Genomic DNA, 72089 nt, shown 5'->3' on the forward strand with positions numbered 1-72089 from the left:
AACATTTTAAAGGTATCGAGATCCCCTTGCCACACCACCAGGAGGTCATCTATATACCTCCTGAAATATTTAATGTGGTTTTTAAATTCATGGTTGATCTGGTAATTATTTTCTTCCCATTCTCCTAAGAACAGGTTAGCCAGGCTAGGAGCATACAGGGTCCCCATAGCAACACCCTTCTGCTGTATATAGAATTCTCCTTATAAGGCAAAATAGTTGTTCTCCATAACCAGATTAATGCAATCAATAAGAAAATTTCTATAATCATCAGAAAGGCTAGGATCTCTATCAATAAAATGTCTAATCGCTCTCAATCCTACCTCATGGGGGATGGAGGTGTACAGTGCCTCAACATCTATGGAGCACCACAAATAATCATCCTCCCATTTCAATGATTCTAAAGAACATAACACCTCAGTCGAGTCTTTTAAATAGGAACTCAGGTTACAAACATATTTTCTAATGAAGGCATCGACATATTCAGATAAAAATGAAGTGGCATTCCCAATGCCCGCCACTATGGGCCTGCCCGGTGGATTCTCAAGCCTCTTATGGATTTTGGGCATAAAATAAAACAAAGCCACAGTTGGATGATGGTTAACAATATATTCATATTCATTTTTATTTATCAGTTTATTCCGTAACCAAAAATCCATAAGAGCAATAATTTTTTCAACAACTTGTTTTGTGGGGTCTGACTCCATTTTAGCATATGTTGTAATATCATTAAGAAGCCGGTACGCTTCTTTCACATAATCAGATCTGTTTAAAACTACAAGCCCCCCCCCCCCTTATCTGCTTGTTTAAATAAAAGATCAGCATTATTTTCTAAGGATTTAATTGCCTCTCTTTCAGGTCTAGTTAAATTGTCATTATAGATGAATTTACTTTTTTTTTTTTCTTTACATAAAATTTCAAAGTCCTGACGGACCAAACTAGCAAAAGTATCTATAAAGTTCCCTCTGGACTCCACTGGATAATACACTGACTTACGTTTTAATCCTGTGTCTAATGGTTTATCATCGGTATTAACGTCAGTAGATTCCACGGTGTCTTTTTAGAGAAATGCCTTTTAAGGGTGAGGGACCGCACAAATTTATGCGTATCTATAAACAGGTCAAATCCATTAGCATTTTTAGACGGGGCAAATGACAATCCTTTGGAGAGCAATAGTTTCTCCTCAGATGATAATTCATAATTTGATAGATTAAAAATACCTTTTACATTGGGAATTATTGGCCCCTTATTTTGTAACCTCTGTCCTCCTCTCTTCCCTCTTGTGGGAGCTCTTTTGTTTTTAGGGTTGGGCTTTCCCTTATGTTGGTTTCTAAAATATGTTTGTTCCTCCACTGGGGTCTCTGCTATAAAAAATTATTACTATCATTTCTCCTGTTTGGAGTATTAAAGGTTTGGAATCTATTTGACGTGGGTAATTCAAATCTCTCATCCTTACGATAATTTTTATAGTTACCTCTGTTCCTCACCTTTTGCCAATCGTTATTACTATCATTATTGCGATTCCATCGAAATGGTCTTTCCCTGGTTAAGTTTAGTTGGGACCAATTATGTACATTACCGTTTTTATAATCCATCAAATCACGTTAAAATGTTTTCACTTTAGTTTCGATTACCTCATCTTCAATTTTGGCAATTTTAATGTCACTATTTCTCTTTAGCTCTTTAAACTCTTTAAATTCTTTAATGGGCTCAAGTTTTTTCTCAACATTATTAATCGCCACATCAATCTCTAAAATCTCTCTCTTCCTCTCCTTCACAATAAGACGCATCAAATTAAATGAACATTCATCTAAAATGTTGTTCCACATTTCTGTGAAATCCTTATTTTCATTCCCAAAAGTGGAATTTTTTAAAACTCTCAAACCCCTGGGAACTCGTTTAGACTCTATATAATTCTCCAGGGTTGTAATCTCCCAGCTGATTTTCATTTCCTTCAGAGATAGTTTCTCCCAGGTTGCATGCATGTCGTCTAAGTCATTTTCCTTGATAACTGTATCCACATTGTGGTTTTTGTTATCCAAGGCTAAACTAAACCTTTTATGGCAGTCCTCAAACCGCCTCACTCTACGTTCCATAGTGTAGAGAAAACTGCCAGACACAGAACAAGGTGATCTATACGGTTAATATGATATATTACAATCACAAGAAGATTTCACATATGTTTTTCAAGGGTCAGTGATGCAGCACAGGTAAAAAACGGTAACGGTAATAGAGATACAAAAACAATACCACTGCGCAAAACAAAATAGGATATATATATATGCCTCCCACGTAGTGTGCAGCTATTCTCCAGGACTCAACCAGGGTCCAGCGTTGAATTTGTATGCAAAAAAAGGAGAAGCGCACATTGAGCAAGGTACAACACAGTTCCTTTACTGATAATATATGCTCACATACATGTGGCATAGGGTATAACAGCTTGCCAAGCTTGTGATGTGATGTAGGAATGGACGAGTTCACAGGACATGGTCTCAGGACCTTACACACCCCCTGACGAAGACCTCTGTCGAAATGCGTTGGGCGTGGCCTATACGGTGGACGCAATAACGTCATTCTGTGTGATTGTCTGGAGACGGAGATCGAGACAGAGCGTGGAGACTGGCGTTATTTCAGCGTGAGAGGCTGAGACCGAGTACCTCCTGTAACCGTGTCCTGTGAACTCATCCGTTCCTACATCACATCACAAGCTTGGCAAGCTGTTATACCCTACCCACATGTATGTGAGCATATATTATCAGTAAAGGAACTGTGTTGTACCTTGCTCATTGTGCGCTTCTCCTTTTTTTGCATACAAATTCTACGCTGGAATCCGGTTGAGTCCTGGAGAATAGCTGCACACTACGTGGGAGGCATATATATCCTATTTTGATGATTGCGGTCGGTCTTGCCGACGTACCCGAGTCCACACGTACATGTGATAAGGTACATGATGTACTTAGTCGTACACGTGACCCTGTGTTTATTGGGGATCCTAACCCCCGTGTGTGGATTTGGGAAATCAGCACCAGTATTAAGAGCACGGCACACAGCACAATTAAGGCAACGGAAGCATCCTTTCCTCAATTGTAGGAAGGTGTTCTGGACAGAGTCAGCCTGTTTCATGCCTGTTATATCGGTCTTCATCCCCCAATCCCTGATGTTCTTGCCACGAGTGTAGCATGACATGAGGGTGGTAGTGTTAAGGTTAAGGTCTGGGTCTGTGCTGACTGTGGGCCACAATTTCCTGGCTGTTTTCTGTATGGTCCCACTACAGATGTTGTAGTGGTTGACCCATGGCATGCATTTGGTGAGGGAGGATTTAATGCGTGTTTTAAGGGTATCTGGTCGGTCACAGGCCAAAGCTCTGGTTCTCGCTAAATCAAGTTGGTTGAGTTTGTAACCCCGGGCCAAAAAAATCAGCATACATTCTGTCTATGTGTTTGACAGTAGTATCACGATTGGAACAGATTCTTATTGCTCTTAAAAATTGAGAGTACGGTAAGGAATACTTGAGTTTATCTGGATGGAAACTAGCCGCATGGAGGGTAGTGTTCCTATCAGTATCCTTACGGTAAATCTCTGTGCTGATCTGGCCCTCACTCAGTGTCACCTGTACATCCAAATAGTTGACACTATTGGTACTGATGTTATAGGTAAACTGTACAGGGTGTCCAGAAGAATTGTGTGACCCTATGAACTCCTCTAGTAACAATTGATCACCTGTCCAGACCAAGAACAGGTCATCAATGTACCGTTCGTACATCAATGTGTTTGTAGAAAAGATGTCATTACTAAACATGATGTCGTCCTCCACACTATACATGTAGGCGTTGGCGTACGATGGGGCCACATTGGACCCCATCGCACAGCCAGACGCCTGCAGAAAAAACATGCCGTCAAAAATAAAGTAATTACAGGTAAGTACCATTTCAAGTTAATCAATTACTAAGCTCACATCAGGACCCACATAGTGCGAACTGTTATTGATCAGTCTGATGACAGCCTGCATACCCTCCTCGTTGGGGATCACAGTATACAGACTGGATATATCAAGACTGCATAGGATGGAACCAGTGGGGATAGTGTTAATCAGTTGGAGTTTATTCAGGAAAGAAGTAGTATCCTGTAGGTATCTCGGATAATTCTGTATATACGGTTGCAAGATAGAGTCCAAATAGGTAGATACTTTATGGAAGAGTCCATTGCGGGCCGATATAATCGGACGCCCTGGTGGATTACTGGTGGACTTGTGAATCTTAGGAAGCGAATAGATAATAGGGACCACTGGTGCCTCGTTGATGAGCGATGTCATTAGTTTTTTGGAGATGACACCGTCAGTTACTGCCAGTTGCAGTCGATCCTCCAATTGCTTTCCAAAGATCAAAGTTGGATCTTGTTGCAAACGTCGGTACACATTCCCGTCATCCAGTTGTCTTTTTAATTCAGCCGTGTAGTTAGTCAAGTTTTGTATAACGATAGCCCCGCCTTTGTCCGCGGGGCGTATCACTATGTCAGTGTACCCGGCTAGATCTTTAAGCGCCCGCAGTTCAGAGGGATTCATGTTGTTATGAGTAATTTTCTGTCAACATTGCATGTCTATATTAGATTTGGCTTGTCGGTCAAGTAGACGGTTAAAAGTCTTTATGGAAGGGTTATTGGACAGAGGGTCAAAGCGATATATAATGTCTCACATCCTCCGTTACTCATTTATATATTAGCATATTGACATATCAGCTTACGCATAGCTCTATTAGAATTATAGTTACTCGATGCATTTATCTTGTCATTATTCATGTTTTCCGTTTGCATATATTACCATTCTTGCAGTTTTTAAGTCTGTTTTATCACACTTTGTTTTACACACGTATTTTTGTTTATTACAGGTCTCCATGGTTACCGGGAGGGTGGTGCACGCCTATAGGCTGGACGTGAAGATGACGCAGCAGGAAGTAGGCGACGGGACACAGCCGCAGCGCTGGCATCACGTTGTCTTAGCAACCGGAGCTGGCTGATTGCGTCATCGCCTGGGCGTGCTGGACCTGACCGGAAGCCGGTGACCGGGTGCACGGGGGGTGAGTTTAATGTTTGTCTGTCTATATATACTTGTATTCAGTGACACTCTTTATCCTGATGAAGATGCAATAAAGCATCGAAAACGTTTGACCGTGATTGAGTCTTTGAAGTCTTTTTTTGAAAGTCTCCGTGGGTGCGTGCATCTACCCTGCTACGTTACAGGCCATTTGTGGCCATTTGCACAGGCACCGGAGCCAGTCACCTGCCGGATCAGGAGTGCCTTCCCTGCAACTCTCCCTACTGTGCAGTTTCACACACGCTTTGTGACACTGCTGGGAAGACGGCACCCACACTATTTACTACAGCATACAGCGAACATCTTCTTGGTGCTACAGTCTGTCTAGATTATGACAGATATGGAACATGATGACATCCGAGGCTGTTTGGATACTGAGAATTTAGCTCTCCTGACACAGGGGAGTCTACTTACATTCTCAGAAGCAGAAGCTGAGGCCATATATTTTGACCAACAACTGGCTGATGATACTGAATCTGTCCCGCTAAGCTATCTCTATAAGGATTGGGTGTGACTTAAGCAAAAGGAAGTGGACTTTTTATATCATGGTATCACCCTTAGTGGATACCACAAAGATAAGCGCATACCACGGGGGTTCAGAATAAAGAACTCGCCGACCATAGGCCGGTTTAATTCCCTGTTCTGCAAGAGGTGGATTGCAGTGCTCAATAAATGCAGCTTTGACCTGCCTCTCCTCATCATTGAGGAATCAGCCCGTGAGCTTAACATTGCACAGGAGAAGACAAAAGCATTTGAGCACCAACATCTTCCTACGTTCCAGCTGGACACCACACAAGATTGGGCCAGTAAATTAGAAGCACAAATCAGTAAATACAAACGTGATTTGATCATCTTCAAAAAAGAAAAACTTAACAAGGTAATTGCCGACTACTACCATAACAGGGTCTATCAATGGGCCTCTAACAGCGAACGGCAGAGGACCCGGTACAGACGTCCCAGAGACTACAGGCAACTGTGGCAATCGGATTCCTCACAAGAGGCGGGGACTAATAGTGAATCAGAAACTGTGCCGATTACCAACAGACAAGCCGACAGTGTGGCCCCTTTAGGGGTTGGTTCCCGTCTCAGACGCGGCGGACCCGCAGGCGTACCCGCAGAGGAGGCGAGAGGGAAAGGCAGAGGCAGAGGAAGAGGACGGGAAGGGAGACCCCCACTCCGTCCGAGGACTTAATTTACAATTTATCCAGCCACCCACTTACTGCTACCGAGGAACAGGTACTCAGGAGAGGCATGTCTTTTGTTCCTACAGTCAAGCTCGATGATATGCAATGGTCCATAGAAAAGTACAAACTTGGCCGGCAGCTCAGACTGTATGAGCATTTCAATGGATCAAAAGCAATTCCATGCCCTGAGATGAGTGATGACAGCTTATCCATCCCTACCGCAGTTCAAAAACTTCAAAGAAAATCTCGCTTTGACCCTCTGTCCAATAACCCTTCCATAAAGACTTTTAACCGTCTACTTGACCGACAAGCCAAATCTAATATCGACATGCAATGTCGACAGAAAATTACTCATAACAACATGAATCCCTCTGAACTGCGGGCACTTAAAGATCTAGCCAGGTACACTGACATAGTGATACTCCCCGCGGACAAAGGCGGGGCTATCGTTATACAAAACTTGACTGACTACACGGCTGAATTAAAAAGACAACTGGATGACGGGAATGTGTACCGACGTTTGCAACAAGATCCAACTTTGATCTTTGGAAAGCGATTAGAGGATCGACTGCAACTGGCAGTAACTGATGGTGTCATCTCCAAAAAACTAATGACAGCGCTCATCAACGAGGCACCAGTGGTCCCTATTATCTATTCGCTTCCTAAGATTCACAAGTCCACCAGCAATCCACCACAGCCCGCAATGGACTCTTCCATAAAGTATCTACCTATTTGGACTCTATCTTGCAACCGTGTATATTTATTTATTATTTATTTACAGTTTCTTATATAGCGCAGCAGATTCCGTTGCGCTTTACAATAGTAGACAGTGATAAGACAAACTGGGTAACAACAGACAGACTCGGAGGTAGGAGGGCCCTGCTGCAAGCTTACAATCTATAGGGATATAGGGGGGGAAACATAAGGACAGGCACCAGTAATAGCATAGCAGTTACAAGTCCAGAAGGGATGCTATATAATACATAAGTGCCTCGGAGGGTTATGCATGTAGAACTTAAATATGATAGGCTTGCCTGAAGAGGTGAGTTTTCAGGGAACGCTTGAAAGTTTGGAGACTGGTGGAGAGTCTTAATGTGCGTGGAAGGGCATTCCATAGGATGGGAGCAGCCCGATAAAAGTCCTGTAATAATGAATGGGAGCTAGTGATCCGTGCAGAAGAGAGACGCAGATCTTGTGTAGAGCGTAGTGGTCGAGATGGGAGATATTTTGTGATAAGTGCAGAGATATATGCTGGTGCAGTATGGTTAATAGCTTTATAAGCAAGTAGAAGTGTTTTATATTGAATACGGTAATATACAGGCAACCAATGGAGGGACTGGCAGAGCGGATCAGCAGACGATGAGCGTCTTGCAAGGAAGATCAGCCTAGCAGCAGCATTTAAAATTGATTGCAGTGGTGAGAGTCTGTTCTTGGGAAGACCAGTTAGGAGACTATTGCAATAATCAATGCGGGATATAATGAGTGCATGGATAAGAGATTTGGTAGTGTCTTGTGTGAGATAGGGTCGTATTTTGGATATGTTTTTTAGATGCATGTAACATGATTTGGAGACAGATTGAATGTGGGGAAGAAAGGACAGTTCAGAGTCGAGGATGACCCCCAAGCAACGAGCTTGTGGGGTAGGGTAGATTATCGAGTTGTCAACAGCGATGGAGATGTCAGGATGGTAACTGTTCTTATTTGGCGGGAATATAAGTAATTCCGTTTTGGAAATATTGAGTTTGAGTTGGCGACAAGACATCCAAGATGAGATGGCAGAGAGACAATCAGAAACTCGACCCAAAACCACTGGTGACAACTCTGGGGTTGATAGATAGATTTGAGTATCATCAGCATACAAGTGATACTGAAATCCGAAAGAGCTGATTAGTTTGCCAAGAGAGGAGGTATAGATTGAGAAGAGCAGAGGACCTAAGACTGAACCTTGCGGAACTCCGACTAACAGAGGTAATGAAGAGGAAGTAGAGTTAGAGAAGCGAACACTGAAAGAGCGATCAGATAGGTAAGATGTGAACCAGGAAAGGGCTGTATCATTAAGACCTAGGGAGTGTAGTGTTTGTAAGAGAAGAGAGTGATCGACGGTGTCAAAGGCAGCAGAAAGATCAAGAAGAATAAGTAGTGAGTTATGGCCTTTAGACTTAGCCGTTACCAGATCATTCACCACTTTAGTCAGTGCTGTCTCAGTGGAGTGTTGAGAGCGAAAACCTGACTGAAGTGGGTCTAATAGGGTGTTAGAGTTAAGAAAGTTTGTGAGGCGAGAGTAGACAAGTCTCTCCAGTAGCTTGGAGAGGCATGGGAGCTGAGATATAGGACGATAGTTAGAGAGAGAGTTAGGGTCAGAATTCTGTTTTTTTAGAATAGGAGTTATCACTGCATGTTTGAGCAGAGAAGGAAAAGTACCAGTAGTAAGAGAGAGATTACAGATTTTAGTTAAGGTTGGAATAATCACAGGAGATATATTTTTAATGACTTGCGCAGGTATAGGATACTTCCTTTTCATTTGTGGGCTCAAATGAAGAGAAAGTGCCAGAGGGTTCAGGTGGGAAAGAAAGAGGGTTAGAGGTTGTGGAAGAGCATACCATTTCATCTCGGATGTTATCAATCTTGTCCTTAAAGTAGGAGGCAAGTTCTTGTGCACTGATGGTAGCTGGTGGGGGAGGAGGGGGAGGGTACAGAAGAGACTTAAAGGTGTTAAAAAGTCGCTTAGGGTTGGTGGCATGAGAAGAGATGAGAGATTGGTAGTATGTTTGTTTGGCAGTGTCCAAAGCATTGCTGTAGGAGTAGTAGCTAGTTTTATATGCGAGGAAATCAGTCGTACTACGAGATTTGCGCCATTGGCGTTCTACTTTACGTGACTGATTTCGTAGTTGTCTTGTTGTTTTGGTGTGCCACGGTTGGCATCTAAGCCTACGTGGGGTGTAATGGGTAGCTGGAGCCACGTCATCAAGGGCTGTTTCAAGAGTCTGGTAGAGGTGGGAAACAGCAGAGTCAGGAGAGGTAAATGTAGAAATTAGTGAGAGCTGTTGTTGCAGGGAGGTGGTAAGTTGTGGAAAATTAATTGCATTAGTATTTCTACGGGTTAAAGTAGGCTTGCATGATTTCAGTGTCAGTGAGCTTGGGGTAATGGAAGAGAGTGAGAGGGTAATGAGATTGTGATCAGAGAGAGGGAAGGGAGTGTTAGTAAAATCAGAGACTGAGCACAGCCTGGTGAAAACAAGGTCAAGGCAGTGGCCTTCCTCATGAGTAGAGGAGTCAGACCACTGGGAGAGGCCGAGAGAGGAGGTTAGAGAGAGGAGTTTGGAAGCATGCAAAGATGGTGGACTGTCAATAGCAATATTGAAGTCACCCAGGATGACAGTGGAGATGTCAGAGGATAAGAAATGGGGGAGCCAGGCAGAGAAATCTTCTAGAAATTGAGTTTTGGGAAGCCCAGGTGGGCGATAGATAGCAGCAACACGCAGAGAGAAAGGGGAAAAAATCCTAATAGAGTGAACTTCAAATGATGTAAATGTGAGTGAAGGAGCAGATGGTAGAACTGAGTATGTGAAGTCTTGTGACAGTAATATACCAACCCCACCTCCTTTACAGTTACCAGGCCTGGGGGTGTGAGTGAAGTGGAAACCACCATGTGACAGTGCTGCAGGCGAGGCAGTGTCTGATTGTGTGAGCCAGGTTTCTGTAACTGCCAGCAGGTTGAATTTGTGAGAGATAAAGAGGTCATGGATGGATGTTAATTTATTGCAAACAGAGCGTGCATTCAATAGGGCACATTTAAGTTGTTTGGTGTGTGGTGGGAGGCATGTGATATTTATGAGGTTAGCCGAATTTCTAGGCATACAACCAGTAAGCTCTGAATGGGACAGGTGGTTTGGGCCTGGGTTTGGTGATATGTCACCAGCTAATAAGATTAGAAAGGAGAGATAGATAAAGGTGGATGTTTGTGTTTTTTTTGTATTGGTGGTGGGATGTGGATGTGAAAGTACAAGTAGAGAAGTAAGTAAAGAGCTCATGAGTGTTTAGAAGAGGGGAGTGAATAATAGAAGAGGCAATGTGCACAGAGTGGTGAGTGTCAGGGAGATTACAGGATGAGTGAAGTTTGGTGAAAACTCCATGTAATGAAATGAGAAGTAGCAGTTTGGTAAGCATGATATAATAATGTATATTGTATTTACCTTGCTTGATGTTGTTCAATGTTTTTCAACTGTTTTTTTAACTGTTCTTTAAAAGTAATATCACTTTGTAATTTCTCACTTAGTAGATTTCTAACTTAGAGAACTGCCCAGGCAGAGGACTGCCTAATAAGTGAAGATATATACCAAGTCTGATTAAAAGAGGCTACAGCTGAGGGCACATGACCAGCTAATCAAAGGACATCAATTAGCTTGTTTTAAATAAACACTAGCCAAAAATATATACCCCAATAAATTAGGCCTCACTGACAACAGCTTCAAACAGGTTATGCAAAGGCTAGAAACATCCTTAACAATACAACACTAGTTCTGCAATTGCCATAATTCAGATTAGCAGTTAAAAGTGATTTAAGTAGACAAATGAAAAGTCACATACATGGAATAATTACTGCAAGACCTCAATAGGAGTAGATGCAGAGCGCTGGTATTTGTAGTGCGGACAAATGAAAATTCACATACATGGAATAATTACTGCAAGACCTCAATAGGAGTAGATGCAGAGCGCTGGTATTTGTAGTGCGGACAAATGAAAATTCACATACATGGAATAATTACTGCAAGACCTCAATAGGAGTAGATGCAGAGCGCTGGTATTTGTAGTGCGGACAAATGAAAATTCACATACCTGTGAGAAGAGAGAAACAAATAATCAATCCATATTCAGGGATAACAGGATAACTGTTTTTTTAACTGTTCTTTAAAAGTAATATCACTTTGTAATTTCTCACTTAGTAGATTTCTAACTTAGAGAACTGCCCAGGCAGAGGACTGCCTAATAAGTGAAGATATATACCAAGTCTGATTAAAAGAGGCTACAGCTGAGGGCACATGACCAGCTAATCAAAGGACATCAATTAGCTTGTTTTAAATAAACACTAGCCAAAAATATATACCCCAATAAATTAGGCCTCACTGACAACAGCTTCAAACAGGTTATGCAAAGGCTAGAAACATCCTTAACAATACAACACTAGTTCTGCAATTGCCATAATTCAGATTAGCAGTTAAAAGTGATTTAAGTAGACAAATGAAAAGTCACATACATGGAATAATTACTGCAAGACCTCAATAGGAGTAGATGCAGAGCGCTGGTATTTGTAGTGCGGACAAATGAAAATTCACATACATGGAATAATTACTGCAAGACCTCAATAGGAGTAGATGCAGAGCGCTGGTATTTGTAGTGCGGACAAATGAAAATTCACATACATGGAATAATTACTGCAAGACCTCAATAGGAGTAGATGCAGAGCGCTGGTATTTGTAGTGCGGACAAATGAAAATTCACATACCTGTGAGAAGAGAGAAACAAATAATCAATCCATATTCAGGGATAACAGGATAACTGTTTTTTTAACTGTTCTTTAAAAGTAATATCACTTTGTAATTTCTCACTTAGTAGATTTCTAACTTAGAGAACTGCCCAGGCAGAGGACTGCCTAATAAGTGAAGATATATACCAAGTCTGATTAAAAGAGGCTACAGCTGAGGGCACATGACCAGCTAATCAAAGGACATCAATTAGCTTGTTTTAAATAAACACTAGCCAAAAATATATACCCCAATAAATTAGGCCTCACTGACAACAGCTTCAAACAGGTTATGCAAAGGCTAGAAACATCCTTAACAATACAACACTAGTTCTGCAATTGCCATAATTCAGATTAGCAGTTAAAAGTGATTTAAGTAGACAAATGAAAAGTCACATACATGGAATAATTACTGCAAGACCTCAATAGGAGTAGATGCAGAGCGCTGGTATTTGTAGTGCGGACAAATGAAAATTCACATACATGGAATAATTACTGCAAGACCTCAATAGGAGTAGATGCAGAGCGCTGGTATTTGTAGTGCGGACAAATGAAAATTCACATACATGGAATAATTACTGCAAGACCTCAATAGGAGTAGATGCAGAGCGCTGGTATTTGTAGTGCGGACAAATGAAAATTCACATACCTGTGAGAAGAGAGAAACAAATAATCAATCCATATTCAGGGATAACAGGATAACTGTTTTTTTAACTGTTCTTTAAAAGTAATATCACTTTGTAATTTCTCACTTAGTAGATTTCTAACTTAGAGAACTGCCCAGGCAGAGGACTGCCTAATAAGTGAAGATATATACCAAGTCTGATTAAAAGAGGCTACAGCTGAGGGCACATGACCAGCTAATCAAAGGACATCAATTAGCTTGTTTTAAATAAACACTAGCCAAAAATATATACCCCAATAAATTAGGCCTCACTGACAACAGCTTCAAACAGGTTATGCAAAGGCTAGAAACATCCTTAACAATACAACACTAGTTCTGCAATTGCCATAATTCAGATTAGCAGTTAAAAGTGATTTAAGTAGACAAATGAAAAGTCACATACATGGAATAATTACTGCAAGACCTCAATAGGAGTAGATGCAGAGCGCTGGTATTTGTAGTGCGGACAAATGAAAATTCACATACATGGAATAATTACTGCAAGACCTCAATAGGAGTAGATGCAGAGCGCTGGTATTTGTAGTGCGGACAAATGAAAATTCACATACATGGAATAATTACTGCAAGACCTCAATAGGAGTAGATGCAGAGCGCTGGTATTTGTAGTGCGGACAAATGAAAATTCACATACCTGTGAGAAGAGAGAAACAAATAATCAATCCATATTCAGGGATAACAGGATAACTGTTTTTTTAACTGTTCTTTAAAAGTAATATCACTTTGTAATTTCTCACTTAGTAGATTTCTAACTTAGAGAACTGCCCAGGCAGAGGACTGCCTAATAAGTGAAGATATATACCAAGTCTGATTAAAAGAGGCTACAGCTGAGGGCACATGACCAGCTAATCAAAGGACATCAATTAGCTTGTTTTAAATAAACACTAGCCAAAAATATATACCCCAATAAATTAGGCCTCACTGACAACAGCTTCAAACAGGTTATGCAAAGGCTAGAAACATCCTTAACAATACAACACTAGTTCTGCAATTGCCATAATTCAGATTAGCAGTTAAAAGTGATTTAAGTAGACAAATGAAAAGTCACATACATGGAATAATTACTGCAAGACCTCAATAGGAGTAGATGCAGAGCGCTGGTATTTGTAGTGCGGACAAATGAAAATTCACATACATGGAATAATTACTGCAAGACCTCAATAGGAGTAGATGCAGAGCGCTGGTATTTGTAGTGCGGACAAATGAAAATTCACATACATGGAATAATTACTGCAAGACCTCAATAGGAGTAGATGCAGAGCGCTGGTATTTGTAGTGCGGACAAATGAAAATTCACATACCTGTGAGAAGAGAGAAACAAATAATCAATCCATATTCAGGGATAACAGGATAACTGTTTTTTTAACTGTTCTTTAAAAGTAATATCACTTTGTAATTTCTCACTTAGTAGATTTCTCACTTAGAGAACTGCCCAGGCAGAGGACTGCCTAATAAGTGAAGATATATACCAAGTCTGATTAAAAGAGGCTACAGCTGAGGGCACATGACCAGCTAATCAAAGGACATCAATTAGCTTGTTTTAAATAAACACTAGCCAAAAATATATACCCCAATAAATTAGGCCTCACTGACAACAGCTTCAAACAGGTTATGCAAAGGCTAGAAACATCCTTAACAATACAACACTAGTTCTGCAATTGCCATAATTCAGATTAGCAGTTAAAAGTGATTTAAGTAGACAAATGAAAAGTCACATACATGGAATAATTACTGCAAGACCTCAATAGGAGTAGATGCAGAGCGCTGGTATTTGTAGTGCGGACAAATGAAAATTCACATACATGGAATAATTACTGCAAGACCTCAATAGGAGTAGATGCAGAGCGCTGGTATTTGTAGTGCGGACAAATGAAAATTCACATACATGGAATAATTACTGCAAGACCTCAATAGGAGTAGATGCAGAGCGCTGGTATTTGTAGTGCGGACAAATGAAAATTCACATACCTGTGAGAAGAGAGAAACAAATAATCAATCCATATTCAGGGATAACAGGATAACTGTTTTTTTAACTGTTCTTTAAAAGTAATATCACTTTGTAATTTCTCACTTAGTAGATTTCTCACTTAGAGAACTGCCCAGGCAGAGGACTGCCTAATAAGTGAAGATATATACCAAGTCTGATTAAAAGAGGCTACAGCTGAGGGCACATGACCAGCTAATCAAAGGACATCAATTAGCTTGTTTTAAATAAACACTAGCCAAAAATATATACCCCAATAAATTAGGCCTCACTGACAACAGCTTCAAACAGGTTATGCAAAGGCTAGAAACATCCTTAACAATACAACACTAGTTCTGCAATTGCCATAATTCAGATTAGCAGTTAAAAGTGATTTAAGTAGACAAATGAAAAGTCACATACATGGAATAATTACTGCAAGACCTCAATAGGAGTAGATGCAGAGCGCTGGTATTTGTAGTGCGGACAAATGAAAATTCACATACATGGAATAATTACTGCAAGACCTCAATAGGAGTAGATGCAGAGCGCTGGTATTTGTAGTGCGGACAAATGAAAATTCACATACATGGAATAATTACTGCAAGACCTCAATAGGAGTAGATGCAGAGCGCTGGTATTTGTAGTGCGGACAAATGAAAATTCACATACATGGAATAATTACTGCAAGACCTCAATAGGAGTAGATGCAGAGCGCTGGTATTTGTAGTGCGGACAAATGAAAATTCACATACCTGTGAGAAGAGAGAAACAAATAATCAATCCATATTCAGGGATAACAGGATAACTGTTTTTTTAACTGTTCTTTAAAAGTAATATCACTTTGTAATTTCTCACTTAGTAGATTTCTAACTTAGAGAACTGCCCAGGCAGAGGACTGCCTAATAAGTGAAGATATATACCAAGTCTGATTAAAAGAGGCTACAGCTGAGGGCACATGACCAGCTAATCAAAGGACATCAATTAGCTTGTTTTAAATAAACACTAGCCAAAAATATATACCCCAATAAATTAGGCCTCACTGACAACAGCTTCAAACAGGTTATGCAAAGGCTAGAAACATCCTTAACAATACAACACTAGTTCTGCAATTGCCATAATTCAGATTAGCAGTTAAAAGTGATTTAAGTAGACAAATGAAAAGTCACATACATGGAATAATTACTGCAAGACCTCAATAGGAGTAGATGCAGAGCGCTGGTATTTGTAGTGCGGACAAATGAAAATTCACATACATGGAATAATTACTGCAAGACCTCAATAGGAGTAGATGCAGAGCGCTGGTATTTGTAGTGCGGACAAATGAAAATTCACATACATGGAATAATTACTGCAAGACCTCAATAGGAGTAGATGCAGAGCGCTGGTATTTGTAGTGCGGACAAATGAAAATTCACATACCTGTGAGAAGAGAGAAACAAATAATCAATCCATATTCAGGGATAACAGGATAACTGTTTTTTTAACTGTTCTTTAAAAGTAATATCACTTTGTAATTTCTCACTTAGTAGATTTCTAACTTAGAGAACTGCCCAGGCAGAGGACTGCCTAATAAGTGAAGATATATACCAAGTCTGATTAAAAGAGGCTACAGCTGAGGGCACATGACCAGCTAATCAAAGGACATCAATTAGCTTGTTTTAAATAAACACTAGCCAAAAATATATACCCCAATAAATTAGGCCTCACTGACAACAGCTTCAAACAGGTTATGCAAAGGCTAGAAACATCCTTAACAATACAACACTAGTTCTGCAATTGCCATAATTCAGATTAGCAGTTAAAAGTGATTTAAGTAGACAAATGAAAAGTCACATACATGGAATAATTACTGCAAGACCTCAATAGGAGTAGATGCAGAGCGCTGGTATTTGTAGTGCGGACAAATGAAAATTCACATACATGGAATAATTACTGCAAGACCTCAATAGGAGTAGATGCAGAGCGCTGGTATTTGTAGTGCGGACAAATGAAAATTCACATACATGGAATAATTACTGCAAGACCTCAATAGGAGTAGATGCAGAGCGCTGGTATTTGTAGTGCGGACAAATGAAAATTCACATACCTGTGAGAAGAGAGAAACAAATAATCAATCCATATTCAGGGATAACAGGATAACTGTTTTTTTAACTGTTCTTTAAAAGTAATATCACTTTGTAATTTCTCACTTAGTAGATTTCTCACTTAGAGAACTGCCCAGGCAGAGGACTGCCTAATAAGTGAAGATATATACCAAGTCTGATTAAAAGAGGCTACAGCTGAGGGCACATGACCAGCTAATCAAAGGACATCAATTAGCTTGTTTTAAATAAACACTAGCCAAAAATATATACCCCAATAAATTAGGCCTCACTGACAACAGCTTCAAACAGGTTATGCAAAGGCTAGAAACATCCTTAACAATACAACACTAGTTCTGCAATTGCCATAATTCAGATTAGCAGTTAAAAGTGATTTAAGTAGACAAATGAAAAGTCACATACATGGAATAATTACTGCAAGACCTCAATAGGAGTAGATGCAGAGCGCTGGTATTTGTAGTGCGGACAAATGAAAATTCACATACATGGAATAATTACTGCAAGACCTCAATAGGAGTAGATGCAGAGCGCTGGTATTTGTAGTGCGGACAAATGAAAATTCACATACATGGAATAATTACTGCAAGACCTCAATAGGAGTAGATGCAGAGCGCTGGTATTTGTAGTGCGGACAAATGAAAATTCACATACCTGTGAGAAGAGAGAAACAAATAATCAATCCATATTCAGGGATAACAGGATAACTGTTTTTTTAACTGTTCTTTAAAAGTAATATCACTTTGTAATTTCTCACTTAGTAGATTTCTCACTTAGAGAACTGCCCAGGCAGAGGACTGCCTAATAAGTGAAGATATATACCAAGTCTGATTAAAAGAGGCTACAGCTGAGGGCACATGACCAGCTAATCAAAGGACATCAATTAGCTTGTTTTAAATAAACACTAGCCAAAAATATATACCCCAATAAATTAGGCCTCACTGACAACAGCTTCAAACAGGTTATGCAAAGGCTAGAAACATCCTTAACAATACAACCCTAGTTCTGCAATTGCCATAATTCAGATTAGCAGTTAAAAGTGATTTAAGTAGACAAATGAAAAGTCACATACATGGAATAATTACTGCAAGACCTCAATAGGAGTAGATGCAGAGCGCTGGTATTTGTAGTGCGGACAAATGAAAATTCACATACATGGAATAATTACTGCAAGACCTCAATAGGAGTAGATGCAGAGCGCTGGTATTTGTAGTGCGGACAAATGAAAATTCACATACATGGAATAATTACTGCAAGACCTCAATAGGAGTAGATGCAGAGCGCTGGTATTTGTAGTGCGGACAAATGAAAATTCACATACCTGTGAGAAGAGAGAAACAAATAATCAATCCATATTCAGGGATAACAGGATAACTGTTTTTTTAACTGTTCTTTAAAAGTAATATCACTTTGTAATTTCTCACTTAGTAGATTTCTAACTTAGAGAACTGCCCAGGCAGAGGACTGCCTAATAAGTGAAGATATATACCAAGTCTGATTAAAAGAGGCTACAGCTGAGGGCACATGACCAGCTAATCAAAGGACATCAATTAGCTTGTTTTAAATAAACACTAGCCAAAAATATATACCCCAATAAATTAGGCCTCACTGACAACAGCTTCAAACAGGTTATGCAAAGGCTAGAAACATCCTTAACAATACAACACTAGTTCTGCAATTGCCATAATTCAGATTAGCAGTTAAAAGTGATTTAAGTAGACAAATGAAAAGTCACATACATGGAATAATTACTGCAAGACCTCAATAGGAGTAGATGCAGAGCGCTGGTATTTGTAGTGCGGACAAATGAAAATTCACATACATGGAATAATTACTGCAAGACCTCAATAGGAGTAGATGCAGAGCGCTGGTATTTGTAGTGCGGACAAATGAAAATTCACATACATGGAATAATTACTGCAAGACCTCAATAGGAGTAGATGCAGAGCGCTGGTATTTGTAGTGCGGACAAATGAAAATTCACATACATGGAATAATTACTGCAAGACCTCAATAGGAGTAGATGCAGAGCGCTGGTATTTGTAGTGCGGACAAATGAAAATTCACATACATGGAATAATTACTGCAAGACCTCAATAGGAGTAGATGCAGAGCGCTGGTATTTGTAGTGCGGACAAATGAAAATTCACATACATGGAATAATTACTGCAAGACCTCAATAGGAGTAGATGCAGAGCGCTGGTATTTGTAGTGCGGACAAATGAAAATTCACATACATGGAATAATTACTGCAAGACCTCAATAGGAGTAGATGCAGAGCGCTGGTATTTGTAGTGCGGACAAATGAAAATTCACATACATGGAATAATTACTGCAAGACCTCAATAGGAGTAGATGCAGAGCGCTGGTATTTGTAGTGCGGACAAATGAAAATTCACATACATGGAATAATTACTGCAAGACCTCAATAGGAGTAGATGCAGAGCGCTGGTATTTGTAGTGCGGACAAATGAAAATTCACATACATGGAATAATTACTGCAAGACCTCAATAGGAGTAGATGCAGAGCGCTGGTATTTGTAGTGCGGACAAATGAAAATTCACATACATGGAATAATTACTGCAAGACCTCAATAGGAGTAGATGCAGAGCGCTGGTATTTGTAGTGCGGACAAATGAAAATTCACATACATGGAATAATTACTGCAAGACCTCAATAGGAGTAGATGCAGAGCGCTGGTATTTGTAGTGCGGACAAATGAAAATTCACATACATGGAATAATTACTGCAAGACCTCAATAGGAGTAGATGCAGAGCGCTGGTATTTGTAGTGCGGACAAATGAAAATTCACATACATGGAATAATTACTGCAAGACCTCAATAGGAGTAGATGCAGAGCGCTGGTATTTGTAGTGCGGACAAATGAAAATTCACATACATGGAATAATTACTGCAAGACCTCAATAGGAGTAGATGCAGAGCGCTGGTATTTGTAGTGCGGACAAATGAAAATTCACATACATGGAATAATTACTGCAAGACCTCAATAGGAGTAGATGCAGAGCGCTGGTATTTGTAGTGCGGACAAATGAAAATTCACATACCTGTGAGAAGAGAGAAACAAATAATCAATCCATATTCAGGGATAACAGGATAACTGTTTTTTTAACTGTTCTTTAAAAGTAATATCACTTTGTAATTTCTCACTTAGTAGATTTCTCACTTAGAGAACTGCCCAGGCAGAGGACTGCCTAATAAGTGAAGATATATACCAAGTCTGATTAAAAGAGGCTACAGCTGAGGGCACATGACCAGCTAATCAAAGGACATCAATTAGCTTGTTTTAAATAAACACTAGCCAAAAATATATACCCCAATAAATTAGGCCTCACTGACAACAGCTTCAAACAGGTTATGCAAAGGCTAGAAACATCCTTAACAATACAACACTAGTTCTGCAATTGCCATAATTCAGATTAGCAGTTAAAAGTGATTTAAGTAGACAAATGAAAAGTCACATACATGGAATAATTACTGCAAGACCTCAATAGGAGTAGATGCAGAGCGCTGGTATTTGTAGTGCGGTCAAATGAAAATTCACATACATGGAATAATTACTGCAAGACCTCAATAGGAGTAGATGCAGAGCGCTGGTATTTGTAGTGCGGACAAATGAAAATTCACATACATGGAATAATTACTGCAAGACCTCAATAGGAGTAGATGCAGAGCGCTGGTATTTGTAGTGCGGACAAATGAAAATTCACATACATGGAATAATTACTGCAAGACCTCAATAGGAGTAGATGCAGAGCGCTGGTATTTGTAGTGCGGACAAATGAAAATTCACATACATGGAATAATTACTGCAAGACCTCAATAGGAGTAGATGCAGAGCGCTGGTATTTGTAGTGCGGACAAATGAAAATTCACATACATGGAATAATTACTGCAAGACCTCAATAGGAGTAGATGCAGAGCGCTGGTATTTGTAGTGCGGACAAATGAAAATTCACATACATGGAATAATTACTGCAAGACCTCAATAGGAGTAGATGCAGAGCGCTGGTATTTGTAGTGCGGACAAATGAAAATTCACATACATGGAATAATTACTGCAAGACCTCAATAGGAGTAGATGCAGAGCGCTGGTATTTGTAGTGCGGACAAATGAAAATTCACATACATGGAATAATTACTGCAAGACCTCAATAGGAGTAGATGCAGAGCGCTGGTATTTGTAGTGCGGACAAATGAAAATTCACATACCTGTGAGAAGAGAGAAACAAATAATCAATCCATATTCAGGGATAACAGGATAACTGTTTTTTTAACTGTTCTTTAAAAGTAATATCACTTTGTAATTTCTCACTTAGTAGATTTCTAACTTAGAGAACTGCCCAGGCAGAGGACTGCCTAATAAGTGAAGATATATACCAAGTCTGATTAAAAGAGGCTACAGCTGAGGGCACATGACCAGCTAATCAAAGGACATCAATTAGCTTGTTTTAAATAAACACTAGCCAAAAATATATACCCCAATAAATTAGGCCTCACTGACAACAGCTTCAAACAGGTTATGCAAAGGCTAGAAACATCCTTAACAATACAACACTAGTTCTGCAATTGCCATAATTCAGATTAGCAGTTAAAAGTGATTTAAGTAGACAAATGAAAAGTCACATACATGGAATAATTACTGCAAGACCTCAATAGGAGTAGATGCAGAGCGCTGGTATTTGTAGTGCGGACAAATGAAAATTCACATACATGGAATAATTACTGCAAGACCTCAATAGGAGTAGATGCAGAGCGCTGGTATTTGTAGTGCGGACAAATGAAAATTCACATACATGGAATAATTACTGCAAGACCTCAATAGGAGTAGATGCAGAGCGCTGGTATTTGTAGTGCGGACAAATGAAAATTCACATACCTGTGAGAAGAGAGAAACAAATAATCAATCCATATTCAGGGATAACAGGATAACTGTTTTTTTAACTGTTCTTTAAAAGTAATATCACTTTGTAATTTCTCACTTAGTAGATTTCTAACTTAGAGAACTGCCCAGGCAGAGGACTGCCTAATAAGTGAAGATATATACCAAGTCTGATTAAAAGAGGCTACAGCTGAGGGCACATGACCAGCTAATCAAAGGACATCAATTAGCTTGTTTTAAATAAACACTAGCCAAAAATATATACCCCAATAAATTAGGCCTCACTGACAACAGCTTCAAACAGGTTATGCAAAGGCTAGAAACATCCTTAACAATACAACACTAGTTCTGCAATTGCCATAATTCAGATTAGCAGTTAAAAGTGATTTAAGTAGACAAATGAAAAGTCACATACATGGAATAATTACTGCAAGACCTCAATAGGAGTAGATGCAGAGCGCTGGTATTTGTAGTGCGGACAAATGAAAATTCACATACATGGAATAATTACTGCAAGACCTCAATAGGAGTAGATGCAGAGCGCTGGTATTTGTAGTGCGGACAAATGAAAATTCACATACATGGAATAATTACTGCAAGACCTCAATAGGAGTAGATGCAGAGCGCTGGTATTTGTAGTGCGGACAAATGAAAATTCACATACCTGTGAGAAGAGAGAAACAAATAATCAATCCATATTCAGGGATAACAGGATAACTGTTTTTTTAACTGTTCTTTAAAAGTAATATCACTTTGTAATTTCTCACTTAGTAGATTTCTAACTTAGAGGACTGCCTAATAAGTGAAGATATATACCAAGTCTGATTAAAAGAGGCTACAGCTGAGGGCACATGACCAGCTAATCAAAGGACATCAATTAGCTTGTTTTAAATAAACACTAGCCAAAAATATATACCCCAATAAATTAGGCCTCACTGACAACAGCTTCAAACAGGTTATGCAAAGGCTAGAAACATCCTTAACAATACAACACTAGTTCTGCAATTGCCATAATTCAGATTAGCAGTTAAAAGTGATTTAAGTAGACAAATGAAAAGTCACATACATGGAATAATTACTGCAAGACCTCAATAGGAGTAGATGCAGAGCGCTGGTATTTGTAGTGCGGACAAATGAAAATTCACATACATGGAATAATTACTGCAAGACCTCAATAGGAGTAGATGCAGAGCGCTGGTATTTGTAGTGCGGACAAATGAAAATTCACATACATGGAATAATTACTGCAAGACCTCAATAGGAGTAGATGCAGAGCGCTGGTATTTGTAGTGCGGACAAATGAAAATTCACATACCTGTGAGAAGAGAGAAACAAATAATCAATCCATATTCAGGGATAACAGGATAACTGTTTTTTTAACTGTTCTTTAAAAGTAATATCACTTTGTAATTTCTCACTTAGTAGATTTCTAACTTAGAGGACTGCCTAATAAGTGAAGATATATACCAAGTCTGATTAAAAGAGGCTACAGCTGAGGGCACATGACCAGCTAATCAAAGGACATCAATTAGCTTGTTTTAAATAAACACTAGCCAAAAATATATACCCCAATAAATTAGGCCTCACTGACAACAGCTTCAAACAGGTTATGCAAAGGCTAGAAACATCCTTAACAATACAACACTAGTTCTGCAATTGCCATAATTCAGATTAGCAGTTAAAAGTGATTTAAGTAGACAAATGAAAAGTCACATACATGGAATAATTACTGCAAGACCTCAATAGGAGTAGATGCAGAGCGCTGGTATTTGTAGTGCGGACAAATGAAAATTCACATACATGGAATAATTACTGCAAGACCTCAATAGGAGTAGATGCAGAGCGCTGGTATTTGTAGTGCGGACAAATGAAAATTCACATACCTGTGAGAAGAGAGAAACAAATAATCAATCCATATTCAGGGATAACAGGATAACTGTCTTTTTAACTGTTCTTTAAAAGTAATATCACTTTGTAATTTCTCACTTAGTAGATTTCTAACTTAGAGAACTGCCCAGGCAGAGGACTGCCTAATAAGTGAAGATATATACCAAGTCTGATTAAAAGAGGCTACAGCTGAGGGCACATGACCAGCTAATCAAAGGACATCAATTAGCTTGTTTTAAATAAACACTAGCCAAAAATATATACCCCAATAAATTAGGCCTCACTGACAACAGCTTCAAACAGGTTATGCAAAGGCTAGAAACATCCTTAACAATACAACACTAGTTCTGCAATTGCCATAATTCAGATTAGCAGTTAAAAGTGATTTAAGTAGACAAATGAAAAGTCACATACATGGAATAATTACTGCAAGACCTCAATAGGAGTAGATGCAGAGCGCTGGTATTTGTAGTGCGGACAAATGAAAATTCACATACATGGAATAATTACTGCAAGACCTCAATAGGAGTAGATGCAGAGCGCTGGTATTTGTAGTGCGGACAAATGAAAATTCACATACATGGAATAATTACTGCAAGACCTCAATAGGAGTAGATGCAGAGCGCTGGTATTTGTAGTGCGGACAAATGAAAATTCACATACCTGTGAGAAGAGAGAAACAAATAATCAATCCATATTCAGGGATAACAGGATAACTGTTTTTTTAACTGTTCTTTAAAAGTAATATCACTTTGTAATTTCTCACTTAGTAGATTTCTCACTTAGAGAACTGCCCAGGCAGAGGACTGCCTAATAAGTGAAGATATATACCAAGTCTGATTAAAAGAGGCTACAGCTGAGGGCACATGACCAGCTAATCAAAGGACATCAATTAGCTTGTTTTAAATAAACACTAGCCAAAAATATATACCCCAATAAATTAGGCCTCACTGACAACAGCTTCAAACAGGTTATGCAAAGGCTAGAAACATCCTTAACAATACAACACTAGTTCTGCAATTGCCATAATTCAGATTAGCAGTTAAAAGTGATTTAAGTAGACAAATGAAAAGTCACATACATGGAATAATTACTGCAAGACCTCAATAGGAGTAGATGCAGAGCGCTGGTATTTGTAGTGCGGACAAATGAAAATTCACATACATGGAATAATTACTGCAAGACCTCAATAGGAGTAGATGCAGAGCGCTGGTATTTGTAGTGCGGACAAATGAAAATTCACATACATGGAATAATTACTGCAAGACCTCAATAGGAGTAGATGCAGAGCGCTGGTATTTGTAGTGCGGACAAATGAAAATTCACATACATGGAATAATTACTGCAAGACCTCAATAGGAGTAGATGCAGAGCGCTGGTATTTGTAGTGCGGACAAATGAAAATTCACATACATGGAATAATTACTGCAAGACCTCAATAGGAGTAGATGCAGAGCGCTGGTATTTGTAGTGCGGACAAATGAAAATTCACATACATGGAATAATTACTGCAAGACCTCAATAGGAGTAGATGCAGAGCGCTGGTATTTGTAGTGCGGACAAATGAAAATTCACATACATGGAATAATTACTGCAAGACCTCAATAGGAGTAGATGCAGAGCGCTGGTATTTGTAGTGCGGACAAATGAAAATTCACATACATGGAATAATTACTGCAAGACCTCGATAGGAGTAGATGCAGAGCGCTGGTATTTGTAGTGCGGACAAATGAAAATTCACATACATGGAATAATTACTGCAAGACCTCAATAGGAGTAGATGCAGAGCGCTGGTATTTGTAGTGCGGACAAATGAAAATTCACATACATGGAATAATTACTGCAAGACCTCAATAGGAGTAGATGCAGAGCGCTGGTATTTGTAGTGCGGACAAATGAAAATTCACATACATGGAATAATTACTGCAAGACCTCAATAGGAGTAGATGCAGAGCGCTGGTATTTGTAGTGCGGACAAATGAAAATTCACATACCTGTGAGAAGAGAGAAACAAATAATCAATCCATATTCAGGGATAACAGGATAACTGTTTTTTTAACTGTTCTTTAAAAGTAATATCACTTTGTAATTTCTCACTTAGTAGATTTCTAACTTAGAGAACTGCCCAGGCAGAGGACTGCCTAATAAGTGTATACAGAATCATCCGAGATACCTACAGGATACTACTTCTTTCCTGAATAAACTCCAACTGATTAACACTATCCCCACTGGTTCCATCCTATGCAGTCTTGATATATGCAGTCTGTATACTGTGATCCCCAACAAGGAGGGTATCCAGGCTGTCACCAGACTGATTAACAACAGTTCGCACTATGTGGGTCCTGATGTGAGCTTAGTAATTGATTTACTTGAAATGGTACTTACCTGTAATTACTTTATTTTTGACGGCATGTTTTTTCTGCAGGCGTCTGGCTGTGCGATGGGGTCCAATGTGGCCCCATCGTATGCCAACGCCTACATGTATAGTGTGGAGGACGACATCATGTTAAGTAATGACATCTTTTCTACAAACACATTGATGTGCGAACGGTACATTGATGACCTGTTCTTGGTCTGGACAGGTGATCAATTGTTACCAGAGGAGTTCATAGGGTCACACAATTCTTCTGGACACCCTGTACAGTTCACCTATAACATCAGTGCCAATTGTGTTAAGTATTTGGATGTACAGGTGACACTGAGTGAGGGCCAGATCAGCACAGAGATTTACCGTAAGGATGAACTACCCTCCATGCGGCTAGTTTCCATCCAGATAAACTCAAGTATTCCTTACCGTACTCCCAATTTTTAAGAGCAATAAGAATCTGTTCCAATCGTGATACTGCTGTCAAACACATAGACAGAATGTATGCTGATTTTTTGGCCCGGGGTTACAAACTCAACCAACTTGATTTAGCGAGAACCAGAGCTTTGGCTTGTGACCGACCAGATACCCTTAAAACACGCATTAAATCCTCCCTCACCAAACGCATGCCATGGGTCAACTACTACAACATCTGTAGTGGGACCATTCAGAAAACAGCCAGGAAATTGTGGCCCACAGTCAGCACAGACCCAGACCTTAACCTTAACACTACCACCCTCATGTCATGCTATACTCGTGGCAAGAACATCAGGGACTGGGTGATGAAGACCGATATAACAGGCATGAAACAGGCTGACTCTGTCCAGAACACCTTCCTACAATTGAGGAAAGGATGCTTCCATTGCCTTAATTGTGCTGTGTGCCGTGCTCTTAATACTGGTGCTGATTTCCCACATCCACACACGGGGGTTAGGATCCCCATTAAACACAGGGTCACGTGTACGACTAAGTACATTGTGTACCTTATCACATGTCCGTGTGAACTCGGGTACGTCGGCAAGACCGACCGTACTTTGAGGGAACGCATAGCAGGACACAAGTCTACCTTGAGAGCTGCATTTGCTAGTGGCAGAAGTGATCAACCTGTCACCAGACATTTTGTCACCAATTTTCGAGAGAGCTGCAAGTTGTATTTTTGGCTCAAACCACGCTCCTTCACGTCCGAGGCCCAGCGTTTTGGACTTGTAATATCATTGCTCCAGGGTGACCCCCAGACCTGGGCCTTTGGACTGCCTTCGGACAGCCCAGCTCTGTCCTCGTTAGACAATTTCTTTAGTTCGCTTGGGTTATTGTATGATGATCCCGACCGTGAAGCCTCAGCAGAGACTCATCTTAGGGCCCTTAAGCAAGGAAAGACCCAGCTGAGGCTTATTGTACTGAGTTCCGCCGATAGGCAAATGATTGCGGATGGAACGATCCTGCATTACGCAGTCAATTTCGTTGCGGTCTGGCTGAGGAAATTAAAGATTGCCTTATTCAATACCCGGCACCCAAAACTCTGGACAAATTAATGGAATTAAAATTGACCGTCGCCTCCGTGAGCGGAGGTCGGAACGGGGCTCTTTCACTCGGGTGGTTCCCTATGTTCCAGTGACCCCTGAGGAAAGCGAGGAGCCTATGCAACTCGGGGCAGCTCGCATTTCCCCGGAAGAAAGGGCTCGCCGACTGAGCTCAAGTCTTTACTTATACTGTGGCTGTAAGGGTCACATTTTGAGAAATTGTCCCAATATGCCAGTAAAAGGCCGGGCCAAGTGAACGAAGAGAGGGTTCACTTTGGCCTTCAGCTGTTTTCCTCTCTAGATTCATTATTAATACCGGGGTGTATTTCTTTTCAGGGATGTAATTTTTCAGGGTCTGTGTTTATCGACAGTGGCGCGGCCGGTAATTTCCTAGACTCTGCCCTCGCCCAGAGTTTGGGGATTCCTCAACTCCAGCTTCCTATACCCATTACCCTACGGGGTTTAGATGGTGGGGTGCTATCCAATGGGGCCGTCACATTTCAGACTCCTCCCGTACGGTTGACCACTGGTCTTTTTCACCAGGAGGAGATTACCTTTCTGATAACCTCATGTCCTTCGGTGCCCATCATGTTGGGTCTCCCCTGGTTGAAGAGACACAATCCCATCATTGATTGGCGCCTGGGGGAGATTACCCATTGGAATCCCAATTGTCAGCAAAAGTGCCTTCATATCTCACTCCCGGTAAAATCCACCTCTTTAGCAGGGGTGCCCATTCCTTACCAGGATTTTTCAGATGCCTTTTCTAAGGGTAAGGTCGACAGTTTGCCTCCACACTGGCCATACGACTGTGCCATCCAGTTAGTCCCTAATGCGCCATTGCCCAAGTGCAGGCTTTACGCATTGTCTCTCCTGGAGACAAAGGCTATGGATGAGTACATCCAAGAAAGTCTTTCTAAGGGGTTTATTCAGCCCTCTAAATCTCCGCTCAGTGCCGGCTTCTTTTTTGTGGAAAAAAAAGATGGTTCTTTGAGGCCTTGCATAGACTTCCGTGCCCTCAATAAAATTATGGTGAAGAACACCTATCCCCTTCCTTTAATTACGGTTTTGTTTGACCAACTACGATCCGCTACCATTTTCTCCAAAATAGATCTAAGGGAGGCCTATAAACTCATAAGAATCCTGGAAGGGGACGGATGGAAAATGGCGTTCAGTACTCAAGCAGGGCACTATGAGTACCTGGTAATGCCGTTCGGTCTCTCCAATGCCCCAGCCATTTTTCAGGATTTCATCAACGATGTCCGGGAATTCTTGGGCAAGTTTGTAGTTGTCTATTTAGACAATATTTTAATTTTTTCCCGAGACTTGGACTCACATAGGGCACAAGTGCGCCAGGTGCTGCAGAAATTGCGGGAAAACCAGTTATTCGCAAAACCTGAAAAATGTGAATTTGAGGTGACCCAGGTATCTATTTTGGTATATATTATTTCTTCTCAAGGGTTCCAAATGGACCCCAAGAAATTACAAGCCATTTTGGATTGGGTTCGGCCCACCAATTTAAAAGCAGTCCAGCGATTCCTTGGGTTCGCCAATTATTATAGGCGTTTTATTCATGCCTTTTCATCTATTGTGGCACCCTTGGTGGCTCTGACCAAAAAAGGGGCGGATCCATCGGCATGGAGTCCTCAGGTAGAACAGGCTTTTAAGACCTTGAAGCAGGCCTTCATTTCGGCTCCAATTCTTAAGCACCCCAACCCCGATCTGCCATTTGTGGTAGAAGTCGACGCTTCCGAAGTAGGGGCCGGGGCGGTTCTCTCTCAGAGAGATCCCGAGTCTTTACAATTTCACCCCTGTGCCTACATGTCCAGAAAATTTTCTCAGGCAGAGTCCAATTATGATGTGGGCAACAGGGAATTACTGGCCATCAAGTGGGCCTTTGACGAATGGCGACAGTTGCTAGAGGGAGCCGTTCATCAGATTCTTGTCTTAACTGATCATAAGAACCTGCAATACATTGAGTCGGCCAAAAGACTGAACGCTCGCCAAAAGGGGGGATTTATTCACTGGGAATAATCAGGCGCCTGGTATTGAGCTGGATCTCCAGTAAAGCTGCTGCTCGGGTGTGGGGGTAGTCACTCCCCACTCTTAGAAAAGGAGAGAAACAAGACACGCACTAGGCGAGTCGAGCAGCGCTTAGATCAATGAATGATACCAATGGTAAAAATATAACAAATTTTACTGTTAAAATGCATACAAGGTATTACATAAATTACATAAATAAAACCAGTATAATAGATCAGGTTGGGAAATAAACGTAAATTGGAATGAATGAAAATTAATGATAATAAATTAATCCCCGCCTCAATGGACACGTCTGGGTGAATAATGGTGGTCACTTTGTGGAAAACAGGTAAGTGCACGTTACCAGTTGAGGATTGGATGTCCCTTGTGGTTAGCAGAACTGGGAGTCCTCCCAATGTCTGTGGCTGGATGGGTTGCCACTGGAGGAAGGTAGCTCGCTTGATGTTGTTAAAACCTCTTGATGAAGGTGAGAGAAGATGTTTGTGTCTCGAATCACCAGAGGGAAAGCTGAGATGATAACCCAGTAGATGTTTCTGCAACAATGTGGAGTGTGGCTTCCGTGCCTAGGAGTGCCTCCCACTGGTGTGGATGTTGTATTACCAGGAGTTCCTCAGCACGGTGTCCGCCAATTGTAGATTGTCCACAGTGAAAATAGTTGAAGGAGTAGTTTTTTCCTGCAAAAAATCATAAGGAAAAATTACTCAATACTAAAACAGGACCCTCTATTGAGAGAGATATTGCCCTCCCAACCCTCCTTTATTTTCAGAAAAAATAAATCACTAAAAAACCTGTTAGCTCCTAGCTGTTTGAAGGACCTTAAAACAACATCTAAAATATCAACTCCATCATTAGATTGGCTCCCAATAAAACCATTGGGGTGTTACAAGTGTGGTGGCAACCAATGTAATACCTGTAATTTCATGACCAACAAATTGACAACAATAAATACACCCACTGAGAAGATTAATATAAAAGGATTCATTAATTGTAATACATCTTTTACCATTTACCTTCTTACCTGTCCATGTAATTTAAAATGTGTGGGCAGCACGACATGGCCCTTGAGGACCAGGTTCCTCGAACACCGCCGTAATATTATCAAAGGTTTCCTACTTCATAGTGAATTCTGGGTGAATAATGGTGGTCACTTTGTGGAAAACAGGTAAGTGCACGTTACCAGTTGAGGATTGGATGTCCCTTGTGGTTAGCAGAACTGGGAGTCCTCACGATGTCTGTGGCTGGATGGGTTGCCACTGGAGGAAGGTAGCTCGCTTGATGTTGTTAAAACCTCTTGATGAAGGTGAGAGAAGATGTTTGTGTCTCAAATCACAAGAGGGAAAGCTGAGACGATAACCCAGTAGATGTTTCTGCAACAATGTGGAGTGTGGCTTCCGTGCCTAGGAGTGCCTCCCACTGGTGTGGATGTTGTATTACCAGGAGTTCCTCAGCACGGTGTCCGCCAATTGTAGATTGTCCACAGTGAAAATAGTTGAAGGAGTAGTGTCCACAAGAATTGTGAATAATTCACAGTGATGTTCAGAGGCTGGGGGGGGGGTCATCTAACGCGTTTCACTGCATCCTGCAGCTTTATCAAAGGTGTGGGAGACTGGTTAACTGGTACAGGTATATATACCCCTCTTAATGGGGGAGTCAGTGCACCTGTGAAATACAATTATCAGTTTCATTTCATACAACTTAAACAGAATCAATGTAAAGAAAAGGAGGCAGACATATATCATGATATAAAAGCAGTACATTTATTGTGAGATGATTAATCACAGTAGAAATATATATATAAGGTACTTTATTTGTTATTCTGACTCCCGTCATGTGACCCAAATGGATCACATGATCGGGATGAGCATGGTAGTTAGCTGAGGGAAAACACATCCTTTAGGATAAATTATCGCTATAGCACCCTTTTAGTGGCTCGATTGTAGTATAGTAGTGGTGGGTGAATAGAGACACAGAGTTATAGCGTTATATATAATGCAATGTCAAGATTGTTGCGTGAATGGAACGCAGATGCGTTCCATATGACAGTGGATCACTTCCGCCTCCAACCCGGAAGAGGAAGCGAAGTTCCATAGTGATGGTATAATCAATATGAGGGACGTAAATGCGCTCCCCACATAGGAGTGAATCATTTCCGCTTCCACCCCGGAGGAGGAGGTTCCATGGTAATAGTATGCCCCATGGGGGAGGGCGGACCAATCCTAATGCTTAAGATAAATGTCACATGACCCCGCGTCGTAGACTGACGCAATTGGTCACATGTGTGTCACATGACCGCTAGCCCTGCAATCAGGAGGCGGTAATGTGATAGGAAGTTTATTTATCCTTGTGTGGAGCGCAAATGCGTTCCAAGGGTTGATCACATGATCGGTCACCCTTATATATGTCCTATTTCGAAAATAGATGACATAGGATTATCCAACCAGTGTATATTTTGCACAATAATTCTATATAAAACGTCACAGATGTTACTGTATGTTTTTCAAAAATGACACGTATTTAGGTAATAAATGAGAGATATAACCCAATAGGCATAAATTCATTCAAAAGATCTAATAATCCATATATATGTATATAGATTTTCATAAAATTATTATAATTCAATTGCATAGAATGTTTCACTATATCCATATGAAAATATTTTAGGAGAGTAGAATCAATGAAGATCCATTAAAGGTGTGTGATGAGAGGTGGTGATACTATTACAATCACAACGCCACCACTTTCTCACGTACAAATACATAATTATTAGATAGACATGTCCTATAATATTCAGATGTTGCAGATATTATAATTTCTTAATATAGGGAAAGTGGTGGAAACCAGAGGAAAGGGAAGGGGGGGGGGGGGGGCAGGGAAATGGGGGGCATCAGAGGACAATGTTAAGTTCCATTGCCTCATTGAGGCCCCTGGGAAAAAGGCAGTCCATTTTAAAAGTCCAGAAAATTTCTTGTCTGCATAAGGTGCGGAACCTGTCTCCACCTCTTTTTGTGGGTGGTACATGTTCTAATCCAGTTAACTTCAAATGTTTGGGATTATTTTCATGATATTCGGCAAAATGCCTTGAAACACTATGAAGTAGGAAACCTTTGATAATATTACGGCGGTGTTCGAGGAACCTGGTCCTCAAGGGTCGTGTCGTCCTGCCCACATATTTTAAATTACATGGACAGGTAAGAAGGTAAATGGTAAAAGATGTATTACAATTAATGAATCCTTTTATATTAATCTTCTCAGTGGGTGTATTTATTGTTGTCAATTTGTTGGTCATGAAATTACAGGTAATACATTGGTTGCCACCACACTTGTTACACCCCAATGGTTTTATTGGGAGCCAATCTAATGATGGAGTTGATATTTTAGATGTTGTTTTAAGGTCCTTCAAACAGCTAGGAGCTAACAGGTTTTTTAGAGATTTATTTTTTCTGAAAATAAAGGAGGGTTGGGAGGGCAATATCTCTCTCAATAGAGGGTCCTGTTTTAGTATTGAGTGATTTTTCCTTATGATTTTTTGCAGGAAAAAACTACTCCTTCAACTATTTTCACTGTGGACAATCTTCAATTGGCGGACACCGTGCTGAGGAACTCCTGGTAATACAACATCCACACCAGTGGGAGGCACTCCTAGGCACGGAAGCCACACTCCACATTGTTGCAGAAACATCTACTGGGTTATCGTCTCAGCTTTCCCTCTGGTGATTCGAGACACAAACATCTTCTCTAACCTTCATCAAGAGGTTTTAACAACATCAAGCGAGCTACCTTCCTCCAGTGGCAACCCATCCAGCCACAGACATCGGGAGGACTCCCAGTTCTGCTAACCACAAGGGACATCCAATCCTTAACTGGTAACGTGCACTTACCTGTTTTCCACAAAGTGACCACCATTATTCACCCATGAATCCCCGTCCATTGAGGCGGGGATTCATTTATTATCATTAATTTTCATTCATTCCAATTTACGTTTATTTCCCCACCTGATCTATTATACTGGTTTTATTTATGTAATTTATGTAATACCTTGTATGCATTTTAACAGTAAAATTTGTTATATTTTTACCATTGGTATCATTCATTGATCTAAGCGCTGCTCGACTTGCCTAGTGCGTGTCTTGTTTCTCTCCTTTTCTAAGAGTGGGGAGTGACTACCCCCACACCCGAGCAGCAGCTTTACTGGAGATCCAGCTCAATACCAGGCGCCTGATTATTCCCAGTGAATAAATCCCCCCTTTTGGCGAGCGTTCAGTCTTTTGGCCGACTCAATGTATTGCAGGTTCTTATGATCAGTTAAGACAAGAATCTGATGAACGGCTCCCTCTAGCAACTGTCGCCATTCGTCAAAGGCCCACTTGATGGCCAGCAATTCCCTGTTGCCCACATCATAATTGGACTCTGCCTGAGAAAATTTTCTGGACATGTAGGCACAGGGGTGAAATTGTAAAGACTCGGGATCTCTCCCGGTGGGCTCTCTTCTTTATGCAGTTTAATTTCATTATTTCATATATTTCTGGATCAAAAAACATCAGGGCAGACGCTCTTTCCAGATGTTTCATTCCTCAACAGGAGATTCAAGTCAAGGCCCATCGTTCCTACATCCTGTATTCATGCCAGAGTGAGTCAGACCTTGGAGGGTCTTCTTCAGCAAGCTCAGGGGCAAGCGCCAGCCCAAACTCCGGAGAATAGATTGTTCTTTCCCCCTTCATTAAGACGCAGAGTTTTGGCAGAATGCCATGATTCTAAAATTTCTAGTCTCCCAGAAGTATATAAGACTCTTGCTCTGTTATCCCATGTGGTCTGATGGCCAGGGATAACAAGGATTTTGTGTTGTCTTGTCCGGAGTGTGCCCGACATAAGGTTCCACGTTCTCGACCATTAGGAGAATTGTTGCCCTTGTCCGTTCCAGGAAGGCCTTGGTCCCATTTGGCCAAGGATTTTATTGTGGGTCTTCCAGTCTCTTCCCACTGTCAAGTCATTTGGGTCGTCATCGAGAGATTTTCCAAGATGGTACACTTAGTGGCCTTAAGACAATTACCCTCGGCTAAAGAACTGGCCATGCTATTCCTTCAGCACATTTTTCGTTTGCACGGATTTCCCAGTGATATCGTGTCTGACCGGGGTCCACAGTTTTGGAGAATGTTCTGTGCAGCCTTAAAGGTAAAAATCAGCCTCACTTCTGCGTTTAATCCACAGGCCAATGGACAAACAGAGCGTCTCAATCAGTCTCTCAAACAGTATTTGAGGGTCTTTGTTTCCAAACTGCAAAATGATTGGGTCAGTTTCCTGCCGTTAGCCGAATTTGCGTATAATAACGCACATCATTCGGCCTCTAAGTCTTCGTTCTTTTTTACAGTCTACGGATTCCATCCACGGGCTAACTCTTTGGGACCTGATGCCCCTGGGTCTTCTTCAGCAGCTGCCTCTCGACTCATATGGAAGAAAGTCCATTTGGCCCTTAAAGAAGCCTCTTTTATAGAGAAGGTATTTTCTGACAAGTCCAGACGGCCTTGCCATTTCAAGGTTGGTGACTGGGTGTGGCAATCCACCCGTAATATAAAGCTTCACCAACCTTCGGCGAGGTTGGGGCCTCGGTTCATTGGTCCTTTTCGGATTGTCAGGAGGGTTAATCCGGTAGCATTCCGTCTTGCTCTACCTAAGTCCCTCAAAATTTTGAGTACCTTCCATGCTTCACTTCTTAAGCCAGTGGTTTTTTCTCAAAAGTTTTCTCACAGAATTAGGAGTGGCTCTGCCCCAGTGATGGTGCAGGGGCAACAGGAATTCCATGTGGAAAAAATCCTCAATTCCAGACTAGTGAGAGGTTCGTTGCAGTTTCTGGTACACTGGAGGGGATTCGGTCCCGAAGAGAGGTCTTGGGTTTCCGATGGAGACTTGCATTCGCTCAACCTGAGAAGGATCTTCTTTCAACAATTCCCAGATAAACCTGGTGGGAAAGGGTTGTTAACCCTTCCTCAAGGGGGGGTACTGTTGCACGCCGCCGTCCGGGAGTCCCTGCACCTGGACGGCGGACGCGGCATCCTCTGACGTGGCGGGGGACATTGCCAGGCAGCGTTCCAAGCCTCACTCTGAGGCTAAGCGTTGGGGCGTTGCTAGGCAACGTCCCCGAACTTCCGCCCGGAATAAATAGCCGGCGTCTGCTGGGCACAGACGCCGGTTATAGCTTTTTGCTTTTTTAGCACACTGCTTGTGCCTTCCGGTCCCCTAGCTCTTCGGTCCTAGGTTTCCTGGCTGAAGTTCTCAGCCTCAGTCTTCCTGGTGTTCCCAGCCTGCCTGTCAGTTATTCCAGCAGTGATCATTTCCAGTCTTCTCCTGGACTTCTCAGCTGTGTACCATTCTCAGCCTGTGAGCCTGCATCGGACCCACAGTCTCCATCTTCCGTGGGTCACGTAAGTGCTCCAGTGGAGCCCTGGTCTTTTGCTTCCCTGGTCCGCTGGCCCTCCATGGCTTTGCCCCTCCGTGGGATTATCCTTTGTGTCCTCTCATGTGTCTCTTTATCCCCTTTATTCTCTTCAGTATATATATATATATATATATATATATATATATATATATATAGATGTCCACCCATGTCGGCACTCTGATGGTACAGCTGCTCCGGTGCCACTTTCAGAATCAAAACAACCATCCAATGGAATAAGCACTCTGGAGACTTAGCAAATGCAAAAAACGTCTGTATTAGGAAACTTTGAACGTTTTCAGGACCTCAGTCCCGTCATCAGAAAAATCCTACAGCACAGATAAACACACACATCCCCCCTACATATACCCCTGTACTCACCATATCGCGAACTCCCTGCACGCTGCCTCCCTGGCGCCGGAAACCTCCAGACGGCGCACTTCCGGTAATCGCAGCAGCGGTACCATGGTAACCGCAATGCTTGCGTTCCACCAGGACCACGCAGCGTTCCAAGAGCTGCGCATGTCAACTAAGGTACCTGGCATACCTGGGATCAAACGTAGCGGGTCCATACGGCAAGGTCATGTACACTAAAACACAAAAACAATAACATAATGTAAACAAAAACTAAACAATACCGCTAGCAATACATATACAAAGTAGTTATATCATGTGAGCGAGTTCCAGTTAATCTTATCGTTCAAGCCGCCAGGTCTGACAGTGCCTAAACGTAAGATCCACTGGGACTCTTTAATAATCAATTTTTTGACCCTATCCCCCCCACGCAAAGATGGGGGGACGTGGTCAATTATAAAATACCTCAATTCATTCAAGGTATGACCTGCAGCCTTAAAATGTCGGGGTACTGGCTGATCCACAGCCTTACCTCTAAGGGTAAGACTGATAGAGGAGCGGTGGGCAGCCATCCTCTCCTTGAATTTTCTGGAGGTTTGGCCCACATACCAGAGGCCGCACGGACAGGTCACAACATATATCACATATGAAGAATTGCATGACAGAACATGCCTAATGTCATATGTGCGATCACAATGCGGGTGGGAGAAGGATTTACATGCAGTCATGAAAGAGCAAGTAGTACAATTGCTACACTTATAACACCCTGCAGGTTTAACGTACACATTAGCCATAGGTCGGGGAACCTCGGTCACATCAGCATGTACAAGACGGTCTCTTAAATTTCTACCCCGTCGGTACGAAAGTAGAGGTTTAGACTGGGCTATAACAGACAGGTCCCTGTCGGTGCTAACAATCGGCCATGTATATGTATTGCTAGCGGTATTGTTTAGTTTTTGTTTACATTATGTTATTGTTTTTGTGTTTTAGTGTACATGACCTTGCCGTATGGACCCGCTACGTTTGATCCCAGGTATGCCAGGTACCTTAGTTGACATGCGCAGCTCTTGGAACGCTGCGTGGTCCTGGTGGAACGCAAGCATTGCGGTTACCATGGTACCGCTGCTGCGATTACCGGAAGTGCGCCGTCTGGAGGTTTCCGGCGCCAGGGAGGCAGCGTGCAGGGAGTTCGCGGTATGGTAAGTACAGGGGTATATGTAGGGGGGATGTGTGTGTTTATCTGTGCTGTAGGATTTTTCTGATGACGGGACTGAGGTCCTGAAAACGTTCAAAGTTTCCTAATACAGACGTTTTTTGCATTTGCTAAGTCTCCAGAGTGCTTATTCCATTGGATGGTTGTTTTGATTCTGAAAGTGGCACCGGAGCAGCTGTACCATCAGAGTGCCGACATGGGTGGACATCTGTTTGTGGGTCGACCTTGTGTCGACTAAGTTGTAAGGCACCTATCTGGATGTTGGATTTTTTGTACATTTGCTATTCTCTCCTACCTCCTACCTCCGCAACTCAGTGGACAGTCTATGTGGAAAGTGCGGTGTTGCAGCTGTCACGTGTACCGGACTGTTTTTTAGGATTTGTTTGTTTTTTGTTTTTTTCTTATTTTTGTGTGGTGCTGTTATACACACCATGGATACCGCTTTGCCAAGGGGACTGTCTCAGGACATTGGTGGCCTGGGCGGGACACAAACCGCACAATCGGGAGAAACTTTTAGTTACTCTATTGATGAAATTGACCGGATCTTGTCTAAGGAGGTGGTCACGGCAACTGATTTGGGCTATAAAGCTGAGGACGCTTACTATCAATTATTGAAAATCAGGAAGCGTGAAATCGATTATCAGCTGCACAGCATCTCCCTCTCCAACTATTATCGTGACCACAAGATACCACGGGGGTTTAGGGTACGTAATGTACCAACTATTGGTAGAACTAACCCTGAATTCGTGAGGCGCTGGATCGCTATATTAAACAAATGTGGATTTGATCTCATGATCTTAGTTATTGAAGAGGCTAATCGGGAGCTGGCTGCCACTCGCACTAAAATCACTAACTTACAACAAGAGTACTCCCAAACTTTGGAGGAAGACACCAGTAAAGAGTGGTTAAACAAATTGGAGACCCAATGTGACCAGTACCGCAATGAACTTATGCGGTTCAAACGAAATAAAAAGATCACGGTCGATAATGACTATGAAGAGAATAAGGTTTATAATTGGCTGTATGGCGGTTCAGAGGGAGCCATGTCCAACAGACCGCAAGGCAGGCGCCGCAGACCCTGGCACCAAAGGAGAGGCCAGGGAGGTGAAGATGATCACCTAAGAAGCAGTGATAGCGACTTCCAGTTTTCTGAGAATGATGATGGTAGCCGCCCACCAAGCGGCCCTTTAGGTGGAAAGCAGCGCAGAAATGCGCGCAGAAACGTTGTGCCACCAGGAGAGGGGGTCAGAACAAGAGGGGCCCGAAAGATCCAGGGGGACGAACTGAAAACTTGATCTTTAACCTCTCGGATAGAGTCCTCACACCTACAGAGGTAAATGTCCTTAATAAAGGCCTCAGTTTCGTTCCCACGAATGGTCATGATGACTTTAAATGGAAACTGAGTGTCCATCAATTCTCGCGGCGGTTACGCCTTAAGGAACATTTTAAAGATTCTACCTCTGTACAGCACTCCACGGTCTTTGATCAATTTCTTGCGCAGAACCACCGGTCCTCATTCGACCCTGTGTCGGCGAATAGTTCCATTAAAACCTTCAGTCGCTTGTTAGATGATTCGGCACAGAGATATCTGGCCACTCCGCGTAAGATACACCCAAATCTTAATAAAGCAGAGGTACAAGCCCTGAAGGTGTTGGAAATGGATCGCAGCATTTCTATCAGACCGGCTGACAAGGGTGGCGCCATAGTCATACAAAACATCAATGACTATAAAGAGGAAATCTATTCTCAGCTGAGTGACAGTGAGGTTTATTGTAAACTTAATGACGACCCTACCACCAAGTATCAAAAAGAGCTTTTTACCATTCTCAAGAAGGCTGGTGACGATCATCTATTACCTGCCAAGGTCGTTGAGGCTTTACATGTGCGGCACCCAGTAGTGCCATTGATTTATACACTCCCTAAACTCCATAAAAATGCTACGAGACCCCCGGGTAGACCTATCATCTCTGCCTGGGGTTCTCTTCTACAGCCCGTATCCCGTTTGCTGGACAGTCTTGCCCAACCATTCCTGTCTTGTCACAAGTCGTTCTTGAAGGACACAACATCGTTTTTACAGTTACTTGATCAATGCGACAATGTCCAGGAGGGCACTTTGATGTGCTGCCTTGACATTAAAAGCTTGTATACCTCAATCCCACATGAGGGTGGGCTTAGGGCAATGCAGGGGTTCCTGGAGGAGCATATAGATCCGTTGATCTGTGATCACCAACTGTTCCTTAAACTACTGGAACTTACACTCTGTAGGAATTATTTTTTGTTTGATGGTCTTTTTTATTTGCAGCTACGTGGGTGCGCCATGGGATCATCGGTAGCACCCACGTATGCTAATGTATACATGTTTCAGACAGAGCAGGAAATGTTTTTTTCTGACCCAGAGGTGTCTCAATGTATCTCGTTATATACGAGATACATAGATGATATTTTTCTTTTGTGGACTGGGGGGAGGGACACTTTTGTAGCCTTGATGGACAGGGTCAATGCGATGGAGTCACCCATCAAATTCACATATACGTGTGACTCGGCCCATGCCAATTTCCTAGATGTAGCAGTGAATTTAAATGAAGGTCGTTTTAGTACTGGGGTCTACTCTAAGAGTACTGACCGTAATACGTTGCTCCGGGCTACTAGCCACCACCCCCCGGCCCTTAAGAAGGGGCTCCCACTGTCACAGATGGTGCGAGCAGCACGTATTACCAACATACCTGACCAAGTGCCTGTGGAATTGGATAAAATGGTGGCCAAGTTCAGCACTAGGGGGTATGACCCTGATGTGCTTGATCAGCAAAAACATAAAGTCCTTGGTATGTCGAGACAACAGCTTATGACCTCTGCCCCTAAGTCTATGGCTAACAGAATACCGTTTGTCAGTGACTTCTCTGTTTCTAGTCCCATTGTGGGCCGGGCTGTCAATGCCCTATGGCCGATTGTTAGCACCGACAGGGACCTGTCTGTTATAGCCCAGTCTAAACCTCTACTTTCGTACCGACGGGGTAGAAATTTAAGAGACCGTCTTGTACATGCTGATGTGACCGAGGTTCCCCGACCTATGGCTAATGTGTACGTTAAACCTGCAGGGTGTTATAAGTGTAGCAATTGTACTACTTGCTCTTTCATGACTGCATGTAAATCCGTCTCCCACCCGCATTGTGATCGCACATATGACATTAGGCATGTTCTGTCATGCAATTCTTCATATGTGATATATGTTGTGACCTGTCCGTGCGGCCTCTGGTATGTGGGCCAAACCTCCAGAAAATTCAAGGAGAGGATGGCTGCCCACCGCTCCTCTATCAGTCTTACCCTTAGAGGTAAGGCTGTGGATCAGCCAGTACCCCGACATTTTAAGGCTGCAGGTCATACCTTGAATGAATTGAGGTATTTTATAATTGACCACGTCCCCCCATCTTTGCGTGGGGGGGATAGGGTCAAAAAATTGATTATTAAAGAGTCCCAGTGGATCTTACGTTTAGGCACTGTCAGACCTGGCGGCTTGAACGATAAGATTAACTGGAACTCGCTCACATGATATAACTACTTTGTATATGTATTGCTAGCGGTATTGTTTAGTTTTTGTTTACATTATGTTATTGTTTTTGTGTTTTAGTGTACATGACCTTGCCGTATGGACCCGCTACGTTTGATCCCAGGTATGCCAGGTACCTTAGTTGACATGCGCAGCTCTTGGAACGCTGCGTGGTCCTGGTGGAACGCAAGCATTGCGGTTACCATGGTACCGCTGCTGCGATTACCGGAAGTGCGCCGTCTGGAGGTTTCCGGCGCCAGGGAGGCAGCGTGCAGGGAGTTCGCGGTATGGTGAGTACAGGGGTATATGTAGGGGGGATGTGTGTGTTTATCTGTGCTGTAGGATTTTTCTGATGACGGGACTGAGGTCCTGAAAACGTTAAAAGTTTCCTAATACAGACGTTTTTTGCATTTGCTAAGTCTCCAGAGTGCTTATTCCATTGGATGGTTATATATATATATATATATATATATATATATATATATATATATATATATATATATATATATATTCCCTTGCCCCTGTGTGTCATTAGAATTCTGTTTAGGCAGGAGTATCACTTCTTCCTTCAGATACCTGCTTTGGGGAGTCACGGTCCCTCTGGTGTGTATTGTTGGAGACTCCCTTCCTTCAGCTGGTGTCTGCGACTAGGTCGCGCCCCGTTTTGGCCTGGTGCCGGCAGTTAGGGGCCTTTCCCCAGTTAGGTCCATTAGTTAGCTGGCCCTTATGGGTTACCCCGTGGCGATCGCTTTCCCCTTGTCATTACAAGCCAGATGTGGATGTTACATACATTTATAGCTAAAACATGCCAGAAGACAATGCAGAGGCTAGGCTGGGATCTGTAGTGCAGTGGATGTGGATGTTACATACATTTATAGCTAAAACATGCCAGAAGACAATGCAGAGGCTAGGCTGGGATCTGTAGTGCAGTGGATGTGGATGTTACATACCTGTTAGATGACAAGAAATAGATGGATTAGTCCAGATTCATGCAGAATAAAACTGTTTTAGCTATAAATGTATGTAACATCCACATCCACTGCACTACAGATCCCAGCCTAGCCTCTGCATTGTCTTCTGGCATGTTTTAGCTATAAATGTATGTAACATCCACATCCACTGCACTACAGATCCCAGCCTAGCCTCTGCATTGTCTTCTGGCATGTTTTAGCTATAAATGTATGTAACATCCACATCCACTGCACTACAGATCCCAGCCTAGCCTCTGCATTGTCTTCTGGCATGTTTTAGCTATAAATGTATGTAACATCCACATCCACTGCACTACAGATCCCAGCCTAGCCTCTGCATTGTCTTCTGGCATGTTTTAGCTATAAATGTATGTAACATCAATAGATAATTGTATTTTGTTAGATGTATGTATAGATTGGAAGGTTCTAAGTAAGCCAATATTAGCATACCTCTTGGTTGGCTAATCAGGCTAGTTTATGATCTTTGTACAATTAGCATTTCAATCAGGTGGGCAAATGGTCTGGCCTGGCCTGGCTCTTAATTTGGGATAGTACTTCTGTAGGGTTAGAAGCAAGACAGCTTGCTGTTTTGCAGCTGGCTGTTTTAGCAAAGGGTGTTCTTAACTAAGGGTAGCATCTGAACAGTTAAAGAAACAGTTGAACAAACATTGAACAACTACATAAAGAAATACCGGAGGAACAGCAGAAGGACATAAAATTCAACATCATCCACTGAAAACCCAGCATTCTGCAGTGAGTTACCTGACCCAGCATCACCTACAGTCTGCACAGCCAGGACAATGAACTTCATACTGAACCATTCTATGTACCAGAGCCATGGTTCCTCAATCCTGTGCATTCCCTATTCACTCTGCATGCTTTCTGCCCCTAGCAGGGTGTGCTGTGGCATGGCCCACGGTGCAAAGCTATTAGGGGTCAAGGGTGCAGGTGGAGGGGGAAGAGGAGGATAGGAGGAGAGAGAGGACTACTTTGTCCATTCTCTTTACCTGCTGCCTCGTGTCCTGCCATGCTCACTTCTTGCCTCAGGTTTCCTTACCTGCACCTCATGTCACCTGTCTGTCTCCCCCTCCCTCTAGATTGTAAGCTCCTTAGAGCAGGGCCCTCCTCCCTCCTGTTCTCACTGCACTCTTCTTGTATTTCAACTACAGCTCTCTTACTCATCTACAATCTATACCTGCATCTATTCTCATTCACTTCCTTATATCTCAGCTGTATTGTGTACTAAGAATTGTGCTTTAATTGTGTTATGACTAGTTCTGTGTACCCTGTACTGTTCTTTTGTGTTCTATATGTACAGTACTGGCTGGTGCAATCACCATGTGGCGCCGCTGATTGGCTGCCTGGGTGCTGCACAGCTCAGTAATGATATGTTCCCCATGTCTGTGACCCTCATTAGAGTACATCTAGTATATATATCAGTACTGTTACTGGCTACCTAGCTGGCTGTGCAATCACCATGTGGCGCCGCTGACTGGGTGCTGCACAGCTCAGTAATTATATGGTCCCCATGTCTGTGCTCCTCATTAGAGTACATCTAGTTTATATATATATCAGTACTGTTACTGGCTGTGCAATCACCATGTGGCGCCGCTGAATGGCTGCCTGGGTACTGCACAGCTCGGTAAATATGTTCCCCATGTCCGTGTCCCTTATTAGAATGCGTCTTGTGCATATCTGTATGTGTGATGTACATTTGTACTGCCATTGTTGCCTGTTCCTTGTACTGATAACCCTTTGTATTGCAGTATGTGCATTGTTATTTTTATTGTCTGTAAAGCGCCTTGAGTCCTGTTGGAGAAAGTGCGCTATATAAATAAAACTTACTTACTTACTTACTTACATAAGACCTGGCTGCATCGGGGTCGGAGCGGGCCTAACTTGCTCCTTCGGACGCGGCGGCCCCAGGTGAAGCCTAGCTCTGCAGGGGTTTGCCATCTGCCTCGGGGACTCAACAGAGTGAGTGTAGTACCCGCTATGGCCGTCCTTACCCATCGGTCCCGGCTACGGGCTCACACCTGATCACCTTGTCTTATGGAACCAGCTATTGTCTCCTGCGCCCAGGCCAGGGCATCGTAACACATTGTACTGACTGACGGTCTTGCCCGGCAAGTCAGTATTTGAAGGGAGCACTGTGCGGCGATTAGGTGGCTGTTTGACAGCACTAGGTGGAGCAGCACAGTACAGGTTGCAGGATCCCAAAAGATGGCCGCCGCCAGCGGAGGCGACAGATACCAGCCGGCGGTAATTGTACGCAGCTGTGCTGCTGCCGGCGTTTCCAGCCAGAGGCCTAACCAGGCACAGTCCTACATGGCAACTCATGTCTCACGCCACCCATGCCCTGCATGGCACCGTAGCACACAGCACCACTGTCACCTGGCGGTGACAGTGCGGGACCATGTACACCACCAGTACAAGGAACAGGAGCGGAGGTGAGCACCAGGGCAGAAGACACGCTGATACAGGTCCTAGGGCTAGGCACAGCACAGGGGAACTGGGTAGCAGCCATGGTGGTCGTGACAGCAGTGAGCCGTCAAGCCCGAAGCGTGGCGAGCGCAGTGAGCCCCGCGAGGGGATGTGGATTGTAATCTGCATGCGCTCACCACGCTTCGGGCTCGGTGGCTTGCTGCCCTCCCCACGCTACAGTATATAAAAAAATGTATATTGGGGATATGAAAAGGTCGGGAGACCCCTTTGTTAGCGGTTTGCCGGGCTGTCTATTTTAGACGCCCCCTTTGCTAGCGGTTTGCCGGGCTGTCTATTTTTCTGTGGAACTACAAGTGCCACAATGACCTGTCACCGCAGGGCTGCCGCGGAGACACTACACTTACAACATAGTTTAAGCTGCCCCCGTGAAACTACACAAGTAAAGCAGCAGTTGGGCTACGCTGATAACGTAGCTACAAATGAACTACAGAAGTAAGGCAGCCGTTGGTCTACGCTGATAACGTAGGACCAAATAATTTGCCTAGGGGACGTGGACATTACGCAGCCCATTTCCCAATCTTGTATTGTACTGTACAGTTAAAGCTGCATCCATGTTCATGGGAATGAGACGCACGAGCGTCTCACATTCAAGCGCATCCTGGTCTCTGCAAATGATGCTGCTCCATCTGTATATCAATCCACTGCTGGATTGGTGGAGCATAATCCACCCAGTGGTGAAATTATGTACTGCATGGATATTGTATGGCTTTCATCAATGCAACTCGGTGCGCCTAATCGTGCTACAAAAATGGCTTGCCAAAACCATCTTGCTGGCACCCAATGAGCCTGGCTCCAGTATTATATAATTTTTTTCACTTATATCATCATGAAATACATGTATAAAAGGGGAGTTCTGAGATCCTTTACAGTTATGAACGGAATTAGAATTAAGGAACCAGAACTGGAACCAGAAGTACTACCATTTTGGTTCCATAGTACTAGTAAAATACAGACCTTTGTAAATACCCTTCAAAATAAAGAGATGCTCATCTTGAAACGTGTGGAAAGGAGGACTTAAACCAGTAAGGGGGGGCTATCATGTCACAACATCTTTAAGGGAAGGTAAGACTCTTTTTAATGGCAGTATCTATAAACTAGTATATAGTATAGTGCTTTTAAGAGCCTATAAACCTTTCTTTCAGGTCCAACATCTAATCAGGCTCAACAGCCCTAGCGCTAGTTGCTGATCCAATGGTGAGCCACTTTAAAATGAGAACCTTAACATCATTCAACATTCATTGTAGACCATTTTTGAATAATAAAAACAAAATTACAAATTAATTTAAACATTTAAAGCACACTGTTTGAATTGAAAAAAAAAAAACTGGATGGCAAAAGGATACAGATTTAGTGAACCTCCCTACCAGAGAAAAAACTTTTTTGATATTTTTATATATGAACTTTTATGTATTATACCAAGCTTTTCATGTACGTAATTTATTACACTGAAAGGATTTTTTATGATTATGAAAACATATTCCTTCAATATTGAGTACCGGTACTCCGTCTGAAAGATAGCTTGATAAGAATATTACTCACTGAATTTATGTGAGTAAAGTACGCCTGGCCATTAAAACCAACTGTAAAACAAAAAAAAAACAGATAATCTTACTCTCACTACATATATATGTAGGTGAGGTGCAATAATACAGGTCATGTAACCGTTATCCAGATATCTGAAAACCGAAATATTCCAAAAACCATAGTTTTTCAGAATAATTTGGGTTTTTGTTACCCCCCCTCCCTCACCATTTCTCGTATTTACCCCCGGCAGTCCTCTGACATCCACAGCATCCACGTCCACCATCAGGTTCGTCTTTAGAGGTATCCCTGGTCCAAAGGATGCTTTGCCCGTGTGCACTGGTTACATCACCAACACAATGCATCCTTGGTACTTGGCATACCTCTGAAGATGAAACCGATGGCAACCATGGATGCTGTAGACATGGGGTGACTGCCGGGGGACCAGGTGAGTATGTATAAATAATATTCCAAAATCTGGAATAAACCCTTATCCAAATTGCTCATGGTCCCAAGCATTTCGTAAAAGGGATACTTGACCTGTAATTGTCTCTGGCACAGAACCACACATTATTTAAATTAATGTACAGATAAAGGAACTTCTATCCCAAACATTTCCTTCTGTCATTATATGATAACTACATAAGGAGAGAAACCATTTATGCTCTGAAAAGAGGAAGGAATAAGGGGAAACTATACAGATAAGTATTTGCCATTCCCTATATATTACACTAGTTTAGCGCCATCTTCCACACTTCACATTTTCTTATGGTGGTTGCTGGTTTACCACCTGGGGGTGTGCCATATTTTATGTTACAAAGTGATTTGCTTCTGTATATTGTGTTACCACTTTACAGGGGAAAAGGATCAGTTGTACCCCAAGAAATTGGCATAATCATGCCAAAGCGGGCGGCAGTAAAGCAAGAGGTCGAGGAGAAGATATGCCTAGGGGTCGTAGAGGAATCAACCAGTGACTGGAATAATCCCATTGTTTTAGTACCTAATCCTTTGGGTGCTTTAAGAGTCTGCAGTGACTTTTGTAAGTTAATTCAACTTTCTCGCTTTGATTTGTATCCTATGCCCTGGGTTGATGAGCTAGTGGAAAATAAAGTAAAGAGTCAGTATTGTACCATTCTTTATTTAATAAAAATGGTATTGGAAGATTCCTGTGATGGAAGCTGCTAAGATAAAACAGACCTCTCTACCTCACAGGGCTTATTTCAGTCCAAAGTGTTACCCTTTGATTTAAATAGTGCCCCAGCAACCTTCCAGAGAGCTGCGGCCTCACAGGGAATATGCAGCTGCATATTTAGGTGACATTGTCATCTTTAGCTCTAATTCAGAATCACATCTAAGAAAGGTAGAGGCTGTTTTAAAGTCTCTATGGGCACACGGTTTACCGCCAACCCTGAGAAATGTGCCATGGTGGAAGCAAAGTATTTGGGCTACATTGAAGGCAGAGGACAGTTTTATCCTCAGCCTAATAAGGTAGAAGCAGTCCTCACTTGGTTTAATCCCAAATGTAGTTTAGGACATTTCTTAGTTTCATAGGGTATTACTGCAGGGTCATACAGGATTCTGCCACTTACAGCTAAACTAACTGAATGTACAGTATTAAAAATACAGTCCCCAGACAAGATAATTTGGTCTAAACCAGTGGAAACTGCTTGGCAGGATTTGAGACAAGCTTTATGTACAGAGACTCTTTAGCAAGCTCCTGGCAGTCCTTTCCCAAGAGGTAGATGGGGAGGTCCTGTCCTGTCCTCTACTTAGCTGTAATTACTGCCCTGAGAGTACAAGTACTTTACTGTAAAGCAGGAGTTCTTGGCAATTAAGTGGGCAGTGGAGTCCTTAAAATATTATTAGTTGTGATGAGTGTTTGTGTTGGTCACAGATGATGCCTCCTTGAAATGGATGCACAGTAACCAAGAGGTGAATGCTCATGTGACTCATTGGTTTTTGGCCTTACAACCAATTAAGTTGAGGTGCAGCACCTCAATGTGGATGCCCTTTCCAGAAGGTTTTTAGGTCCCAATCCACCAAGCAGCCCTATAGTGAGGCTAGCGGAGGAGGAAGAGGGAGGCTGAGGAAAGTGGAGGAGGGCTGTGTCTCCAGACTGATGACATGAATAGAGGTGGGTGAGGCATAGAGCTCATGAGAGGGTTTCTTAGATTTACCAAGGTGGTCAAAGTTTAGGGGGAGGACTGTGGCATGGACAGCATACTTCCACATGAGATGAATATGGAAGATAAAGACCAGGATTTAGAGCAGCAGCAGAGCTAGTGAGATCCAGTCCGGGTTTTCCTAAGATGTATTTTGAGTCACTATATAATTATCATATGTTACTTCCTGTTATATGTTTGCCCAGTGCAGAGGGTGAATATTCCCAATGCCTTTTAGAGGCTGGGCCATAGGCTAGGGGGAATGTGAGACTTACATCAGGGATTCTCTGGAGTTTCAATACTGTGAAGCCTGTGTTTTGCCTGCTGAAAGCTGCCATTGCTGTAACCTGAGAATCGCTTTAATATTAGGGTCCATATTTTGTTATGTTACAAAGATGGTGTTTGTGTGTGTGTGTGTGTGTGTGTGTGTGTGTGTGTGGTGAGTGGGGAATTATGGGGTGCTCCCAGATTTCATAATCCTACCCCACAAGCTTGCTGCCTAGTGTTGTCCTTGACTCTGAATTGCCCTTTGTTCACCACATTCAATCTGTCTCAAAATCATGTTAAATACATCTTAAAAAACATATCCAAAAACAATATGACCATACCATACACACGACACTGCTAAACCATGCAGTCATTGGGGCAGGGGCGGGCTGGGCCAGGGGGCAGGATGCAATGTGCCCCCCGGGCCGCTCAATCGATTTGTGTGCGGGCTGCCTGGTTCTGAGGCTGCTGCTACAGCCACGGCTGACCAGTCTCTGACTGGTCTTCAGAAACATGGCTGCCGGCCTCCTGCACTGAGGACATGTGTAGTGCAGGAGGCCGCTACAGAGAGTGGGGCTGTGGACTCTCTGAGCATGGCCGATGCTACCCGCTCAGTCCTCTGTGGCTGCCAGCAGCTGCTGCGCCTGTGTCACACTGCATTACAGGCAGCAGCGTGGACAGCACAGAGGATCCCTCCCTGCTCCTAAGCACCCTGGTCAGCATCGCTGCAGGGATCGAAAAAGGGATGGGGCTAATGTCCAGAGGGGGGCGGATCTACACGACTGTCTATTGAAAAAAGGAGAGGATGTACAAGTATAGACTTGTTTGAACAACAAGCTGAGACATATATAACCAGGTTTAGAAAAAGAGGTTATCCACCAAGTCTAGTACAATCAGCGCTAGTGAGAGCTAAAACAGGGGACCGTGAAGAAATTTTGAAGTATAAACAAAGAGAATCAAATGACGGTCAGGATAAGAAGGTGGATTGCTTGTTTATCACTAAGTATAGTGATAAGCAAAGGGAAATTAAACGAATAATGGAAAAAAAACTGGCATATTCTGAAACTCGACCCCATTCTTAAAGAGCACATTGAAGATAGGCCAAAGATCGTATACAAAATATAGAATACGATCAAATCCATGGTAGCCAAGAGCCAGCTGGAAAATCCAAGGGGCAGTCTAACACCAGGCAATATGCTTGATATAAAGGGATGCTATCCCTGTGGGAGGTGTAAAGTGTGCTCTTATATTGATAAAGGGACTAGTATTAATGAAAATATGAAAATCAAACAATTCATTAATTGTAACTCATCGTTCGTTGTCTATATGCTTGTCTGTGGCTGTGGATATGTATATATAGGAAAGACGAAGCGAGTCCTTAAGATACGTATTTTGGAGCATATACGAAATAGAAAAAATGGCATCCTTAATCACAGCTTCCCCTTGTCATTTTAAGCATTTTCACAATAGTGGCCCCTCAAGTCTCAAGGTCAAGGGTATTGAAATTGTATATCAAAATAGAAGAGGTGGCGATAGAGATCAGGACCTGATCAAGTGGGAAACATTTTGGATTTTAAATCTTAATACTTTATCTCCGGTGGGAATGAATGAGGGATATGAAATTACCCCATTTTTAAGATCATGAAATGGAAATTGCCTTTTAAAGTTCTTTTAGAGATATGAAATCGTCTGCGCATTTATGTGAAAAATTATGATTTTTATGAATATGTATTTTTTAAGTATAGCTATAATCATGCCAATTGTTGAAAATTGATGTAATTATGTATATGTATGGTGGAAAGCCAAAAGTTCAGGCTGGAGACACACACAAAGCCGGAAAAATATGTGTTTTATGTGCTGAATTTTGCTGTAGAAACAGCTGACAGCTGAGAGAACGGTGTGTGTATATATCTGACAGACTTAGCCTGCTGTTAACTACCATTGGTAGAAAAACCCGTCTGTAAAATGAGAAGGGACGGGATTGGCTTGTTCTAGTTCTATGAACAAGCATCTGAGAATATGTGGGACTATGGAGCGTGCTGTGTGCACGGAGATCCTCCTTCCCTATTGGCTTAAAAGCCAGTCTGTCACACACATTGACTATTTGAATGGCTCTTTTGGTTTAGGAGTCAAGAGGGGCGTGTACGCCCGTTACAATTGGTCGGAGCATATGCCCGTCATGAGCCGGCTGATTGGGTGTCTCCGGTCTCTTTAGGCTGTCAGCGAGCGCACCTGGACCACGCCCTCTGACGAAGTGTTACCATGAAACACGTAGGGGCGTGGCCACGGTGACGCTCGCTGTCGTTTCATCCAGGCTGCTTCTGCACTATCTGTTCCCGGAAGGACCCGGCGCACTGTTACCTCCCGAGGGAAGCAGCATGGGCTGTTTGGTCCCTGAAGGTGCCCCGGATCGGTGTCAGCTGTCCAAGTCTGGTAAAATTGTTTTAAAAATCTTGTGGTATCCAGCCCACTGCGGATGTAATTATTGGTACGAGCAGTACACTTTGGCTTGTATTTTTAAACTTGTTTATATTAAACGGTATTTTATGCACTATGGAGCGCCCCTCTCCTCTTCTATTCGATACATATATATATATATATATATATATATATATATATATATATTTTTTTTTTTTCAAAGACAAAAAACCTTACGGTTTCACATGTCCCATTAAGGCTTCTTACACATGATCTGGCATTTCTGAAACCTGTTGTAACTCTTACACTCAAACTCCAAAAAGCAATGAAATTCCGATCATTAAGGCTGGCGCCTTAATGGACGTGTTCCTTGCGCAATACAGATATGTTACGCCATCACAGCCTGTGGGTAAGTGCAGATTCAGCACTCTCACAGAGTGAGATTGCTGTCACTCACACATGGTGGAGCTGCTAATTCACAGATTTGTGTGCTCATTGGAATACACACATGCAGTCTATGCAAATGAAGGTCTGAGCAGTAAACAGAGCCGAGAGGATGGGCTAAAAGTGGTGTTGATTGGGGTAGGAGGCAGTGTGGTGCGGATGGGGAGCAATAGAAATGCGTAGATGGTAGGAAGGCGAAGCAGCACTGATGGGGGACTAACAAAGCAGATGGGTGGAAAAGAGTGGCACAGATTGGGGAAGGTAAGACAGAGTGATGCGATTAGGTGGGAAACAGTGGAACAATTAAAAGGTGGCCCGGATAGGAAAAAGACCATAGCCGGGATGGTGGGTAGACAGAGGAGTGTGGATGGGTGGCAGAGCAAAGATGATGAAGGGAAAACAGGAACACAGATGGAGCGAGGAGACAGCAGTAAAGATGGAAGGAAACTGTGGCATGGATGAGGGGACAGAGCAGCCTGGATGGAGGGGGAGACAGTATCACTAATAGAGGGGAAGCTAGTGGCGCAGATAGAAGGAAACAGAGTGGCATTGATGTGGAAAGACAGGGCAGCACAGGTGGGGAATACACATTGGCATGGATGAGGGAATACAGACTAGCATACATAGGAGAACACACAGCAGTAAGGATTGGGGAAGAGAGAGCTACATGGAGGCATATACTGTAGGAGAAGAAAGTGTAGATACATAGTAGTTGGGGTATTAGAGTTTTTGCAATTATGCAAGATGTTTGTGGTAACTGCATGTGAATACTAAATATAATGGATAGTAGGTAGTGAGTGTGAGATGTTGGACCCCAGTGGTATAATTCTAATAACTCAGTGGGATAGACAGTGTTAGATGATTGGGGGTACTTATTAGGATGAGTGCGCCACATAACTTCTCAGACCTTCAGTTGCATAGACTGCATGTGTGTATTCCAATGAGCACACAAATCTGTGAATTAGCAGCTCCACCATTGTGTGAGTGACAGCAATCTCACTCTGTGAGAGTGCTGAATCTGCACTTACCCACAGGCTGTGATGGCGTACCATATCTGTATTGCGCAAGGAACACGTCCATTAAGGCGTCAGCCTTAATGATCGGAATTTCATTGCTTTTTGGAGTTTGAGTGGAAGAGTTACAACAGGTTTCAGAAATGCCAGATCATGTGTAAGAAGCCTTAATGGGACATGTGAAACCGTAAAGTTTTTTGTCTTTGGAATTTCATAGTTTATTTTCAATTTTTTTTTTTTTTTTTTAAATTTTAAATTTCAGTGAAAGAATACAATTTGATTTGATTTTTTAAATGTTTAATGATAAAACACCCCTGGCAATGAGCATTACCCCTGGCCACAAGAATAACAAACCCCTGGCATTGAGTATGACACCCGTCCCAGTGCATGAAACCCCTGTCAACATCCATCCCAAGAAACCCCTGGCAATGAGCATAACACCCAGAGAGTAGAAGCTTTACTGTAGGACATTGAAGGAGGACAATGTACACACGGGGTACACATAGGGGGGGACAGCTTACGCACGAGGGGCACTGGGGGGGGGCACAGCATACACACGGGGGCACTGGGGGGGGACTGCGTACACACTGGGGGCACTGGGGGGACTGCGTACACACGGGGGGCACTGTGTACACATGGGGGACTGTGTACACATGGGGGGGGCACTGGGGGATTGACTGCGTACACATGGGGGGCACTGGGTTAGGGACTGCGTACACATGGGGGGGCAATGGGGGAGGGACTGCGTACACATGGGGGGCACTTGGGGAGGGACTGCATACACATGGGGGGGCACTGGGGGAGGGACTGCGTACACATGGGGGTGCACTGGGGGAGGGACTGCGTACACACGGGGGGGGGGCACTGGGGGAGGGACTGCGTACACATGGGGGGCACTGGGGGAGCGACTGCGTATACACATGGGGGCACGGCATACACACACAGGGGCAACAGCATACACACAAGGGGCACTGGGGACGACGACAGTGTGCACACGGGGGCACGGGGGGGGGGCAGCGTGCACACGGGGACAACTGGGGGGGGACAGCATACACACGGGGGGCACGGTACAGCGTACACATGGGGGGACAGCATACACATGGGGGGCACAGGGTACAGCGTACACATGGGGGGACAGCATACACAAGGGGGCACAGGGTACAGCGTACACACGGGGTCACTTGGGGGCCACATACGCACAGGGGCAGCATACACATGGGCACTGGGGGGGCAGGAAACACACGGGGCACTAGGGGGGACAGCGTACACACGGGGGGCACTGGGGGGAGCGAACACACGGGGGAGGTACTATGGAGATGACGGCGTACACAAGGGGGGCACTATGGGGGGGCGACAGCGTACACACGGGGGGGGGGGTGCACTGGGGGGGACATCGTACACATGGGGGGCAATGGGGGGTGGCAGGGTACACACGGGGGAACAGCATACACATAGGGGCAATGGGGGGGCAGCATACACACGGGGGGCACTGCGGGACAGCGTACACATGGGGGGGCACTGGGGAAGGGGACAGTGTACACACGGGGGGGGGGCACTGGGGGGGAAGGACAGCACACACAGGGGGGGCACTGGGGGGGCAGCGTACACACAGGGGGAGGCACTGGGGGGGCAGCGTACACACAGGGGGGGGCACTGGGGGGACAGCATACACACGGAGGGGGGGGCACTGGGGGGGACAGCATACACACAGGGGTGCACTGGGGGAGACAGCATACACACGGGGGGAGGGGACAGAGGAGGACAGCGTAAACACAGGGGGGCACTAGGGGGGACAGCGTACACATGGGGGGCAGCGTATACACGGGGGGACTGTTCATATGGGGGGCACTGGTGGGGACAGCGTACACACGAGTGCACTGGGGGGGAGCGTACACTCAGGGGCATTGGGGGGACAGGATACATACAGGGACAGTGGGGGGACGGATTTATCTGAGTGCAGCTGCAGTACAGGGGGGGACATAGTAAACATAGGGGGGCACTGGGGAGACAGCATACAAACGGCGGGCACTGGGGGGACAGCGTACACACGGCGGGCAGTGGGGGGGGGCAGGGTACATACAGGGACAGTGGGTGGGACAGGGTGTGCACAGGGATAGTGGGGATAGGGGACAGGGTACACACAGGGACAGTGGGGGGATGGATTTACCTGGGTGCAGCTGCTCCTCTGATGGCCCGGGTGGATGCTTTCTGTCTTCTGGATAGCGGAGGCAACTCAAGGCCGGGGCGTCACCAGACTGTTAGGCCGCAGGCTGTGGAAGCGCCTGAACCTGGTCCCGACGAGACCCGTGCAGCAGCATGGGGAGGACAGAGTCTGGGCAGGAAATATAACAACAACAACAATGCGTACACATGGGGGGCACTGGGGGGGGCAGCGTACAACGGGGGCCAATGGGGGGGCCGGGACTGCGTACGCACTGGGGGCGGGTCAGCGTACACGGGGGCACTGGGGGTACAGTGTACACATGGGGGAGCACTGGGAGGGGGGTGTTGGGGGGACAGCGTACACACGGGGGGCACTGGGGGGGGGCAGCGTACACACGGGGGGCACTGGGGGGTGCAGTGTACACACGGGGGTGCACTGGAGGGGGACAGCGTATACACGGGGGCACAGCGTACACACGGGGGGCCTTGGGGGGACAGTGTACACACAGGGGGGCACTGGGGGGACAGCGTACACTCGGGGGGGGGGGCACTGGGGGGACAGCGTACACACGGGGGGGCACTGGGGGGACAGCGTATACACACGGGGGGCACTGGGGGGACAGCATATACACACGGGGGTACTGGGGGGACAGCTTATACACACGGGGCACTGGAGGGACAGCTTATACACACGGGGGGCACTGGGGGGACAGCGTACACACAGGGGGCAATGGGGGGTGGCAGGGTACACACGGGGGAACAGCATACACATAGGGGCAATGGGGGGGCAGCATACACACGGGGGGCACTGCGGGACAGCGTACACATGGGGGGGCACTGGGGAAGGGGACAGTGTACACACGGGGGGGGGGGCACTGGGGGGGAAGGACAGCACACACAGGGGGGGCACTGGGGGGGCAGCGTACACACAGGGGGGAGGCACTGGGGGGGCAGCGTACACACAGGGGGGGGCACTGGGGGGACAGCATACACACGGAGGGGGGGGCACCTGGGGGGGACAGCATACACACAGGGGTGCACTGGGGGAGACAGCATACACACGGGGGGAGGGGACAGAGGAGGACAGCGTAAACACAGGGGGGCACTAGGGGGGACAGCGTACACATGGGGGGCAGCGTATACACGGGGGGGACTGTTCATATGGGGGGCACTGGTGGGGACAGCGTACACACGAGTGCACTGGGGGGAGCGTACACTCAGGGGCATTGGGGGGACAGGATACATACAGGGACAGTGGGGGGACGGATTTATCTGAGTGGAGCTGCAGTACAGGGGGGGACATAGTAAACATGGGGGGGCACTGGGGAGACAGCATACAAACGGCGGGCACTGGGGGGGCAGCGTACACACGGCGGGCAGTGGGGGGGGGGGCAGGGTACATACAGGGACAGTGGGTGGGACAGGGTGTGCACAGGGATAGTGGGGATAGGGGACAGGGTACACACAGGGACAGTGGGGGGATGGATTTACCTGGGTGCAGCTGCTCCTCTGATGGCCCGGGTGGATGCTTTCTGTCTTCTGGATAGCGGAGGCAACTCAAGGCCGGGGCGTCACCAGACTGTTAGGCCGCAGGCTGTGGAAGCGCCTGAACCTGGTCCCGACGAGACCCGTGCAGCAGCATGGGGAGGACAGAGTCTGGGCAGGAAATATAACAACAACAACAATGCGTACACACGGGGGGCACTGGGGGGGGCAGCGTACAACGGGGGCCAATGGGGGGGCCGGGACTGCGTACGCACTGGGGGCGGGTCAGCGTACACGGGGGCACTGGGGGTACAGTGTACACATGGGGGAGCACTGGGAGGGGGGTGTTGGGGGGACAGCGTACACACGGGGGGCACTGGGGGGGCAGCGTACACACGGGGGGCACTGGGGGGTGCAGTGTACACACGGGGGTGCACTGGAGGGGGACAGCGTACACACGGGGGCACAGCGTACACACGGGGGGCCTTGGGGGGACAGTGTACACACAGGGGGGCACTGGGGGGACCGCGTACACTCGGGGGGGGGGGCACTGGGGGGACAGCGTACACACGGGGGGGCACTGGGGGGACAGCGTATACACACGGGGGGCACTGGGGGGACAGCATATACACACGGGGGTACTGGGGGGACAGCTTATACACACGGGGCACTGGAGGGACAGCTTATACACATGGGGGGCACTGGGGGGACAGCGTACACACAGGGGGCACTTGGGGGGGCAGCGTACACATGGGGGGGCACAGCATACACACGAGGGGCACTGGGGGGAAAGCGTACACATGGGGGGCACTGGGGGGAAAGCGTACACACGGGGGGGGGGCACTGGGGGGAAAGCGTACACACGGGGGGACTGGGGGGGAAGCGTACACACAGGGGGCACTGGGGGGACAGCGTACACACAGGGGGGCACTGGGGGGACAGCGTACACACGGAGGGCACTGGGGGGACAGCGTACACCTGGGGGGGGCACTGGGGGGACAGCGTACACACGGGGGGCACTGGGGGGACAGTGTACACACAGGGGGCACTGGGGGGACAGCGTACACGGGGAGCACAGCATACATACGGGGGGCACTGGGGGGACAGCGTACACACGGGGGCACTGGGGGACAGGGTACACACAGGGACAGTGGGGGGACGTATTTACCTGGGTGCAGCTGCTCCTCTGATGACCAGGGTGGCTTCTTTCTGCCTTCCCGGTGGCAGGGGTCATCTCAAGGAAGGGCTTCAATCTGGTCCGCAGGCTGTGGAAGCGTCTCAGTCCCGGCGGTACCATGGGGTGGTCAGCGTCTGGGCAGGAAACATAATAATAATAATATTAAAGGGCACAGCGTTCACACAAAGGGGGGCACAGCGTATACGGGAGGGGGCACAGCGTACACACAGGGGGGGCGAACAGCGTACACACAGGTACACTGGGGGGCGAACACGGGGGCACTCGGGGGCGAACAGCGTACACACGGGGCAGAGCGTACACGGGGGCACAGCGTACACACGGGGGGCGGGAACAGTGTACATGAGGGGGAGACAGCGTACACACACGGGGGGCACGGGGGGGGGGGGCAGCGTACACACACAGGGGGGCACTGGGGGGGCAGCATACACACAGGGGGGGCATTGGGGGACATCGTACACACAGGGGGGGGGGCACTGGGGGGGAAAGCGTACACACGGGGAAGTGGGCACTAGGGGGGACAGCGTACACACGGTGGGGGGCAATGTGGGGGCAGCATACACATGGGGGGTACAGCGTACACATGGGGGCAATGGGGGGCAGCATACACAGGGGCACTGGGGGGGGGGCAGCGTACACACGGGGGGCACTGGGGGGACAGCGTATACACGGGGGGGCACTGGGGAAGGGGACAGCGTACACGGGGGGCACTGGGGGGGAATGACAGCATACACACGGGGGGCACTGGGGGGGGGGAGGACAGCATACACACACAGGCGGGGCACTGGGGCTCAGCGTACACACAGGGGGGGAGGCACTGGGGGGACAACGTACACGGGGAGCACAGCATACATACGGGGGGGCACTGGGGGGACAGCGTACACACGGGGGCACTGGGGTACAGGGTACACACAGGGACAGTGGGGGGACGTATTTACCTGGGTGCAGCTGCTCCTCTGATGACCAGGGTGGCTTCTTTCTGCCTTCCCGGTGGCAGGGGTCATCTCAAGGAAGGGCTTCAATCTGGTCCGCAGGCTGTGGAAGCGTCTCAGTCCCGGCGGTACCATGGGGTGGTCAGCGTCTGGGCAGGAAACATAATAATAATAATATTAAAGGGCACAGCGTTCACACAAAGGGGGGCACAGCGTACACACGGAGGGGGGGGGCACAGCCTATACAGGAGGGGGCACAGCGTACACACAGGGGGGGCGAACAGCGTACACACAGGTACACTGGGGGGCGAACACGGGGGCACTCGGGGGGGGGGACAGCATACACACGGGGCAGAGCGTACACGGGGGCACAGCGTACACACGGGGGGCGGGAACAGTGTACATGAGGGGGAGACAGCGTACACACACGGGGGGCACGGGGGGGGGGCAGCGTACACACACAGGGGGGGCACTGGGGGGGCAGCATACACACAGGGGGGGCATTGGGGGACATCGTACACACAGGGGGGGCACTGGGGGGGACAGCGTACACACGGGGAAGTGGGCACTAGGGGGGACAGCGTACACACGGTGGGGGGCAATGTGGGGGCAGCATACACATGGGGGGTACAGCGTACACATGGGGGCAATGGGGGGCAGCATACACAGGGGCACTGGGGGGGGGGCAGCGTACACACGGGGGGCACTGGGGGGACAGCGTATACACGGGGGGGCACTGGGGAAGGGGACAGCGTACACGGGGGGCACTGGGGGGGAATGACAGCATACACACGGGGGGGCACTGGGGGGGGGAGGACAGCATACACACACAGGAGGGGCACTGGGGGGCAGCGTACACACAGGGGGGGAGGCACTGGGGGGACAACGTACACACGGAGGGGGGGGGCACTGGGGGGGCCGCATACACACGGGGGGCGCACTGGGTGAGACCGCGTACACACGGGGGGAGGGGACTGAGGAGGACAGCGTAAACACATGGGGGCACTGGGGGGTCAGCGTACACACGTGGGGAGCGTACACACGGGGGGCACTGTTCATATGGGGGGCACTGGTGGGAACAGCGCACACACGGGTGCACTGAGGGGGGAAGCGTACACACAGGGACACTGGGGGGACAGGGTACATACAGGGACAGTGGGGGGACGGATTTCCCTGAGTGCAGCTGCAGTACAGGGGGGGCAGAGTACACACGAGGGGGGGGGGCACTGGGGGGGACACAGAGTACACACGGGGCACTGGGGGGGACAGCGTACACGCGGGGGGCACGGGGGACAGCATACAGACGGGGGGCACAGCATACACGGGGAACTGGGGGGACAGCATACATGGGGGGCACTGGGGGGGGACAGCGTACACACGGGAGGGCACTGGGGGGGCAGCGCACACACGGGTACACTGGGTGGGGGAGCGTACACACGGGGGCACTGGGGGGACAGGGTACACACAGGGACAGTGGGGGGACGTATTTACCTGGGTGCAGCTGCTCCTCTGATGACCAGGATAGCTTCTTTCTGCCTTCCCGGTGGCGGAGGCAACTCAAGGAAGCGTCTGAATCTGGTCCGCAGGCTGTGGAAGCGTCCCAGTCCCAACGGTACCATGGGGTGGTCAGCGTCTGGGCAGGAAACAGAATAATAATATTAAAGGTGACAGCGTTCACACGGAGGGTGGCACAGCATACACACGGGGGCACAGCGTACACACAGGGGGGGGCGAACATCGTACACACGGGGGCGAACAGCGCACACACGGGGGCACTGGGGGGCGGACAGCGTACACACGGGGGGCACTGGGGGGCGGACAGCGTACACACGGGGGGCACTGGGGGGCGGACAGCGTACACACGGGGGGCACTGGGGGGCGGACAACGTACACAGGATGGCACTGGGGGGCGGACAGCGTACACACGAGGGCACTGGGGGGCGGACAGCGTACACACCGGGGCACTGGGGGGCGGACAGCGTACACACGGGGGCAATGGGGGGCGGACAGCGTACCGTCTACTCTCCTTTCTACGTAGTGTACGGTCAACATCCTCGACCACCTGTCTTTGAGTCGTTTCCAGCTCTGGAAGTGCCTGCCGCATCTTCCACACTCAAGCATTTCTCCCAAGTTTGGAAGAATGTCCATGTCTCACTAAAGAAAGCTTCAAAGAGATATAAATACTTTGCTGACCGTAAAAGGAGAGCAGTTCCCCTGTTGAAACCCGGAGACAAAGTATGGCTCTCTACTCAAAATCTCCCCTTAAGAGTCCCTTCCATGAAGTTCGCTCCACGATTCATCGAGCCATTCCGTGTGACTCAGATGATCAATCCCGTAGCTTACAAGTTGAAGCTACCGTCCTACTTGAAAATCCTGAATTCCTTCTACGTACTTTATTGCGATTTCTTGTCCTCAATAGATTCCACAGATCTTCTCCTAAGCTCCCCAGAGTCTATACCCACCGAGGGGTTGAATTCGAGGTCAATAAAGTGGTGGATTCTCACAGACGATATGGAAGCATCCAATATCTCATCGGCTGGAAAGGCAATGGTCCAGAAGAAAGTGTAACGCTCTTAGAAGCACCAGCTGGAGAGTAACGGAGGCTGGGTGCTTTAACGTATGGTGGTTGCATCCACGACAGAAGGGAGTGAAACAAGGAGGATAAAATATAATGAATGTAATGAAGATATTGCAGACAGTGATAATGATGATAAAAACAGTATATGGCAAGTATGCAAATATAAAGTCAATAATCCAGTAAGTTATTATAATAGATGATGAAGCTTGATCCTTGAAGAATATTGCAATATAATTGAAGAGTGGAATAGAATATAAACCAGAGTAGTAATTTAGGGTTGCAGAAGGAATTGAGGATTGGATGACTTGAAGAACAAATGAAGATTGTATTGCAGATTGGAAGATTGGATGATTGGATAACGATTGGAAGATTGGAAGATGTGGATGATTGGATGAAGGTTGGATGATTGGATGAAGGTTGGAAGATTGGATGATGTGGATGATTGGATGAAGGTTGGAAGATTGGATGATGTGGATGAAGGTTGGATGATTGGATGAAGGTTGCAAGATTAGATGATGTGGATGATTGGATGAAGGTTGGATGATTGGATGATTGGATGAAGGTTGGAAGATTGGATGATGTGGATGAAGGTTGGATGATTGGATGAAAGTTGGAAGATTGGATGATGTGGATGATAATAAATGAAGATAACTGGAGAAGAGGAATCCTTGCAGTATATGGTCGTGGCTGCTGCCAGAGGTAACCTTTGGAAGTGACTGTCGAGAGTATAGCAAGGTGAGACCCCTTTGAGGATCTGACCTCGCTGTCCACATAGGCGGTAAGCAGAGTCCGGTGGTACTTGATGCAGTAAACGGCCAGCAGGATCTTCTCCAGGGGAAGCTCAGAATTGTAGTGGGAACTACAGAGCCAGGTGAGAGCGGAAGCTCAGGATTGTAGTGAGTACTACAGAGCCAGGTAGGAGCAATGATGCTACGGGATCGACATCATTGTATTGACTGCTGGACTAGCCTGAGCAGCCAATACTTACCAGGTGAACTGTGCTGGGATTGCTCAGGCAATCAGAGAGGGAGGCAGAGCCGTGCAGGAGAGGCTGGGAAGCCCTGATTGTATGCAGCTGCACAAGCACCGGCCTTTACACAGACACAGACCAGGCATAAACACACATGGCGATATGCTACTCATGTCCTGCATGGAGCTGGAGCACAATACACCAGTGTCACCACGCGATGACAACACGGCCACATGTACCCCAGAGGAGCCAGAGACATAGCAGAGGTGTGCGCTATGGTTTCTAGTGCACCTAGAGGGTCCAGGACTGGGCACAGTACAGGGATCTTGGGCAAATGCCATGGTGGATGTGACAGTACCCCCCTTTTTAGGAGTGGCCCCAGGACAGTCTCTAGACTTACTTGGGAATTTCCTGTGAAAGTTTTTCACTACATTAGGAGCATGTACCTCAGAGGCATATTTCCAGGAATTCTTCTCCGGCCCATAGCTTTTCCAGTAGACGAAATACAGTACTGTCACTTTTTGAACCGGATGCGAGAGTCCAGAATGTAACCCACTTCGTACTTGAGGCCCCTATGGGTAGAAATTTAAGGAGATTAAGGTATGGCATAATAGAGTTTGTTTCACATGCAAGATTTAATTAATGACATGTGACAAGAAAAATTTTGAAGATAACTTGGTGTTTTCCCTTTGCAGGTACTTGGGTTGAGACTTTGAGTTATCAGGAATGGCCCCATGGAACAAAATGTAACCTTCATTAAAGGAATACGTAGACGAGCATTTCTGGTGGACAACCATACCTTGTAACCTAATTTCAGAATAGGAGTAGATCTTCTTCTCTGATTTATAACCCTTTAATACCTTTGTGAGGCTTTCGCTAGTGACTTCCAGACTTTCTCCCCATGTTGTCGAGGCTGTTGGAGAGACAAAGTTACTCCTGGTACTGATGTAACCGACACTCACTGGGATTCAGGGACCCTAGGATGGAAGCCACAGTTAATAGGGGAAGAAGAAGAAGACAAATGGTATTGATCATGCCCAAATTCGGCCCACGGCATTACTTCCACCCAATTCTCTTGAGAGGAGGAGACATGTAAACGAAAAAAAGTCTCTATGTCTTGATTGACCTTCTCCCTTTCATTATGGAACTGTGAGTGGTATGCCATACTGAAATTGAGCTGAATGTTGAGAATTTTACCCAGGGCTCGCCAAAATTTTGCAATAAATTGTATGCAATGATCGGACACAATTTCCTCAGGTGACCCATGGATCCTAAGATATTTTTTTTATGAAGAGATCAGCCAGTTTGGGTGCTGAAGGTAACCCTTGTAAAGGTATGAAATGAGCCATCTTAGAGAATCTGTCTATGATGACCCAAATGGTGGTGATAAAGTTCATTGACAGGTGGGACCAAGATCTCTTGGAAATGGATAATGGTCTCAATGGACCTACTGGAGCAAGTTTGGAGGATTTGTTTTGGGCGCATTGAGAAAAGGAAGTAACATAGTCTTGAATATCCCTCTTCAGTCCTGGCCACCAATACTAGCGTGACAGGAATTCATAGGTTGCCTGAACCCCTGGATGACCAACAAAGTTGTTGTCTCGAATTAGACTTGACAAAAGTTTTAGGTGGTGGAACTTGCATTGTGGACATGGTACAAGTGCGTGGAACGACCATAGGATTTTAATTATGGGATTTTGCTTCCTGCTTCGACTCCCATGACCTAGACAAGGCATCCGCCTTTCGGTTCTTTGCTCCAGGAGAAGACAATCTGAAATTGAATTTTGAGAAGAACAATGCCCATCTGGTTTGACGGGGGTTAAGACATTGAGTTTTTTCAAACACAGCAAATTCTTATGAACAGTTATGATATTAACCACATGAACTGTCCCTTCTAAAAGACACTGCCACTCCACTAAAGCCATTTTCATCGCTAATATTTCTTGTTTCTTTATAACATAGTTCTGCTCTGCGGGGGAGAACTTTTCACACTTCTTTGTGTGTAACATTTCTTTATAATTTTTATATTATTACTCTTATCCTTTCTTTTAGTCCGTCAAAATTCTTCTTAAACATCATTTCTTAACAAAACTCTTATTTTTAAACCAATTTTAGGAGCATGTACCTCAGAGGCAGATTTCCAGGAATTCTTCTCCGGCCCATAGCTTTTCCAGTAGACGAAATACAGTACTGTAACTTTTTGAACCGGATGCGAGAGTCCAGAATGTAACCCACTTCGTACTTGAGGCCCCTTTGGGTAGAAATTTAAGGAGATTAAGGTATGGCATAATAGAGTTTGTTTCACATGCATGATTTAATTAATGACATGTGACAAGAAAAAATTTGAAGATAACTTGGTGTTTTCCCTTTGCAGGTACTTGGGTTGAGACTTTGAGTTATCAGGAATGGCCCCATGGAACAAAATGTAACCTTCATTAGAGGAATACGTAGACGAGCATTTCTGGTGGACAACCATACCTTGTAACCTAATTTCAGAATAGGAGTAGATCTTCTTCTCTGATTTATAACCCTTTAATACCTTTGTGAGGCTTTCGCTAGTGACTTCCAGACTTTCTCCCCATGTTGTCGAGGCTGTTGGAGAAACAAAGTTACGCCTGGTACTGATGTAACCGACACTCACTGGGATTCAGGGACCCTAGGATGGAAGCCACAGTTAATAGGGGAAGAAGAAGAAGACAAATGGTATTGATCATGCCCAAATTCGGCCCACGGCATTACTTCCACCCAATTCTCTTGAGAGGAGGAGACATGTAAACGAAAAAAAGTCTCTATGTCTTGATTGACCTTCTCCCTTTCATTATGGAACTGTGAGTGGTATGCCATACTGAAATTGAGCTGAATGTTGAGAATTTTACCCAGGGCTCGCCAAAATTTTGCAATAAATTGTATGCAATGATCGGACACAATTTCCTCAGGTGACCCATGGATCCTAAGATATTTTTTTTTATGAAGAGATCAGCCAGTTTGGGTGCTGAAGGTAACCCTTGTAAAGGTATGAAATGAGCCATCTTAGAGAATCTGTCTATGATGACCCAAATGGTGGTGATAAAGTTCATTGACAGGTGGGACCAAGATCTCTTGGAAATGGATAATGGTCTCAATGGACCTACTGGAGCAAGTTTGGAGGATTTGTTTTGGGCGCATTGAGAAAAGGAAGTAACATAGTCTTGAATATCCCTCTTCAGTCCTGGCCACCAATACTAGCGTGACAGGAATTCATAGGTTGCCTGAACCCCTGGATGACCAACAAAGTTGTTGTCTCGAATTAGACTTGACAAAAGTTTTAGGTGGTGGAACTTGCATTGTGGACATGGTACAAGTGCGTGGAACGACCATAGGATTTTAATTATGGGATTTTGCTTCCTGCTTCGACTCCCATGACCTAGACAAGGCATCCGCCTTTCGGTTCTTTGCTCCAGGAGAAGACAATCTGAAATTGAATTTTGAGAAGAACAATGCCCATCTGGTTTGACGGGGGTTAAGACATTGAGTTTTTTCAAACACAGCAAATTCTTATGAACAGTTATGATATTAACCACATGAACTGTCCCTTCTAAAAGACACTGCCACTCCACTAAAGCCATTTTCATCGCTAATATTTCTTGTTTCTTTATAACATAGTTCTGCTCTGCCGGGGAGAACTTTTCACACTTCTTTGTGTGTAACATTTCTTTATCATTTTTATATTATTACTCTTATCCTTTCTTTTAGTCCGTCAAAATTCTTCTTAAACATCATTTCTTAACAAAACTCTTATTTTTAAACCAATTTTAGGAGCATGTACCTCAGAGGCATATTTCCAGGAATTCTTCTCCGGCCCATAGCTTTTCCAGTAGACGAAATACAGTACTGTAACTTTTTGAACCGGATGCGAGAGTCCAGAATGTAACCCACTTCGTACTTGAGGCCCCTATGGGTAGACATTTAAGGAGATTAAGGTATGGCATAATAGAGTTTGTTTCACATGCATGATTTAATTAATGACACGTGACAAGAAAAATTTTGTAGATAACTTGGTGTTTTCCCTTTGCAGGTACTTGGGTTGAGACTTTGAGTTATCAGGAATGGCCCCATGGAACAAAATGTAACCTTCATTAAAGGAATACGTAGACGAGCATTTCTAGTGGACAACCATACCTTGTAACCTAATTTCAGAATAGGAGTAGATCTTCTTCTCTGATTTATAACCCTTTAATACCTTTGTGAGGCTTTCGCTAGTGACTTCCAGACTTTCTCCCCATGTTGTCGAGGCTGTTGGAGAGACAAAGTTACTGCTGGTACTGATGTAACTGACACTCGCTGGGATTCAGCGCCCCTAGGATGGAAGCCACAGTTAATAAGGGAAGAAAAAGAAGACAAATGGTATTGATCATGCCCAAATTCGGCCCACGGCATTACTTACACCCAATTCTCTTGAGAGGAGGAGACATGTAAACGAAAAAAAGTCTCTATGTCTTGATTGACCTTCTCCCTTTCATTATGGAACTGTGAGTGGTATGCCGTACTGAAATTGAGCTGAATGTTGAGAATTTTACCCAGGGCTCGCCAAAATTTTGCAATAAATTGTATGCAATGATCGGACACAATTTCCTCAGGTGACCCATGGATCCTAAGATATTTTTTTTTATGAAGAGATCAGCCAGTTTGGGTGCTGAAGGTAACCCTTGTAAAGGTATGAAATGAGCCATCTTAGAGAATCTGTCTATGATGACCCAAATGGTGGTGATAAAGTTCATTGACAGGTGGGACCAAGATCTCTTGGAAATGGACAATGGTCTCAATGGACCTACTGGAGCAAGTTTGGAGGATTTGTTTTGGGCGCATTGAGAAAAGGAAGTAACATAGTCTTGAATATCCCTCTTCAGTCCTGGCCACCAATACTAGCGTGACAGGAATTCATAGGTTGCCTGAACCCCTGGATGACCAACAAAGTTGTTGTCTCGAATTAGACTTGACAAAAGTTTTAGGTGGTGGAACTTGCATTGTGGACATGGTACAAGTGCGTGGAACGACCATAGGATTTTAATTATGGGATTTTGCTTCCTGCTTCGACTCCCATGACCTAGACAAGGCATCCGCCTTTCGGTTCTTTGCTCCAGGAGAAGACAATCTGAAATTGAATTTTGAGAAGAACAATGCCCATCTGGTTTGACGGGGGTTAAGACATTGAGTTTTTTCAAACACAGCAAATTCTTATGAACAGTTATGATATTAACCACATGAACTGTCCCTTCTAAAAGACACTGCCACTCCACTAAAGCCATTTTCATCGCTAATATTTCTTGTTTCTTTATAACATAGTTCTGCTCTGCCGGGGAGAACTTTTCACACTTCTTTGTGTGTAACATTTCTTTATCATTTTTATATTATTACTCTTATCCTTTCTTTTAGTCCGTCAAAATTCTTCTTAAACATCATTTCTTAACAAAACTCTTATTTTTAAACCAATTTTAGTCCACTTTTAAATTTCTTCTATTTTTAATCAATTACCGTTCTCAAATAATTTTATATTTTATGTCATGCACTTGCCACTTTATACATTTAAGGAATGTTTATATACTGTAAAAACCGATGCTACTATATCTGCTTTCTATTCTAGAGAGAATACAGAATTATTCTAAGACAGAAACGGCAAAAGGAGAAAAAAAGATGGTCGCCATAACATGTGATCAGGAGCACATGACCAGAATGAATCACATGATCGCGGAATGGAACGCAGAATCCGGAAGCGGAGACCGGAAGTGATCAGTCGCAAATATATAGAGCGCCAATATCGTGGAGGATTGCGATATCGGAACCCCGGAGTCTGTATAACGGAGTCCAGGACGATTTGTTTTCATGAGGACCTTATGATGTATACATTGTACAACACAGCTGCCCAACATTTAATGATTAGTGGTCGATTTAAACCCCTAACAGAAGAGTACCTGCACACCTTGATAAAGTTCTATAACAGACCGAAACGTGTTGGTGGGGACTCTTCTGTTGCTATTGCAGTGGTGGGGATTGGCCTTCATTGGGACGGGAAGGACATCGGGGCCCCAATTTTTTCCTGACTTCTACACCTTGGAAAATACCTGACCAACCCTTTGAAGCTAAGTACACCCATTACCCTTTTATCTATGTGTACCAGAATTTTTTTTTTTTTTTTTTATGAATAAAGAAACAATTTTAAAATACCTACTATAGCATCTGCTTTCCTATGGGCATTTTACTGTAGAAATCGATTGCAAGTAAAGGAGTGGAGTGGAGAAAAGACCCCCCAGATATGCAGATCTTTCATTGATACTCTGTGAGTAGTTTGCGTAGGAGGGCATCCTCCTTATTAAAAAATATCAGACTGGTGGATCACACATTTTGAATTTATATTTAAAAATTCTATGTACCTTTGAAAATATTATTCAGTTTTGCACGAAGATATGTGCGCAAAGGCGTAACTACCATATGTGCAGGGGGTGCAGCTGCTATGGAGCCCAGAGCTGAAGGGGGCCCATCTTTTCTGTATGAGTTATGTTTTATATATACATTTTTCGCCAATATTTTTTATATAGGGGCCCTTACAAACATTTGCTATGGGGCCTGCGAATATATAGTTAAGCCCCTGTACAGATGGGGCAGGCCTCATCCTGGCTGGCGGATCGCCAGAACGTCCCCATTGGCGATCCGCCAGCAGCCTCGCCATCCATCAGACTGAGACGCATGTGCGTCTCAGTCTCCATCGGCGGGGCGACGGAAACCCTGTCCGTCTCCGCCTCAGGGAGATGGACAGGGTTAGGGGGGTTAGGGGGTGGGTGCGGGCAGGCATCGGGGACCCCGGGTTACCGCCGACAAGCCGGCGGGGACCCGGGGGAGCGGATGGAAGCGCTGTCGGAAGGGGACGCGCACGCCTCTCATGCGCGCGCGTCCCCTTCTCGCCATCGATATGGCGCTGGCGGGGATGGCGGCTGGCGTCGCCATCCCCTGCCAAGATGGGACCTGCCACATCTGAATGTGCATTTTGTTCCCTTTTATCTTTCATATGTTCTACTAAGAAATCATACGAGAGGAGAAGGGACCCTAAAGACATTTACAGGGGAGTAAGAAAATATCCGTTATTTATAAGCGCCATTGTCAGTGATATTGAGATTTTCTTTTATGCAAATTCGTATCCTTTTGGAGGTGTGGTGGCACCTCTTAAATCTCTTTTTGACATCAGGCTGCATTATTTAGCGCAGACAGATATATATCCTATCTTTTTCCCAGTATTCTCCATTATCTGTTAATTTTATTGTTAAAGTCGTATCACTTGAAATACTTTTTTTTTTTTTTTTACAGTGAGTATTTTTTATTAATTTTTAAATAATAAAATAAGAATATACTGTATAGGGTAAAGAAAAAAAAATTAAATATTGTCTCCCTATGATAGGATAAATATACCACAATCACCCGAAGGTGCACCCTGGGCACTGAGAACAGCAGGGTGAAAAGTAGTACAATTGTATGATAATGACACATGGAGATGCATTAAAACCCCATCTAAACACATGATAGTGAGATTCAAATATAGAAATGTAATCTGTCATAGACTCAATACCAGTGGTCTCCAACCTTTTTTGGAGTTTGAGCTACTTGAGACAGAATAAACCGCCTGAAGAGATACTAAAAAAAAATAAAAAAGAAATCTACATAATAATTGAAAAATGCCCTTGACACATTAAGCCATACACTTTAATGCCCCTGACACATTATGCCACATACCGCAATGCACCAGACACAATATGCCACACACTGCAATGTCCAATATGCCGCATACATACCTCCTACATACCTGGAGGCAGAGTAGAAAGGACATCTGTGCATGCCTACTATCATGGTACTCCTGCAAGGCCATGACCCAGATTTTTCTGTTATTGGGGCATGGCCAGCGCTCTGAGACCTGCTGGCCATGCTCCCAGTCTCTCTGAATAAATGCTGTGTGCATGTTGCACCCCTCCATCACCACTCCATTCCTCCATTCACCCTTGCATTCACTCCTTCACTTATAGCTTTCAACTTTCAGGATGGCTGAGGAGGGACTAATTCCAGTGGCATGGTCTAATGGGAAGGGGACATAACCTATACTCATGATACTCCCTCAAGGCCACACCCCAGTTTTGCCACTGTGGGGGCATGAATAGAGGTCATGCGCATGTGCACAGCATCTATTAAAGGGTAGTAGGGGCACTCCCAACTGCCCCCCACCGCGGGACACTGCCGGCCCAGGAGGGATGCGGAAATGTCCATTAAACTGGGATGTTCCCATGGAAAGCGGGACAGTTGGGAGCCATGCTTTACCTCTGTACCTTCTGCACCTTTTTTGTCCCCCTGCACCTCTCTGTCCCCCTCAAACCTGCACCACTCTGTCCCGCTGCATTATAAACATCCCCTGTCACCCCTGCACCTTTCTCTCCCCCATCACCCTTACACTTCTCCATTCCCATGAACCTTTCTATTCCCCTTCCCCCCTGTAGTACCTCTCCGTCCCCCTGACAAACCTTGCATGGTGAGCGTCCACTGTGATGCTGCGCCCCGGTCTCTGTCTCCGGTCCCCGCTCGCGGGAGGGCTGGAAGTAGGCGGGCAGCGGCTGTGGAGGCCTTTATTGCTCCAGTTCCGCAGACAGCTTTCTGCTCGCATCCCCGGGTGGTGAGGGCCAGGTGGCATCTCAGGATGGTGCTGAGGGGGAAAAGAGTCTGGCGGCTGGGGGGCGCTCTGATCGGGTTCAGGATGAGGTGGACAGTTCCCATAGATGTGGGGAGTATAAGCCTAGATGGGCCGCACTGCCGCATGGTGGGGTGATTATTGAGAGGTCTGCTGGGGGGTCTGCCATGAGGATCGGCGAGCCTCAGGCTGTTGGAGGCCCACCGGATCCATGGGTGGATCTGGTGGTGACCTTTCGGCTGGGGTCTTTGCCCCCAATTTTGATCCCTCTCTGCTTTCTGCTGCACTCGGGGGCGGGTGCCCTGGCATCTCTGGTTGAGGGATTGCCATAGGAGACAGTGGGGTCTCGGGGGAGCCCATCCCTGGCTGCTCCCGATTCATGAGAGCCTTTAGAGACATGGGGTCAGCTATGGCCAGGATGGAAAGGGGGTCATCTCAAGAGGAAGGTGCTGCTGTGGTGCATTGGCATGTGGGGGCACAAGGCTGTGCTCGCCAGTCCTCTGGGCCCCCATTGCATGTTTCTACAGGTGATGATAGATTGTGGCGATGGAGATGAATTTGATGTTGATGATGATGATGAGGAGTATGATGATGATGATACTGCGGGAGTCATCAGGTGAGGGTCTTCTGATGGGGATGCTATGTCCTTTGCAAGCTCTTCCTCTGTTGGTTCTCACATTAGCCACTCTTCTTCTTCCTTGTTATCCTATGTTGGGGGTTCTAACATCGGTAGCATTGCTAAAGCTCGCAAGGATGCTGCTAAGTATGCTAGGAAGAAGGTGGGGAGGCAGCTTCACCACAACAAGCGTAGAAAGGTGACGGCACTTTAGTGCAGGGAGAGAATGAGGCGTAACCGTCCTGGAGGGGTGCATTGTGATTACACTGCAGTGTTGCTGGGGTTAAGGGAGATCTGCAGAGTGAAGACAAAAAAGGGGGAATTCGGTGACCTGTTTAGCTTGACTGACGAGTCCAAAAAGGCTTTTAAGGCTGCTAAGGCAAAAAGGGGCGTTGCAGTGGTGTAACTAGTAAATTGGTGCCCCCGCTTATTTTGGCAGTGCCTCAACCCTTACCTGCTTAACGCCCACCCAATTAAAGTTAAACCCCCCTCCTCTCTCCCCCATGCCACCACCACCTTATCAGGTACCTGCAGATCTCCTCCCTGTGCGGTACCGGCTGCCAGTCTCCTACTGGCTCAATCTCTGTGTTAATGAAAACTGATCCTCACAAAATGGCTACCCCTAATAGCAGACCATTTTTAGGATGCTAGAGGAGGCCACTGTCTCCTTTAGCATGTCTGAAAAACTGTCTGCTGTATGGGGGCAACCATTTTGTGAGGAACTGTTTTCATTAAAACTGCAGGAGGAGACAGAGCCAGGAGGAGACTGACAGCTGGGACTGCACAAGTCATAGGTAAGTCACGGCCACAGATGCGTCAGCAGCGTATCCATAGCCCTGCAGATCGGCACCCACACTTACTCAGTGCCTCCCGCCACAGCGGGGTCTACGGGGCTATTGTTACGCCACTGGGGCATTGAGGTTGAGGCTTTTCGGTCTTATGATAATTGGCTGACTGGCATTTGTGTGTTTGCTGCCTGTTATTTGGAGGACAGGCACAACGAGCATATGAACATCATTCGGTACATACATAAGGTCCATGTCATACAGAGGAAGTATGGGGGTGTCGGCTGGAGGATGTATGATGAGCAGTTCCGGCGTAAGCAGGACTGCCTTCTTGTCATGGACTTTGGCTGTAAGTATGTGGAAGTATGGATGGAGGTTGCCAGGGTGCATTTAGATATTAAAGAGGGCACTTGTCCAGTACCTGTAGTGGCTCATCTGCCTTATGCCCCACAGCAACCCCTGGCGGAGACCCCTCCGGCAAGACTCTTCACTCCGGGGAGCTGTTCAGTGGCTCCAAGTTCAGCTAAGGGGAAGTGTTATGCTTTTAACAATTCCTCTTGCCCGCTTGGTCAGCTG

This window comes from Crinia signifera, chromosome 1 (genome assembly GCF_055691185.1).
Source record: "Crinia signifera chromosome 1, ASM5569118v1, whole genome shotgun sequence".
NCBI lineage: Eukaryota > Metazoa > Chordata > Amphibia > Anura > Myobatrachidae > Crinia > Crinia signifera.